Genomic DNA, 72,089 nt, shown 5'->3' on the forward strand with positions numbered 1-72,089 from the left:
AAAATAAAAATTCCAACATTTGACACTAAGCAAAATGCCTGAGAGATCCTTTCCGACAGATGTTACTGCTCATTTCCTACTCATAGGGCAGTGTGTACCTATTAGCTCGTTAGGGCATCATTAAAGCTTATCTATTTTCCAAAGCCTTTGGAGCTGCCTACTTTGAAACTTCAGACAGCTGCAATCACAGCTTAAAAGACTTACTTATCCTCAGACTTCTGCCCTTCCCCAGACATAAGGCCTTTCCTAGTGTGCATACTACAGATTTCTTTTCTGCAGCTTCTTTACACATTTTTCAGCAGATAAAAAGGATTACAGTAAAGTGCAAGTAATCCACTGACCGTACTGAGCTCTAACAGACTTCAGCCTGCATTCCCTGCCTCAGCACTATCTTACCAAGAAAGGCAGGGACAGTTAAGACAAACTCTTGCACAAGCTTACAGTGAAAGCAGACGAATAGCAGTAATTTGAAGTGGGCAAGAATCTGAGTTTTGCATTTACTTGATCTGCCCAGTTTTGGCCTAACTGACCATACCAGAGAAGGCATCAAAGGATGCCAGTGGAACCTGAGTATGAGGCTATAGGGCATGAACCAGACTTACCAATCATGAGGTATTTTTTGAGTGTTTACACATTTTCCAGTGAGATTTTCTGAACATCTTTTGGGGAAACTTTAGTTAGCATGCTGCACTTTAACACAACACAGGCAGGAAACGCCTTGAAACCCCCAAATAGTTTATATTATATAGATTGTCCATTAAATATATATTGCAACAACAAAACAACAAAAAAGATAACAAAGAATACAAATACAAGGAAACCCATTTCTATTCTGATGAGGAGACCTCAACCACAGCAACAGAAAAAACACATCTTTAGGACCAAATTCAATGGTAATAGCTTTTATTAAGCCCAGTGTAACTTGAGTAAAAGCATGTTCCTTACATTTTATTTTCACCTGAAAATAAGCCTAGACAAGATTTACAGGAAAAGATCAGTCTAAGTTTATCAGGAGTGTTTCAGTATTTTTCCAGTGTAATTATGCACCTGATTTACTTCTCAAGGAAAAAGAAAACTAAAAACCATTAAGTAGCACTCAGCACTACATTGAATTAGTCTAGGCTTTTGAATACTGGGTGACAGAAGAATCATAACCCAGAAAGCAATCAGAAGTGTAAAATTAAGCTAGAAAACATCCCCAATCAACCTAATTTGGCATTTTACTCTCTGCTTATCAATGTCTAAATTTGCTAATGCTAAATACTGTTCTATCCCCAATTCAAGAAAACAAAGCAAAGACATCTGTATTTATGGACCTCCTCCATGAATTAACATATGGTCACTGCATAGGATACTGACAATTTTATACAGTTGTTCTTTGTACTTCATTAATTTATCTGGAACCGAAATTACTCAAATAAGCGGTAATTTTAAGCGTTATCCCTCTGCTTTCTCCAAACACCAGCTCTCTAAAAGCTGGGTTTTGGGAACTCTGCAGAAATTGGGAAAACTCATGCTGTATTTCTGAGAACAGCTTGAACACGCTGCCCATTACACAACGCAGCATTTGCATTAAAGGGTAAATATACAACATTCTTAGGGAATGGAGTGAATATGTTGTACGGATTTGTTGAAGACCAGTTTTCCTCTGCACATGCATTTTCAGGACAATAACATTACTTAAGATGAAGGAAAAATATTTCATGTCCATCTTCAGCAGTTTTACAGGGACCAGAACCATACTAAACCCCAGTCAGAAAAGAGACCTTGCTCTTAATGTTCACTTAACACGTTTTAATTTAATGTGGAAAAAGGGCCCGTCTATTTGGACCTATTAGTCATTTATGAGCATTTAGTCAAAAAATGAAATAGCATGACACCGAGTGCAGCAAAAGAACCCTTGAAATCAAGCAGGAAAGAAAACATGGCTGAATTCCCAGCTCAACCAGTCTGTTGGTTTGTTTGGGATTCTGTTTTTTCCTGGGAAGCTCAATGGTTCTTCTGAAGCCTTTTTGGCAGTGTGTTCCTGTGTTTCTTTAAAGACAATATTTTCTTAAAGATTCTAAAATCCTTAGTATTGCTGATCACTGTTGCACAGGTCCTGCTGAGCATCTTCAGTGCATTCCAAGTGACTCCTAGCATTCCTTATATTTATAAACCAAGCCTTAACCTTACTTGAGGAGGATGGAGGAGTAGCTTACTTAGAGAATTATAGAATCATGGAATACTTAGGGTTGGAAAGGACCTTAAGATCATCTAGTTCCAACACCCCTGCCATGCTACAAAGCAGCAACTCAAGCACAAACCAATTACAAAATGCATTTGCTGAAAAGGCCTTAAAATTTGCGTAATTAGATCTGATACCAATACCAAAGCTTTCACATTAAATGAGCTCTTAGATTTATTAGCTCTTTCAGCCAAATCAAATTCCCATAGCCTGTTTATGTACTACAAACACCTATGCAACAAAGGCACTACCTGAAACATCTTATTTTACCTTGTCCATTCCTTTGTGCAAATAAATCCAAGGGATTGGAAAGTGTGTTACATGTAGAAAGAATGCTTACTAAACTTATAATACAGACAAATCATTATGAGTTTAGGACCCCTGACTGATTTTCAATGTAATTAGGCCAGATACCTGTGCAAGAGACCTACTGAGCAAACCTAAGGAGTATCAGGCCTATTTTCATTTCCTGCATGTGTATAATAAGTCTACAAGCCTGTGCCCCACAAGGTAAAAAGTAGTTCAAGACTGAAAGCTTGGGTCTTAAGGAAGATAAACTGTAAGTAGCAGAGGATATGAATGTCTACAGTTCAGTTATATATTATAGCATCTTGTAAAGCATAGTAAATAAGCCCACTTTAAATAATGATACAGAAAAGAGCTCCTCTGTTTCCTTCTCAGATCCCATCCCTGTACAAAAACTGTCAGTACCCTAAATCCAAAACACTCCAGAAAAATTCTGTCATCCCAGCATTTGCTTGCGCAGCTTACAAACTGGTAGGCCAACACCAAGACATCCTTGACCTGGATAATGCTGGGAGACCAACTGGTCAACCAAAGACACTGTCAATGCAACAATTCATTCATAGGGAAAAATTTCCTTGGGTGCCCTTCCTAATCACTATGATCACTCTGACAGAAGTGATCCTTACAGTGAGAAACTACTAATTCTCTGAAAACAGCACAAATCCCTTAAGAAGCTCTGTTTGGGATATATGCAACAGCAGCTATCTTGAACTAAGGCACTTGCTATTTCTGTTCTCCCCTTGTCATAGACAGAGTCAAGGATACCACTGGGTCACCAAGAGGTAGGTAACTCTTATGCTCTCAGCTAGATCTGCAAACACAAGTAGCACTGGTGAAACCAGAAAGATGCTCTCCCAGTATGGGTCTCTAGATGGGTAGTGAAATCTCATTCCCAAAACCTGCACTTAATATGAATTGCAATTAATGCAAAAAACCAGTTTCAGACAGTAAACATTTGTTACCCTTCCTACCACAAATGGACTTGAATCAAGCAGCAGTAAATGGCCAGGAGAGTATCTGAGCGTAAATGAAGTTGTAACTCTGCCTTTCACAGCCAATTTACTGGTTTGGGAAAAAAGCCAGACTGAAAGCAGCAATGTTACATTTAAAACACAAGGGAACTGAGCTCCAAGAAACTAGAGGTCTGATCTGAACCAGGGCTTAGAGAGAGAAGAAAAGGGCTGCTTTATTTCCTATCCCTAGTGAAGCACTTGGTTTTGATGCTAGAATACCCAGCAGTTTCTTTCTGCAGACTTGAACTAACACCTCATAAAGCTTAAATCACCATGGCCAACTGCACTACTTGGATCACCAGCTGGGCAGACTGCTTCTGTCTGCCTGCAATCTGCATAAACTAGGTGATAGGAGGGAATCATGAGAAAGAAAACTTAAGTACCAACATGCTCAAAGCACCTGTTTCTGTATTGCTCCAAGTTTAAAACAAACACCAAAGAGAAACACCATCCTACCTAAGTAATTTTACAGCTAAATTCGTGGGTCAACTTAAAATGCCAAAAGATTTAGTACCAGAGCACTCATTCTGCCACTGACAATTTCCATTACAGGTAGCTGGTTAACAGAACATGCAATTTAGACATCCCCCACATGAACTTTGGCTACTAACAGTCTTGAAACAGCTGGCCAGGTCAAACTAGCACATCATCTGTAAAGAGTTAAGATCCAGGAGCTTCCACTAGAAGATACCATCCGTTTTGCATGAGAATTTACATGTTGAGAGTGGCAGAAAGAATTAGACAGGTTCTGTCTTGGAAATAAATAACAGTAGAAAAAAAAATATATGGAAAATTGAAAAATTACTTGCTAAGATGACAATATTGTGAAACACAAAGTTCCTGGCAAGTAAACCAGTTTGAGATAAATTGCTGTTTTGCAACTTGTATCAAAGGAAAGAAGAGAGGCGAAATGAAGACACTTCAAGAAGTTTGCCAACAAGGTGGGGAAGGGGGGAAAGCTGGTCAAAAAGTTGAGTTGTGAGGAAATGCCACCAAAATCAGTTTGCAGACCATTTCAAATATGTCAAAGCATCATTTTGACTAGCTGCTGTCTTCTAATACATTACCATTCCTTCCTTTAATGGTATTGGCTGAATACTTAATAAATACATGGTCTGTTTTGTCACTCAGTTCATTACTGAAACATCAAATATAGAGAGAGGTGAGATACTTGCTGAAATCAACTCTGTAAATGGGGACATTTTGACACTGAAAAACACTCTCGAAATGGCCAGCTCTTTGAAAAGCTCTATCCAACCCCATGTTGTTATTATTCCTCTAACCACTGTTTCCCAATCTTACTTATGAGAGCATCACGTGAAACATGGAAAGCTTTGCTACACTCAGTGACACCTACCACAGCTGCTCCTTTAGGCACAAAGCCCTTTAGCAGTCCTGTGAACAGATTAGGCTGCTCCAACAAGATCACCTGGCAACTACGTAATGGCTGTTGCTCATGTCCAAATTTTTTGTCATTCTCTATGGTTTCATCTCTAGAATTCAATTAGCATTATGACTCATTAAGAGTTTGGTGGCTCCTTGTTTTCACTTTTAAAAGACTAGGCCCCCATTTGCCTTTTCCCCAGGCTTCTCGTATACCAGCTATGTTTCCAAGGTAATAGAGCTATCTTCAACTGTGGCATTTCATCAGCCAGATCATATTTTATATTTAAATCTCAAAAGGGTTTTATAATTAAATCCAGTATATCAAAACCACCTAAAATACTTGAGAAATCTGCTAGCCAAAAATGCTTTTGATAAAAAGCAAAATTAATACCAGAATAAACGTCCAATTAGAAGCTGATTATGGGCAAGTTACTTTATATCAAACTATTAAAAAAAAAGAACCTATTAGAAACAATTTGTTCTTTAAAATACACAACATATACCCATTAGGCTTGTTTAAAACCTGTATGACGATTGACAGCAACATATTAAGTTACACATTTCTGGAAGGCACTATTTTCAACAGCAGAAGAACATCCTACAAAACCTGAGCACAACACAACAATCAGTGCACATACTTCTATAGTCAATGTAGGATAAACTCTTGAGCAAAAATACTCCAACTTACTCAAAGTATCATTCACTTCATATAAAAGGTACCTCTTCAACTTGTTCTTTTCAAAGTGATATACAAAAATAACAGTATCTCCTGTTCCTGATTTCTTTGGCTACAGGCAGGTTTATCCCTGCTGCCTGTTTGACGAGTAACTTGACATGTACTGTATCTACTTTCAGCATACAAAAACCTGAAAGCCAAAGTGTTGCTGAGTTCGACACAGGTGGAAGCCATAATTATTCTTCCTACACAAGCAAAATAAGCTAGCACAATCTAGTTGCAAAGTGCATTCGTGGGCAGGTCCCCACTCTTTTGCTGTGCATGAGTGGTAAGTACTTGTACAAACTCCTTTTAAGACATAAGCACTCAAAACAAAAAAAAATATACCCATCCACTAATGTTTCTTATGAATTGTTAAAAGACATGAAATATTAAAAGTGGTTGAATGTGAAGAAGAAATGACACTAGGAAAAAACAATGATCTTCAGGAAAGGAAAACTCTCCTCACTAGACCAAACTTATGCTAGAATAACAACTTTAATACGCAATACATAGAGTCTAAAGTTTAGATAACTTAAAATTTTGTAGATCCAGACATTTTTCTTATCCTAAAAAAAACCCCAGAAAAACAAACCCAAATCTTCCTTCCCATATTTGGGCTATGATTTTTGGGCCAGACTGATCCTGTATATGTCAAGAAGTAGAATGTAAAATGGAATATTCCAGGCTACTAACATCTTTTCCCATTTTAGACACTTATAATATTGAGAAAACTTTTTCTCAAGCTTTTGGAGAGATCAGAGCAGCTGTAGTTGTCACCACTGCAATGAAAAAGGGTGCCACAGTTCCTTTGTAGGCAGTTGAGTTCTTCCACTGCAGTCCCCTCTTTCAACGAAGACCTTCTGCATAGTAACAAGTATCTCTACACATCCTGCCAGAGGAATAATAGCATGAAGCTATAGAAAAACTAACTTCATAAGACTACAAGGACCTTTTGCTAATCAGACTTCTGCTGGCCCTCAGGTGACTCTAAAATAGCACTGCATTCTGTATTACAGCTGTGACAAACAACATGGCTTCACTAGGGGCAAATTATGACTGACAAATCAGGTGGCCTACATCAGCATTGGTGGATAAGGCAATAGCAATAGATGTAATCTACCTAGACTTGGTCAAAGCATTTGACGTTGTCCCATATGACATCCTTGTCTCTAAATTGGAGAGACATGGATCTTAGGGATGGACCGCTTGGAGAAAAAGGAAAAGGATAAAAAGTCACACAGTGTTGAGCTCAATAGATCAATGCCTAAGTGAAGACCTGTGATAAGTGGTTTTCCTCAGGAATCAGTAGCGGGACCAGTTTCCAATTCCCAGTCAGCAACATGGACAGTGGGATTGAATGCAAGTTCTGCAGTGACAAAGGTACGTTTTCATGTGCATTCAATTCTCAATTGCTGAAAAGATTTATGAACCATTCTTACCTTTACAAGACAATACACACACAGTACGATACAGAGGAAGGTAACAAAATGAGTAAGAAACAGAGGTTCATGTGGGGTCTTTACGTTTTGGCACTAGAAATCAAAGATGAACTATTTATGCATAATCTATCTGATGTTGATAAGACTGTACTACAAAGAACAATAATTTCAGCATTGGTCTATCAGTTTACAGTGTTTTCCAACCGGTTCTAACAATTACAAAAGTGGTTGCCTAGTGAATGATTCCTCTTGTTGCAGTTTGGCAGTGCCTTTAACATTAATGCAGATGCTATGTTTGCTGAGACTTTCTCTGGCAAAGTGGTTCAGTGAATTGGGAAAGGAATTAGGATCCAGCTGTGACTAAAAAAACCTTGATGTGAAGATTTAATATATACTGTGCATCCAAAACATTTTTCTAATATACATCTGCTTTCCTGCCAATCCTCCTCCACCCATCCATCTCTTCAGTACATTTCTGCTGGATGAATGATGTGGTCCACAAGCTCAAAATCAGGAGATACATGAGGACATCCATCTCCTTGTCTTGCACAGCTGGAGGCTGCCTCCTTTTAGCCCCAACTCACACCTTCTTGCAAGAAGGGTACAAGATGACATTGCAGATTTCAGGCTGAGGCTCTCTGCCATTACAGCATCTTTTTTATCATCTTTCAACCACTTTCAATTGCTTAGACCACTAAGCAATTCTGATTGTTTGGATTACAGACTCCCTAGGGAATTTTGCATTCATAGATCAGTGTAGCACACTGGCATTTCCTTTTCTTTAGCACTTTTCACATCATTCAAGGACCCTAAAGTGAACAATCATTCTCTTACCTGTGCTATCACCACAGAAACTTGTGTGCCTTGTCCATCAGTGACAGCATATGCTTTGAAAGCAATTCACTGTGGGCTTGGGGGGTCTCTAAAACCTAAAGGAGCTGCATTGAAACCTACCAGGGCATCCATGCATCACTCTTCCTCATCTGAACAATTAATGAGCTGCCAAATGCAGGCATAGCACAACTGACCGAGGATGTGAAAGAAATCCTAACAATGATTTTTGTAACTTAAACATCTTTGCAGAAAGCCCTTACCATGTGGCATTGCTTTGTAGAGAGAGATCTGCATATCTGTGAGATAACGTATTTGACTTAAGCTGGCAATGATCATGTCTCTATCTGTATATCAGCAGACAGACACCCCAGTGATCAATTATCTTTTAGCACGTCTGGTGGTCTAATCTTCTCTAGGCACATTAGTTTGCTGGTTTTAGGAGGTTTTCAAATAGTTTGTGCCCTTTAAAGGTCCTTCAAAACAAATCACCTTCAACAAAAAGGTTGTGTGGGCCCCCCAAGATGTTGGCTCTCCTTAGCCAGAATAAAGAGCTTTCTACCAAGAGTGAAAACCTTTTATCTCAGCTCCAGATTTCACAGAAACTCATTGAAATTTGGTTCAAGACATCCACTAAGAGTATCAAGCTTTATCATCTAGTTTATCAAAAAGGATGTTAACAGTTACGTAATCTGGAGATGGAATGAGGTATTATAAAGCTATAAAAAAACATAAATATTCTTAATTTTAAGAAGTAGTTCTTAGGCTTTTTGTCCCGAGATCCACACAATTCAATTCCTGAGTTACTGCAAGGTCTTTGTCCCACAGTTAATGTGATATTATTATTATATCTTACTTTTAAGATTAATATTAGGCTCCACAAACCTATATTAAAATCTAACTGATGGTTAAGCTTTGTCAGCCAGTCCTGAAGGACTAAGCTAGATGATCAGCAGTTCACAGTGATCCAGAATTAGCCACTGTCTAATGTTATAGTATCATGACAAAATATGTAACTTGAACAAACCGTAAGATCATTACTTGAACTAGCACACAGAATCACAGAATACTTAGGGTTGGAAAGGACCTTAAGATCATACAGTTCCAAACCCCCTGCCATGGGCAGGGACACCTCACACTAAACCATCTCACCCAAGGCTCTGTCCAACCTGGCCTTGAACACCGCCAGGGATGGAGCATTCACAACCTCCCTGGGCAACCCATTCCAGTGCCTCACCACCCTTACAGTAAAGAACTTCTTCCTTATATCCAGTCTAAACTTCCCCTATTTAAGCCTTCCATCAATTCTAAAATACAGTGGACAAATCATTTCTCCCCATTTCATGAAGCGCTTACTGGTTTTACAAAACAAATTCTCCGGCATTTGTGGATGCATTGGATGTAGATGCACAGATGTGGGCAACTGGGGGCTGCAGGAGGGGAGGAGCTGCAGCTCCAGGCACTGGAGCAGAGATTGCTCTGCAGCCTGTGAAGACCCCACAAAGCAGCCAAGGAAGTATGCGAGGAGGAAGGAGCAGCAGAAAGGAACAATAATGAACTGGTCATAACCCCACTCTTCCCCCCTAGAAAAGAGACCCTGTTTGGGAGTAAAGGAGTCAGAAGTAAAAGAGAAGCTGAGCCCAGGAAAAGGGGCAGGGCAAGGTGCTGTTTTAACACTTGCCTTTTTGTTTCTCACTACCTAAATCTATTTTATTTGGCAAAAAGGTGTTTTCCCCAAGATGAGTCTGATTTGCCCACAGCAACAACGGGTAAGCAATCTCCCTGAGCCTTCTGACCCTATTTTCTCCCCTAAATCCTGCTAAGGACAGGGAGATCTGAGGGTCTGAATGAGCCGCTGTGTGGGAGTTTGGCTGTTGGTCAAGGTTAACCCATCATAGTGGGAAGAGCTATGTAGAAATCAACTATAGCATTAGACTTCACCATTCTGAGCAGCACATATACATAGGTGTAAATTAAGTGAGAATTCCTAGTGTGAAGTTTAAGTTGTATTTCTTTTCGGTTTTTGAGTTTTGTTTTTTCCTGGCATATTAGGATTTTAGATCCAAGTTACATGCACAGATTTCCATCTATCACAACCATTTCAAGGTCTACATACACATACAATAAACCAATACACACTAAAATGTATTCCCATTAAAAAAATCCACTGAATTCCAATCACTATCAAAACTATTATTCACTCAGTCCTGTTTCACACTTACCTAATTTGAGGTTTAGACAAATTAATATAGAAAAAAAACATCATGTGGCCACCATGTTTCACATCATAAGCCTGCCACCAAGTTCACTTAAGGTAACAGCCAACAGGCACAGCTTTCATGAAGATGCAAGCAATTTATATAGATATGCTGTCACTTTTACAGTTAAAAGTTTTGTGGATCCAATCTGGTTTCTACTAGGTTGATGTAAAGAAAGTCAAACTGCAAGTTGCTACATCAGTCACGCTGACTTTGTACATATACTCAGTTAATCAATGTCTGGTTAAGGTTTTGATCCCTATGGACACTGTTAAAAGTTGACTGTAAATAAAAAATGCCTGGAGATTGTAAGAAACCAATCTCAGTTATGTACGTGCAATGTATGAAAGTTGTACCAACAGCCTGTCAGTTCATACATAGTGGAATAACTACAGGCATGTTATCAATACAGTTAAGGGATAGATCACAGGTAGTACCTGTAAAGTAAGACTAGATTCATTTTTTTCAACCCCAAAGCCAAGAGCTAATCTCTCCAGAACAAGCTGCTGTGAACTGCATGAGTTCCCATGAAAAATCAGGATTACTGGAATGAGTTCAACAGTTATGAAAGGAAAACTCAGATGTCGCCTGCTTGACAATGAATAAACCCAACTGCTTATTTCGACCCAGGCAGCTTGAAGAAAGTCTGATACATTTAATTCAGTTCCCCCCTTTCTGAACTACAGACTACCTAGGGCAGATGCTAGCCAATACCTAATTATATGTAAGAAACTAAAGAGATGAAAGGAACCCCAGTACAGCACTACAAATTTAGAAAGAGTATATTCTGACTAGTTTTCCAACTAACTCTAAATGGCCATGTTGTTTAAAATACAACATCATAGGGGGGGTTTACGACTGAAATAAACAAAAACTGTTGCACTAAGCAATACCAATTTATTGTTTCAAACATAATACCTGTGATTAAGGGATATTCTGAATGGAAAAAAATATACATATTCAAAGTCTGTATTGCTGTAAGCATTCATGTGCAACTATAGCAAATGTTGCTGTTGCAAAGTAATTCAAAACACTGATGCATGAAGTTGTTTCTTCTGTTTGTTTCTGGATCTGTGAAATACACAACTGGCTCTTTCAATATCAAGATAAGTGAATGGGGCTTTTATTAAGATAGAAGAACTGTGGAAACTAGTGGAAAGGGTAAGAAAAACAGAGGATTCACCACTTACAGAAGTTGACCCTCAACCTAGGTAAAGTTTCAATATTTTTATCCTGAAAATCATAACATTTGATAAAAAAAGGCTGCAGAATTGCATGTATCACATTCATACAATGACATGTGCTCTACATCCTCTTGCAGCCATCAGCAGAAACCTTATTGCAAAAAAACCTGCAGGACACTGTAGCACTCACAGGCATTAAAAAAATACCCATTTTGCAAATAAGGAAAATGTGGATGGAGTTTGAATTGCATGCTTTGCTCTTTCAAGAAACTCATTACACTGAAATAAGGAGAAATATTTCAAAAGAGAGCATTCAGATTTAGCTACTTGGGGAACCCTAAATTTTGGTGCAACACTAGTCAAGCAGCTGACAAAGACTGCATCTCCATGCACATTATCACATCAAATTGATAATCAACAGCCTCCTTACCTACTACTAAACCACAAAGGTACCTCAGATCCAACCTTACATCCCTCTTTTTAACAAAAGGTTTTTAAGAAGGTAAGAGAATTGGTAATGCTTAAAAACATCTGAGCCCTCTCCAGATCTAAACTGAAACGGGTTTTTGAGCAATTTCCATTTGGAAAAATGTGCCAAGGGCTACCATTAGCCCACTTGCTGGTAGTTTCTCCCTATTTTATTATTTTAAAGAAGAAAGAGATGCAGAAAAGGTTTATGGAGCTTCCTAGAGAAGCATCCTGGACTTGGAAATTGACAGCACAGAAGGCCCTTTACAGCAATTTTATGATCATCTTTTGCTTTCTCTGTATTTCTTCTTCAGTCAGCTGTGAGCATGCATTTTCCTAAACATTCATTTCTTGATATACCAGCAGAAACAAGAAGCTCAAGTCACCACCTCCATCTCATTACATTAAAATTGCTGATAATATGTACATGTAAATCTCCCATCTTTAAAGCTTTTACAATGTAAGCGTATGATAACAGAGCATGACAGTAACAGGAGATACAACTGACACCCCCACCACTCCCTGCCCAAATAAGCAGGGAGCGCTTTATTTGCCTGCTTTATTTACTATTTGACTTCAGGAACTGAAGAGTTCCTGCATGCTCACACTTTTTCCAACTAAAACAAAAATCCTAATAAAAAGCCATAAAATGCTACTCACCCCTATATCAGAATACCTCAAAGCTTCAAAGTCAAAGGTTTAAGTTCTGATGCCCCAGCATACTCTAGAAACTATACCCCTGAAGAAAAGGACAATGCATCTCAATGACTAACACCTTTCTGTGCTTCACTAAATTAAGCTTTACAGCTCTTAAAGTCTACAAATACCATTTTTCCCCTAAACTTTTTGCTTTTAAAGTGATCCATGTAATTTTATGATTTCATCTGTATTTATAAAGGGAAGCTAGAAACGGAGACAAAAATAGATGTTATATTACTACTTACAAAGCTCTGTAGCCACTAGAAGTTGGTTGTCTTGGGGACAACACTGAGATGCAGAGTTATCAGCATCTGCTTGAGGTGGTTGCCAAAACTAACCAACAACTTTGCCTGAAGTAACGCAACCTATCAAAACTTGTGGTATTATTTTCGGTTTAATCTATGTATAAAGCTGAATAGGTCTAAAACTCGTAGAAGATGCGAATAGAGTTCTTAGTGACCCTGCTTGAGCACAGGGGTTGGACCAGAGGAACTCCAGAAGTCTCTTCCAACCCCAACCCTTCAGTGATGCTGAATATATGGTATATAAACTTTCCTGTGACTGATCATCCAAAAATAAGATGAAAATACAGCCATATTCTGCACTAGACATTTATTCAACCTTTATGGAAGCACACGATAATTTCATTGAGATATAGCACCAGCAGTTTTAAAAAAGATCAAATTAAAAAGGGAATAAAATGCAGATTAGTAGGTACCATTACAGTTTTGAATACTATCAAACTACTTGGTTTTACAGTTTCTTTCACTAAATGCTTTACATCTTCCTACCATGGAAATTTCATTTTCAAGCTCCAAATCTACATAAGAACGCTTAGTTTTCTATCAAGTCATGCTTCAATGTATTCAGCTCCATTAAACCTTTCAATGTCTAATACTGTGAGCTAATGATGCAGTGTATGCTTTTCAGATTAACGTATTTAATGCTTTTTCCTCATCTCTTTCCTGTCCACCCAGTTTCATGATATGTTATATTATGAATCACCTAAATATAAAGTTGGTCAAAACACTTAACTGTTAGCAGGCAGAGGTGAGACCAAGATAGCACGACTCTGTAAAATAGCTGTCTTTTGAGATCTGTACTGAAATCACAAGATCAAAGGATCAACTTCATTGCTATGCCAAACCAAATTAGAAGCATATCAATGTGAATAAAGTACATAACGCTACTGGGTTTTTATATAGCTAACTCACACCTCCCAAGACCTGGAACGCTAACTCTTCCTGCCCTCTGTGTTAAAAACAAAACAACAAGGAAAAAAAAGAAGGAAAAGAGGCTATTTTTGTTCCAGTATTCACCATTAATAATACAGGGTAAAACGTAAAATCCCAATTTGACTGCTGCAAAACTATAAAGGAATTGCTGCTCTTGAGTCAATTTTTCATCATGCAACTTAAGTTTATTATAAAATACTAAGGTCTTAATTGAGACCCTTTAAGTGCTTTGCACAGAAGGTCTTGTAAACTCAAAACTGATTCAGAACACGTGTTATGTGAGAGGATAGCCCCTTGAAAAACAAATCAGAAAGTCTTCACTGCCAATGCACATATTTTATTTGAAAACAGCTTTTGTATTACTTGCTAATGAGCAGCCTTAGGAAATACTCCAGAATATCCTGGACTTCAGAAAGCGTACTAGATGGAATATTTGTAGTGTTGTTATGCCAAACATTATTTCAACATCTCCTTCATGTCAGTTTACTTCAATGAAGTAGCAATGCATTTCAGGCAAACATGAGAAGCATATGGGGATAATGTATAGAACGGAGTAACTTCATCTGCAATGTAATCAGATCACAGAAACGGGATCACAACAATGAACTGAGAACAAAAATTGAAGATATCAAAGCAGATCAGGCACTTCCATGTATAAACATGATGTACCACTGAGGGACAAAGACTAAACGGCAGCCCTTGTTGACTGAATTTTGTGCGATAAAGCTAACTACCAGGTATTGGAAAACAAGGTTAGTGGTGGACTTGAGGAGTGATTATTTCACCTCTCCACAATTCCAGGATTGTAGGACACCCAAATCCAGTTTGGAAAGTCATTGCATCAAACTAGCAGATTAAAACTCTCTGATGCAGCCAGGCAACGCCATACAACCCAAAAGAGTTTGTAACCTCCATGGCCTGTTTGATAAAGCATTAAAACATAAACCCCTAGAAAACTCATGTTACGAGGGACCTGTGGAGGTCATTGAATTCAAACCTAACCAAGGTCAACAAGAAGAGTTTCCACAAGGAATCCCTGGCAAGTTCTGGCAACACTGCACTGACTAAAAGACATTCTCTGCATTGTCAGTATTTGTACTTAGGCATTTCCCAGGGAGAGTCAGAAAATGTTTCTAGATCTATATAAGCATTAAAACTGAACTAAACAAAACCACTGTGCTAGTGCTGCTTGGCACAAAAACGGAAAGGGAGGGAAGAAGGAATTGCCAGCATAATCTTAATTCAAGGCTATTGTTTAAACGACCTGAAAGCATCATGGATAAATCTGCCCTTATTCACACAAGTCCCCAGTTTGGGACACTCACATAACAAAGCATCTCTCCAAGCCTGGTGCAGGACAAGTAATTGGCAAGAATTGTTTTATCTGGCCATCTGCTGCCACTACACTGGGCTTTCAGGCTTTCATGAGGGATGCCCTTCTTAAAGGCCCAGATCTTCAATTCGTAACACTAGTAGCTCTCTCTGCACTGAGCCAGAGTTGTTCCTTATTTACATTCCTGAAGAAGCACATTAAGCATATAAAGTACTTGTTTAATTGCACTTGCATGACGTTCAGACTAACCCCACATTAGCAAAATAATGATGGAAGTATGTTCCTTTTGTCCCTTATGCAAAGGAGGATAAGCAGTAAGACTGTACGGAGCTATATTTCACTGAAGCTTTGATCTATCCATAGGCTGCTGCCACTAACATTTCCTTGAATTCTACTTGGCTGTATCAACTCTGCAAGAAAAAGCCATGAAAGCCATCAATCACCACCAGGTTTCACACACAACCACAACAAAATATGAAGCACCCATATTTTTGTAATACATTTTCAAATTACTTCATATTTGTGCAAAATGACCTTTACGCAAACGTCGCAAAATGGGGTTTGGATGCATTTCTCAACACCAAAGCTACAGCACATTTTAAGAAGCAAAGAATTAGTGTGTTAAGTTTCAGATTTGGGAGTGGCTGGAAATCATTATTCTGCCTACAGATTTCTTTCTTTCACTCCCATATCTCTATCCCTTCCCCACCACCTTGTTTTTGAGAGAGAGAATGCAGAATAAATAAGGTCATTTTGTTTAATCAAGATTCAGCACGCTCTGTGCACTGGGTAAGGGTCAAGAGTGATGCATTAGCTTAATACTCAGAACAGGGCATTTCACTGTGGTGTGAGTGAGCTGCAGAAAAATTAATGTTCAGCCTTCCAAGGAAGGAACTCCATTGGTAAAAAACTGATAGAGAAATAGAGACTAAACAAGTGTTTAAGGCTACGTTGGATGGGGCTTTGAGCAACCTGTTCTAGTGTGAGATGTTCTTGTCTATGCAGGCAGGTTGGAACTAGATGATCTTTCAAGTCCCTTCCTAACTATTCTGTGATTCTACAACAACCAAAAACATATATATGTTTCCCCTTCTAAAAATCCAAGGATAAATGCAGATATGTTTTATTATCTTGCTGATGTAACCCCTTGCAAAACATATTTCTATGATTCTATGATACTTCAGGGTTTTACCTTTTTTCATTGCAAAACATCAGTTGTAGCACTAGAAAATGTGCCCTGTACTCCTTTATACACTTTTTAAATGTATATTCAACATTTTTTCTATTTTTTATATAAAAAAGACAAAATAGCAACCTTTTTATATTTATTTTCTAGTAATTCAGCTTTTATCATATGTATTCTCATTTATAACCTGAGTGAAGTTTTAAAGCAGTGATCTCATCTCTTTCCTAAGAAATATTACTAGGATGTATAGTTCATTTGTTAAAATCAGAATTTCCTGAACTAAGAATCATAGAACAGTTTGGGTTGGAAGGGACCTTAATATCACCCAGTTCCAGCTCCCTGCTATGGGCAAGTACAACTTCCACTAGACAACATTGCTTAAAGACCCATCCAACCTGGCCTTAAACGCTTCCACATCAGCTGACACCACGAAGGAGAAGACCAAGCATCGGTATTTGGTTCAAGTCAAACCTCCTTGCTCCTGTGCTGTTCCCTTTGAAGCCATCTGGACCAGATTTCATAACATGGAGGTTGCCATCAAACCTACAAATTGTGCTACATAAAGTTCAGTGAAAGTAATGGTGCTGCACCCTTTTTGGAGCTTTCTCTTAGGAGTTCATCAAGGCTAATGCCTGTTACTTGAACTGCCATGTAGCTAATAATCCTTCTTACATAAGGTGTTGCATTTTGTGAAAGAGCTTTTCCTCCCCACACTTGTGATCTCTCTCCAGCCAACTCTTCTAATGTTCTAAGATACAGTGCTGCACAGCTACCACCTAGATCTTTTTTTTCCACAGCTCTTTTCTGCCCTTATTCTGGTCAAAGGTCCCCTTGTCTCTTTTACAAAGCATGGGTAGTGTTGGGTTGTGTTCAAATATCAGCTTCATATAATTTTAAAAGCCCACATCTTATAAATATATTCCTTCTGTGGGTTCCAGTCAGTTGTCACTTCCCACTTCACTGTTGCAAGCTAATGCATGACTGCTATGCTGATCCACCCTCTGAAGCATCTGCAGTTCAGACTGAGATAAAAAGATGGAAGCATCAGTTAAGCGAAAACTTTTCCACCCATCCCTCAGGCAAAAATCAAGATACCTGTGACCTTTACATTGTAAGCACTGGTATCCAATACAGTTAGATGTGTTCTGAACACATTAGGCATGAAAACCATGATCAGTATGTGTAAGTATTTATACATTCACACTTGACTTTGATATTATTTACCTCACTAATGATGACAGCAGATGTTACTCTGCAAACCGACTTTAAGTATCAGTATTAATACTGAGGACTATTAATGAGTTATAACAAAGTCACCAATAGCTATTTCATTCCTACGCAATTACTACTTTGCTGGCAAAACTCTTTTATGCAGAAATATTAGTACTGTACTTACCTTCTTCAGCACCCAGAGAAGAAACCTGTGTGTTGGCTCTTTAGACACAGCTAAGGGCTATGCTCAGAAACTCATCTATTCATTTCAACATTAAAGTAGATTAAATTAAGAATATCTCCTTTCCCTGTATAGTCTGCTTTACACAAAAAAACATGCTTTAACAACATTTTAACATCTCAAGTCTTAACAGATCTGCTCTTCTTACATCTTAAATTACACTTGCCTAGTTTGTATACAGGAGAAAATCACCACCATGTAAAACCATCACATAACACTGTTTATGTTCTAGGTTTCTATATGCATCTGCAACCTTGGTTACTAAGTTCCTGTTTTATACCAAGTGATACATAACAATGGAATTGAACAGGTATCAGTATAGGCTTAATTTAGTCTTTGAGATTGATCTTGATATTAAGCAAAGATAGCAGAGTTGCCAAATGGAAAATTAGAATCTTCTAAACTGTAAAGTACATAAAATAAAAGCAAATAAAAGCTGTTTACATTAAGATACTTACACTGATAATAAAGTTTTGTTTTGTTTTTTTCTTCTTTTTTTGAGCATCTAGAATTAGCTTTCCTACCTCCACAGCCACTTCCGCCAGGACATGTAATGTTTGGTACCAAGCAAAAAAAACTACAGAAACACTTAAGAAACTGTGGACTCTCATTTCTTTCTCTAAAAACCTTATCTGTTACTAAATTTGGGTTGACTAAAGCATAAGCTTAAGTACTACTTAAATGGTATCATCAGTTTTCTAAATGAACCCCCTGTGAGTATCGCATGTTCATTTAAGGCACAAGATGAGTTGATCCCCACTGAAGTATACAATGACTACAGCAGACCTCAGCCTAATGCAGGTAAGAGTTTTGCAAAAAACATACTTACAGTGAGAATGCATGGGGAATGTACAGTGTTTGAAGTTGGTATTAAAGAGAATTTCCTAGTTAGAGTCAAGACCAGGAGACAAAAGCATCTGATTCTTAAATAAAGTTGAACTGATGCTCAGGATCAGGCTCTAGCATCCCTGTCAAGTGGGCAGCAAGTTTTTCATAGCTGGCATAATGCCACAGAAAAGCATTTTCAATGACAAAATATATATATATTACAGTTCTATATTGTTTTACATTAAGAAGTCTAGTCACTTCAATATAGCTGATCTACAGTAACTCTGTCAGGTTAGTCCAGATTCATAAAGAAGCTCCAGCATGTCATCACTACTTTTACCAGCATGTAAATCATCAGTCTATGTTGTTTACTGTGATGTGATACCATTATTTGGCAGCTTCTGACTTAAATATTTCATCACTTAAAGGGTACTCCTTGCCTACTTCAGACTAAATAATATCAATTAGAGACATTTTGTTTTGATCTAGGCTGTCTTTTCTCAAACTCCTAAGATCTTAACCACAAACAGAGGCTTTACGTGTCAGGGAAGATTGTCTGGGAAATACCATGAATAGTTTATAAGCATTCAGAAAGCCTTGCAAACTTCTCATCAATAACTGCCAATAAAGAAATCATCTCCCATCACTGCAAAGTCATCTCACAGGTTAACTTCAGCACACAGCCCAGGCCTGACCTGCTTGAGGGCAGGTGACAGACACCTGGTACACTTTTGCTATGCCTTGTTTTCTGGGGTACTTATCTCTAACCTCTCCTCCACACCACAAGAGCAGCATGCACATGAAGATTATCAAGACACACAGAACAAGAAGCACAACTTGAAAAGAGCAAGTCTTCAGTTTGTAGATGCAGTGGCTGAAAAAGTCCAGCTTAATTTTCAACCTGGCCGTTGCATCTCAGTGTGCAAAACAGCATTGATTCTTAGCCACAGCTCTCTCATGGCAAGGTTCTTGTTAGTATGTATTTTTACTCGCTCTTTGGCTATTGCTTGCCCCATCTTCCAACCGCTTTTGCCTGTTCCAGTGTGTTTCTAATACCTGCTGCATGGCTGCTTGTGCAGCACTGCTTAACATGAATATTCTGTCATAATGAAGATGATACCTAGTTAGTCATTTCAACACACAAAATATCAAACTAGAATATGTGCCAAGTATTCCCTTAGATCACTTCAAAGTCTTCTTGGTCAAGGCCAAACGTTCAGACCAAGACTTGTGGTTGAACACGTGGCCTTGTTTGAATGTTCAACCACAACACACTGCGTTTGAATAAGACTTGTGCAGTCATGACAAGCAATTCCCTGTAAGATGCAATGTTACATGTCTCAAGTCTTTCCACATATATCAGGCTACTGCTTTGTGAACATTTGAACAGTTTAATTCATCTAATAGAAAGATAATCTATGAGAAAATATTTACAATAAATATTTCCCTATTTATTCCTTTTAAACACACTGGAATGATACTGATTGCAAACAAACCCCTTAGTTTTGATCAACAAAAATGATGTTAACAGGCTGTTATACATGTAATCTGGAACTTTCTCCCCAGATTTGCTTTTTCTGTTCATTTCTTACACCGCATACTCTCTTCTTAGTTACTTTAAGTGGTAACTAACAACACTGTTGAATTATTAACCAGGCCATAGCTTTTCTTGTCTCATACTCAATTTACTTCATGCTTCAAAGTGGGCTTGTGCCTGATTTCCAAATACTGCTGAGTGGTTGCAAGTCTAACCTAACAGTTAAATAGAAGAAACAAGGATCTCTGTTAATGAATCAACAAAGCTTCATGATTTTTGTTGTTGTTTTAAACTAGAAAGAATGAGTCAGGGAAAACTTTTCTAATGGTTTAAAACACACATAGAAAATAAAGGAGTTAGCGAGCGCTGCGAGATTTTAAAGAATGGTCTCCCAGAAGCACTGAAACAGTTCACCCCCATTAAGGGTAAGGAAGCAGGTGAAGCAGGAAACTCTTTTGACTTAACTGTGAGCTTCTAAGTCTGCTCAAATCGAGAGAGAAGCATTACAGAGATGGAAAAGCAGACAACTACTCAGAACTACAAGGGCGTTGCCAGGGAAAACAAAAGCTCAGCTATGCCTTCTACAGCAAAGTAACCTGCTCAGTTGATGTGGGATGAGTCATGAGCACTGCCTAACTGCTTTTGATACGGTTTTCCCACAGCCTCCTCCTAGAAAAACCCATGTGTTCCAGTCAGAACAAATATTCACTGTGTAGGGTGGGAAACTGGCTGACCAGCTGCACCCAGAGGATGATCCCTGAGGTCTGTGATACAGAATTGCTCGATTAAAAGATACTATTGAAGTGACACAGCTAATCGACCTTGTCTCCTAAAATAGCTGAAGTTTTACAACTGTTTGGTGGAAAGACAACATCTACCAAAAACCAGTCACCCCAATAAAGAGCCATTTACCTAAAACCATTTTCACTGCCAGCTTTACAGTTAACTCATTATCTTGGCCAATACAGGAAAATGTTACTGAGAAAAAAAACCCCTATGAACTTCCATGATTATAGTGCAAGCATACTTCAAGCTGCCAGCATACAAGCTATGAATTCGAACTGAACTAACCCTCCCTCCCAGTTTTTACTTTATTACTTCACTCTGGGATCACCAGGAGAATATATAATGATACCTAGCTTATTTTTAAATTAACCTGAATTAGAAGCGGAATCCAACCTTTCAGAGTTTAATTATTGGACTAGATCTAAGAGTTTACACCAAAATAAGAGTGATTTTTCAAGTCATGAATTTTGAGTCCAAGGCCACTACTTAGCTTCACAAACCCCTTCTCTCTCCTACCCCATGCCATCCAACTTGTAAATCTGAGAAACAAAAGACCAAGTGCTTCCTTTGAGAAGCACAGGCCACTCAAGATACTAAAGCAATCCTTCAATATGCAGCATGAAAGCATAGCAAAGTGCTCCTTTGGTACTTGCTGCAAGACTTGAGAAGGGAACGAATTTCCTTAAGATGAGGTGAAGGTATGAAAGGTTAAACATTGGAACCTAAGGAAAGATTACTTTAAAGATTGAACTATTGATCTATTCTCCTCCCTGCCTCCCCTTAATCTAATACCTTAAACAATTTTGAACTCTAAGAAATTCCAGCTTCATTTGATAAAGAATAGACAAGAGGTTACATCCAATAAATTCTGCAAAACCTTGCTACAGGGCCGAGGATAAAAAAACCAAACCATTGCTTCTACTAAACGGAACAGCTCGGTTTTCAAGTTTGGCTGGCTGGTTTAGCTGAGCAACCAGCACGTGTATACACACAGCTTTGAAACAGCTATTGCATAAACTGCGACTTGCTCATCCTCCTTGGCAACAGAAAGGGCGGCAGAGCACACTCACACGCTTGGGGGTCGAAGGGAGAAGAGGTAGGGGGAAAAGCACTCACGTTATTTAGGACTATCGACGTAGTTCAACACCGAGCCCCCAGCTTGCACCGGAGCAATCCACTGACTCACAGCCACGCTGGCTGAAACAGGCGGCCGGACCCGGAACTGCAAGGGTTAAATGGTAAGGTTTGCCTAAGGGTGAACCTGATTGGCAGCCAACCTCAAATAGGTCTGAATGAATTGGCCACGCTCCGGGGCCAGCTCAGGGATGCAATGCCAATGATGGCCATAGGATGCATCCTCACGCAACGCTCCTTTCCACGCATGACAATGCCGTCTCCTTCCGTTGGCAGCCCCCAGGACCTAGAGCTGTTAGCTCTTGATGGTCCTGCTGCAGGGGGGACTTCCAAGGTAATGGCTCTCTGGAAAGCCTTTTGTTCCCAGGCAAAGCAACCGCTTGCCGCTCCCCTGACTCACTCGAGGAGTAGCAACAACCTTTGATTCTCTAACGACGAGTTTTAAAGTTAAGAGCCCTCCTTTGTTAACATACCTCAACCTAAAGACTCAATAAAAGTAAAAGCAAATTTTAATCAGATAAGTGGATGGGGTCTGCACATAACAAAATGACAGAATTAAAAGAAGAAAGGAAAAGGAACGTGTCCAAACCTGACACACCAGGGACCTCGATTCCACTCGCCGGGAAACTTGAGGACAGATGCAATCATCTTCAATTTACTCTTGTGGGAAAGTCGAGCTCCTGTATGCTTCCATTCTCCTTTCCCAGTGCTCTTGGAGACTTCGATCTTCGAGTCAGCCACCATTGCTGCATGCCTCTTTAAATCATAATTAGATAAAACTACATAGTGAGGGAACTCTTTGTCAGAGTGTAATGTGTGAGGTTTGTTCATCAAAAGGTTTAAAGGGAAATATTGTTTCTTAAACTCTCTGTAACTGGAAACATATTCCCTTTTCGTAACTACTGTACTTCGCGAGTTATAAAAGGAAGCCAGTTGTATTATAACACAAGATTATGAGAGGGAAAAGAAAAAGGCGGGAAAAAAGATGCTGAGGCGAGGCACCTTGAAGAGCGGCCACGGACCTGCCCCGCCGTTGCCGCTTCAAGGGGGGGTTAGGTGGTGTGAAGTTGGATCATGTTACATATACCATATAAGGTAACGGGCGTTTCTCGAAGTCTCTGGAAACTTCTCGAAGCTTCTCCACGATGCTACACACACACCACCACCACCACCCCCCCCCCCCCCCAGCACTAAAGGGAAGCAATGGAAAAGAGCCACGTCAGCATCGAGGCGAAAAGAAGCAGAGGGATTGGCTGAAGCCTCGAACCGAGAAATATGAAGGACAGCCTCCCAAAGACCCCGCGTGCGCGTCTTGGGCGGAATGGGGGCTCTCGGGCACACCCAGCGCCATCTTTATCTGCTATCGCTTGTTCCATTTAATAAATTCATAAATTAACGTTTTAAAACGAGATTGGCTCTCTCATGGATAACAAGAGAATGCCTGATGATTCAGCCCCAATTTGAGGAAACAGTTTTTGTAAATTAACTAAGGACTAAAGATCCAACTCCCTGTTCAAGTAGAAGTCCTATTTTACAAGCAACCATTTTTAAGGAACCTTATAACAAAACACATACGCTTGTACCTGTATGGTCGTGTTTCATTTTCTCTCAAATAAGAATCTCTATTAACGCCACGATCTTTCTTTGTCTCACTGGGAATGCTGACCTTACACTGTACGCCTGCAAGTTCAGCCTAAGAGATCCAAAACACATAGGCACCAGTTGAACTAATTTCCCCAAATAATGTTCATTTTTGCACTCCAGTTGTATCTGTGGAATGCAGAAGCCTTACACATAAGAGCAGGTGATAAGGCTGTATTGGAGATTATTGGAAGCTAATCTATAGGCAGTTGGGCCACATTATTGGTCCTCACAAGGCAGTTTATTTAAGCTACACATTGTAAGCAATCCACATTTTTTGTGCAAGTGTGTTGCAGAAATGTGTTTTCAAGGGAAAAAGGTAACAAGTGCTATATCTGTAACAGAGAGGTCTATTCATCCATGGCATTCTATTTTCAACAGCTGCTTCATACCCTTGTATTTTAGAAGACACTGAGGTGCTGCTTCAAAATCTCTAGGATTAAAGCCATGATCTAAAAGCTTATTCAAGTCATGCTGAATCACAGCAGGCTGTGAGGCTGAACACAGCCTCACAACTAGGCTAACGTAGATATTAAAGATATTTTAGGAATCTAGCATATATGGCCTACATCTAAGGTCAAAGTGAGTAGACCTCGAAGTTATTTGAACTCCTCTTGCTGTACTGCATCTAGCAGCTCTCACATCAAGTAGTTTTGGGAATACAGATTGTTAGTGTGGTAAATACAAGGCTGCATTACCCTAGATATACTTAATACCCTCTCCAAACTTGGCTCACACTAGCCTTTGTATTCTAAGTATTTCAAGCTGTGACAATACCCTTATGTTGCAAACCAGATTCCTAAATGCTCACCTTTGAAAAGAAGGACAGCATGCCTAGTGGCCATACCTCCAAAAAACCCCAGTTTTCAGACGTTTTCTATGTGCTTCATTCTCAGAGACACATTTAGAAACACATTATCAAATTTGTAAGTTGTTACTGAGCCACACTTTTGAAGAGATGGAAGCTGAGGAAAAAGGAACGAAACATTTGTCACACTGAACTCGCATGCAAAGGGAACACTACAGTTACCAGCAAATCTCCAGTTCTCAAGCTGCTGAATACAACTGGTTCAAAATAGGCAAAAGACAATGGCTGATTTGTGCCCCAAACTGGACACAAGCAGGAAGTCTTGGGCTTTTAAGGCACTTGAAAACTGACTGAATCTCCTTCCTTTCCTTTGCATCCGTATTAACATAGCACTCAAAGTGATGAAGCTACAGGCAAAAAGATACATTATAAAACATACATACATGTTTTGGATAATATGTTATGCTGTTTTTGCACTCCTGAAATAACGTGGTGTGTGCTTACATCAAGCAGATCTCCAAAACTCCTATGACTCCCAGGTGAATTAAGGCTACTTTAATTTCTAAACATGGACACAATACTGTTAAAACCCATCAATCAAGGTTTTCTAGATGGTGTCCAACTCAAAGGCTGGGCTTGTCAATTACAACTACAAATGCCTCTGAAAATATAGGTTGCTTTGCTAAGGCAGTCCTTGGTGAGAAATGGACAGCTGTGTCCTCCGGCAATAAAAAAGGGGAAAAGGAAAACTTCCATTTGCTAGAATCCTAATTTCTGGCAGCCCAATCATTTCTAACCTGGGTACTAGAGAGAGAACACTTAAGATTCATATTACTTCAAAAACTCCCAAGGGGATTTCAAAAGCATTTCAGCCAGATGTCTGGCTGGCTAAGAACAGGAGTCCCTGTCATACAGGAGCAACGCAAACAGTTACTCAGGACTGCACATATCAATATCTGACAGCTGAATACCTCTGAAGCACCTGTGGTTAAAATGTGAAACCAAACCTGGAAGAACCAGCTAAAAGGATTAATACTCTAATACAGACTCCACAGTTCTATGTCTCAGCCACATAGCCACTCAGCCTGTGGCCTTGCTTATTTTAACTTCACCTTATTTCTTAAATGAAGTGTCATAAATGGAATACAGTTCTCAAGACCACTCTGAACTGGAAGATTATGTCTCAGTTGCAAGCAATACATCCAAACAGATAGAGATGTCTTTGGGGCAATAAAACAATTGCTTTTGTCTGTAAAATTTCACTGTGAGTATAGCAATGTTGCCCAGAGACAGATCCTTGTCTTTGGCCAACTCTTATTTGTCACCACTGAAGGCACACATGCACGCAGTACAACTGACAGACAAGCCTTGCCCAAAATACAAACAGCAGCAGGAAAGAGCACTTTTACTGTGGAAAATGAATAGCAAAGTATTTCTACACTACTGACACCCCGAAGGCCTTTCCACTGCAACCACCAGCAACTAAATCTCTGCGTTTCTCGTAGTTCTGCATTCACCTACCTCCATGACACCAGCACTGGGTGCATTTGTCTCTAAAAGAGGTGGCTCTTGGTGTAACAGGGTTTGCACTACACCTGCACTTCCAGAAAACACAGGTGAGTGCATTCCAAAGGATAGAGCACCCAAACACCTGGAAAAGCATGTCTGTAAGCCTGGTGAAATAAAAAAGCAGAATTGAAATATCTAGGACTAGTCTACACAATTCTCCTGCTCGAAAGGTCAAAATGATTTAGAAAAAGTCCACACAAAAAGAGGGCTCACTGGCACAAGCTACTCACAAAATACCCCAAAACCAAACACAGACAGACCAACCAACCAAAGCCAAAACCCCCACCACAACGCAAAGCATTTCTTCCTCAGTTACATTGTACACAGCAAGTCATACACTTTCATAATTTACTATCTTGGCTAAATACCGAAGTTTGTATTCTCCAGCCATATTAATATTTTTCCCTGATTTTACTTTATCAAGGCCTAACTTTACACTTAGCAGCACTGATTTCCACACTTCCATTATATGACCCCATCGTAAGCTTTCCCACTCCTAACCAATTTTAACTGGATGTATTTTATCATATTGGTATTACCTCCTCATGCTTTGGTTCCTGAACGAATAATGCTATTCCACTGAAGTAATCTACTTGGTATAATCTGCATGGTGATTATTTTCACATGATATGGAAGGTGTTATTCCGGTCAACAAATCACAATGACAGCAGATAATAAAAACAGTCTACTAGACTTTACAAACACTTCCTCACCAACACCTCAATATTCACCAACACCTCTGTATATTAAAACTACATATTTTCAAACATGCTCCTGCATGTTAGGATGAAGGACTTCTTATCATCACATACACAAACAGCAGCACTGATTTTCTTCTTCGGGCTAGATCTGGAGCAGAGTGGTCCTTTCCAGCACTGCAAAACACACTGTGGGCATCTAAGTTCCATAGAAGTTATTTAATACTGGGTATCCAATCTTCCAAAAAAGAAACAAAAAGATTAAGACTGCTTCAACCCCATAAACTACATGCATGTTTCAGTCTGACACTTGAAAGCTTTCAAATAACCAGTGGTCTACTGGTTTTGCCAGTGCTGTCTGCAAATTAGGACATATGCCAAGGTCAGGTCCATTGAGAGGCAGCCGCTCTTGGCAGCAATAACTTCTTCACTCAAACCAGTAACTGCAGTCAAATTTAGCACATCAGTAAAGCATTCACACAAGCAGACACTGGTCTCAGCAGAGACTTCCAGTCACTGGTGTTTATCATCATTAGGTGAGGCAGGTGTTTGCCCAAGATCTCCTCTGCCATCATTCTTAATTCCTTGTGATTTGACTAAAACCAAGGGGGGAGCAGATCTGAGCTTTACCATGAAAAACAAAGAAAATCTCAGCTGGGAGGTGGCAAAGGCAACTTTCCCCTTCTAGCTGAATCTGGGACCTACCTCCTCATCCAGTCCTTGACTGCAGGGGAGCAGGAAGCAGCACTGTTCTCAGCTAAGAGATGGCAAAGGTTTCCTTTGCTGCCCAGCAAAAACGCAGGAAACAAAGAAGTCATGCAGCCTGGCTTCGATTATATTAGGACAGCATTAGATACAGGACTGGCAGGTAGCCCCTGCTCACAGCTGCGATTTGCCACTTAGTCCATTCTGCACATTAAAATTGATGTCAGCCTTTGGCCTGGGATTCTGTACCACACACTAGCAGCTCACAGCTTCAGCTCAGAGATATAATGACAGCGAAGGTAAGCAAGCTGGGAACTAAACTGAGACTATAAATTAAGATAAAATGCAGCTTAGACTTCCCCCTGCCCCAGGAGAAAAAGAAAAATACATAAAAAGAAGGGTTACTGTTCATTGATAAATTAAATTCTTCACTTGTGTGAATTGTGCCCATAGTGCACCTTGCCCAGTGGCAGCAGGACACATAACACTCTACAGACCATTACTCTTGTGCTCCCCCTGTCACCTACAAGAACTAACTTACATATGATAAAAGGCATGTCCCTGTGTAACCCTTATCTGCTTATGAACGAGGCATTCACAGCAGTTCGTTCATCCTTTTTTGCATTTTCTCGTATTTTGTTTGCCTCCCCAACCTCCAGAAGTCCATTATGCAATACATTAAAAAAAAAAATCGCTTTATCTGTTTCAAACCCATTTAAATACATTTCCTAACTTTTCTGTGGTGAGATTTAATGAATAACAGCTCATCTCTTGCCCTCACCAACTTCATAAGCCTCAGCCATACCCTACCACAAACGGCTCTGCTTCAAACTCAGCCTTTTCAGTCTCCTTGATATGGCAACTGTTCCATTCCTTTGGTCATTTTGACAAGATACAAGAGCAGCAATTAACTCTGCTGTTGTCTGCCTTGAGATGTAGAAGCCAGGAATGCCTGGAACTGCTGTTAGTATTCAACTGAAACTGCCCCTAGCATTCAACACAGTTGGGGGGGAGAAAAGGGAGGACTGGTCAGAGAGAAGCATTTTGGATTGTTATTCATGCCAGCACAGGATGAAGTCAGACCCCGAAATGGTTCTGAACCTTTTAAACAGACACAAACCACACCTAGTACTCTCTGTTGAAAAATGTATGGCTCAAACACTGTGTAATTAAAGCATCTTACCCTAACAGGGTATAATTTCTGTATTTCCACAAAAGCCATTTTGTATGCTACAGATGTTTCACAAAACCCATGGCTCCCTTTTCAAAATGCAGCCATCCTCCCTGTTTCTCAGGCAAACTCTATCTCCAACTGTTGTCTTTTATATAGTTGATCAAACAAAACCCAAACAATTAAGAAGCTTATAATCAATGTATCTCTACTGACTGAAATCATGTAACTACAGCTATCTATATAACATGCTTCTAAGAAAAAGCCTCTCTTGATCGAGGCTGGAATAAAAGGACCCTCTAAAGTCATGCTTCACCACTTGATGAATTCTCAGAACTGCTTTACTGTTGCTGATTAGCCTGAAAGACAGGAAAAGACAAGCTTGAGTCCTACGGTATCAGTCACAAGAAGCAGGGACTCCAAAACAAACAAGAAAGTTAAACCAACATCTCCCCTCCTCCAGGGGAAGTATAGGTTGGATATAAGGAGGAAATTCCTTCCTGTTAGGGTGCTGAGGCACTGGAATGGGTTGCCCAGGGAAGCTGTGAATGCTCCATCCTTGGCACTGTTCAAGACCAGGTTGGATGAAGCCTTGGGTGAGATGGTTTAGTGTGAGGTGTCCCTGCCCATGGCAGGGGGGGGCTCAAACTACATGATCTTAAGGGGCTCGAACTACATGATCTTTCCAACCCTGACTATTCTATGATTCTATGATTTCACTCCCCTACCCCCATACCTTTTAGTATGAGGTGTCTCTGTTCATGGCAAAGGGGTTGGAGCTAGGTGATCTTAATGTCCTTTCCAACCCTAACTGTTCTATGATGCTATACACCAGGCACAAATTAAGCCAATATTTTATTGTCTTGAAAGAGTTACACTCAGCCTTTAGCACAAAAGTCAGGACTCCTTTCCTTGCTGAACCAGGAAAGCACATCTTTTGTGGGTTTTTTTTTTTTTAACAGCTATTATGTGTGTGATTTCTTATATAAATGAACTAATCTTCCCTCTTGTAGGCACTGTTTTTCATGTCCATTTTAAACCTGACAGAAAACTCTAGATACAAAATCTGTTAGAGCAAGTACAACCGGCACAATGTGCAGCACTCTGTTGTGGTGGAAGTCAAGACAGATTATACACCATAGAGATAGAGAAGGAAGGAAAAAGGGCAGAGGTTCACAGCTTTCTGTGCAGCTTGCCTGTTCCCTGAACACCTACCTGGAATAAGAGAATATTAATTTATTTCTATGTAGAGTTCTCCATTTTCTTCTAGTTACACCCTTTTTAAAAGGTCTAAATGTGACTTATACTGACAGTCTTATGCAGCTGTTAAACATGAACTCCAGAATCATGTATATTGAGTTGCCTTCTAACTGTTCAAGGTTTACTCTTCCTTTGTCAGCTCACACAGCCTGATTTTCCTTCTTGTACAGAAAATAAGTCTGACTGTTCAATACACTACAAGATATCTTCCTTTTGCTCCTGAATAATACACACAAGAACACAACAAGATTAGAAAAACCTTTATCTCATTACCAAAAAACCCCTCATGAATATTCAATCACTTCTGAAATTACTTCCAGGTGAGGAGTAGCAATTTACTTTAAAAAGAGAATGGCTGTCATTGGTTTTCACCCCTGACTCTATAAACCTTATCATTCCTGGGAGTAAATGTAGAAGAGCTCTGAACTTTCATTCCCCTCTCCCTGACAAACCTGTTCCTTTTCAGTACGAGGTGTGCCTGACCTAGAAATACCTTTTATTCAGAGGATGGAGACTAAAAGTCTTTGTGTGGCACAGGTGGAGAGGCAGGGGAGGACGTCAAACAGGAAAGCTTCCTTTGGCCACTCACTTGGAAAAAAACAGGCACTTGAATTCCTATCAGTCAGAAATAGCCTGTGGGCACGATGCTTCTTTCTGAGTCTTTTATTTCTTTTGTTAGCTTTCAGCATCATTTTCCCTTTCAGATATCCTGCTTAAAACAAACAAAATACCCCTCAGAGTGATAGCTATCCCTCCAGACACACAGATACCTGACATACGTGGCAGAGGCACAGCCTTGAAAAAGGGATGAATAACAGTCTATAGCCAACAGCACAAAACCCCCAAACCCTCATATCCAAGCTGAATTCTAAAAGCCAGCATTAGAGAAAGTGACTTTAACTTTAATGACAGAAACCAAACCTTCTCTAAAACCCTATCCCCCCCCCCAAAAAAGACCTGAATTTGAACTATGTATTTATGAAAGAACTAAATAAACCACATTTTTTTCCTTTGTTAAACTACTGATTCATTCAGCAACATCTTTTTATTGGAGTTATTTCATTAACCAATTGAATCTTCAAAATTTGAAGATCTCAAATCTAAAATATCAGCCAAATCGAGATGTTTTATTTCCTAAATGGATGAAAATTCAGTTGTTTGCGCATCTCTTCAACTGTTCATTCAGTTTTCAGAGGATCTACATTTGTACTTCTGCCAGTAGATTTCAACCATACCCCATCAACAGACTAACAAACGCAGTTTACAATTTCACACACATACATTTGCACAGCACCATAGCTACCGTGTTTTTGGTTTGATATAAACCCTAGCAGAAGGTTACTGTAGGATGGACTCCCAAAAAGTGAAGCTTAAAGACAGATTTGAAGTAGGAGGAGCTGTTGATCACATATGCCTGTTGTTAAAAGATTTTATTCTTTTAAGCAGTGGCAGAGGGTAAGAAAAGTATCAATGTGTTGAAAACTACCATGAGAAAACTTAGAAACAGGATATTCTCTCTCCTGGTCTTTCATTTCCAATCATGGAGTTAAAAGCATCAAAACCATGGAATACAGCTTCCTCGCTTCACAGATACAGGCACGTGGAAAAAACAGGCAAATGTAATTTACACTATTACACATATCCTACTGTCTATTTCTTCTTTCAGCTTAAAGAGAGAAACAAACATATAGAATACCCTGAGTTGGAAGGTACCTACACAGAGCATCAAGTCCAACTCCTGGCTACACACAGGGCAATTTAAAAGTTAAACCATATATTTAAGAGCATTGTCCAAACATTTCTTGATACTGACAGGTTTTGGAGCTTTAATCCTTTCCCTGGGGAGCTTGCTCCAGTACTTGACCATGCTCTCAGTGAAGAATAACCTCATCATATCCCATCTGAACTTCCCTGACAGAGCTTTAAGCCATTCCCTCATATCTTATCACTGGACACCAGGGAGAAGAGATTAGCACCTCCCTCTGTGCTCCACCTCATAAAGAAGTTGTGGATAGCAATCAGGTCACCACTCAAGTCTCCACTACACTAAGGAATGAGCAAACTAATATCCTCAGCCACTCCTCATAGGTTGTGCCCTCTAGTACTTTTACTATCTTTGTTGCCCTCCTTTGAATACATTCTAATACTTTTATGTATCTCTCTCACACCATGGACCCCAAAACTGCACCCATTACTTGAGGTGAAGCTGCACCAAAGCTGAGTATAGTGAGAAGATCATCTTTGCACCACTTAGCTATACCATGCCTAATGCACCCCAGGGTAGGGCTGGCCAGTTTGTCCACCAGGGCACACTGTTGTCTCGTAATGAGCTTACCATCAACCAAACTCACAGATTCCTTTCTCCAGGACTGCATTCCAGCTGCTTGTACCCCAGTCTACAGGCATATCTCCAGAGTGACAGCACCCCAGGTGCAGAATCTGGCATTTATCCTTGTCAAATTTCATATGGTTGATGACTGCCCAACACTCTGATCTACCAAGACTGCTCTGTAAGGCCTCTCTAACGCTGAGGAAATCAACAGCTCATAATTTCATATCATCAGCAAACTCAGTGTACACTCAGCACCTGTATCCAGGTCACAGCTGAGGAGAAGTGACCCTAAAACTGAGCTCTAGGGAACACCACTAGGGACTGGCCAGATGTTACCCTATTTACTACAATGCCTTGATCCCAACCTTCCAGCCAATTGTTCGTCCAATGTATTGTCTCCATGTCTAGCTGTATGTTTGTCCAGAAGGATACTATAAAAAACAGCATCAAAAGCTTTCTTTAAATAATTAAAAATAAATCCACAACCTCCCCCCCCCTTTGTCTTCTAGGTGTGTAGCCTTCTCATAAGAGGATACCAAGTTAGGAACATGACTTTCCCTTCGTGAACCCATGTTGGCTTTCACTGATGACTGCATTGTTTTTTAAGTGTTTTTCAGTGTCCCCCAGAATGATAATCTCCATCATTTTACCAGGCACCCAAGTGAGACTGACAGGCCTATAATATCCATGGTCTTCTTCCTTGTGTTTTCTTTTCCTTGAAATTTGAAAGAAGTCGCTAGATTCTGGCTGACTGGGACTCCGCCAGCTTCCCAAGACTGTTCATAAATAGCTGAGAGAGGTCCGCAGTAACACCAGCCAACTCTCTCAGTACCCTGGCATGAATCCCATTGGAATCCATAGATTTAAGCGCATTCAGTTTCAGGAGCTAATCCCATACAATTTCAAAGTCAACTCCCAGTTGCAGTTCTCTGACCCAGGGTTCTGACCAGGGGCCATCATTGGTGTTAAAGATAGAGGCAACAAAAGCATTAACTATTTCTGCTTCATCCTTATCTCTATTTGTGATTGTGACACCATTATTTAAGACGTTAAATTCAAAACCACTCATGTTTTTCAAGTGTTTCAGAACCGTTAACCAATACCTAGCAAGATATTAAAAGAATAAACCCTGGTAGCTTAAAACTTCAACTGTTCAAATTAAGGTTTTGAAGTTTATGAGCAAAAGTTCACACTGAGTAACTAGAAAGCTTCAAATCAGATTACTGCAGCATCCATTTGAACCCTCTCCCATATAGGGACATATACCTTAAATAAGTAAAAAACCCATTTACCTCCAAATGAAAACAACGTCACAGAAGCCAGTGCTTGCAGTACCTGTGCCTTTGGAAAAATCCAGTTGTATATATATTAAAGAAGCCAAAAAAACCCATGAAAACAGATCCCGTTTGGTTCTTAGCTTCTGAAATCACACCCAAAAGGAAAAAAGCGAGAAGCAACAACCACTCTTTGTTTAAGACTGCAATAGTCCATCCTCATCCAAGAACTCTAAACTAAAAACCTTCTCAGACAGAAGGGCTGTCAGATGGAGAGACTATAAAATGTGTTTAACGCCCCATGTCCCACATCTTGCCAACCTTTCCCTGCAACAACCACTAGCAGTAGTGTGGCACGTTCCAGCCAGGCTACACCTTGAGATGATGATAGACACGGTCAGAAAAGGTGACTCCTGCAACAGCAGGCAGAAAAAAGCTCTCCAGTGGTTAGGATGCTGTACAAACTTAAGCAGAGACACCCCAGCAGCAATTCTTTTGCAGCAAGAGGGGAAAACCACGCTTCCTTTGGGAATGGTGTGCATGTAAATATTTACCAACACGATGAAGTCAGGTGCAATTCCAAACTGCATCAAAGGGAGCAGGGTACCGAAAGAAAGTACGTCCAAGTCAAACAGCTAAGCTCTATGACTGGCTGTCATGCACACAGTCTCACTGTCCCTTACAGGCTGGGGGTCGCAGTGACAGCGTTGCTCCAGCTCAGACACCTGGTATTGCAGGAACACAGCTTTTCATAGAAGACTGTGCAGAACAGTAGACACCCCAATTGGCCACGAGTCGGGCAATTGATGTTTGGAATAAACAGCGCAAGTGAAAGACATCTGAGGCAAATACCACGAGCTGCCTCCAGCCATAACTCTGGGTAATTCAAGGTGCTAAGGGGTGAGGTTGCATGAGTTTAAATGATGAGTTTAAAATCTCCTGCCCATATCTTGCAGCCTGCCTGTGCGTTTTCGTCTTCCAAGAGCCTGCTCAGCTCCTGCTACCCATTTTGGTCCCCAGGGAAAGCTTGAACAAGAGTGACAGGCGAGTCTGAAGACACAGGATCTTAAAAACACTCGTCTCCGCTCACACCCTTCAGTGTAGAGCTGCCCGCCTCGGCCCACTAACCCCAAGGACACGGAGTCCTCCGGGATGCACTGCAAGGCAGCAGTCTCCCTCTGAGCCCCGCTTCCCGGCGGTTGCCATAGCACTGAAAGGCAAACCTAGCAACAGGCACACAAGGCTCACAAGTACACAACTCCAAACCGCATTTCTGAAATAAATGAAACGATCCAGCCTTGCCTGTTGCCCCTCCATCCCCCGAAGTACGATCTGTTTCAAGAAGCTGGTAAGGCTGTGCCCTTTTTTTCAGACGCACAAGAGAAGGCGTTTAATTACTGCTAAAATTAAAAGATAAGTGCTGTGCCGTGGCAAAATTAACATCGCTTCCACTAAGGTTTGCCTTTGGATATACCTTTTGTAAAAACTACTCTTTGGGCAGTTACTGACTGTGTAAATAGTTGCGTTAGGCAATAGAAAGCAAAAGAAGACTTCAGCTTCTATTTTAGGCTGGCTTTACCTTGTAAACCTGATTCCTTTCTCTGTGAAAAAAACACGTGGCTGTACAGCTACAGCAGTTTGTTAGTTGATGTTAGTATCACAAGCAGTGATTATTTGCACCTGTTAAAAGTTAATCCCACTACAGCTCAGGATCTTTACCTTCCATTTTCATATGCTTATCAACATGATTATTCAGTACATACCTTAAGTGTCTGCAATGTCTTTGGAGGCTTAACTTCACTTCCAAAACTGTTTATGCCCTTCTGCAGCTTCAAAACCTTGCATACTAAGTATTATATCTCTGTGACACGTAGCTGAAGAAAGAGCCGACAGAGGCATAAAACATTAGATTTCTGCAAATTTCACACAGATAAGTATATTCTACACATTGTGAATGCAGCCTTTTCATAAGTAAAGCTCTGTAGGCCAAATGGATGTGAAAGAGGCTTGAAGAAATAGAGGAATGTTCCACTGTTAATGCCTTCTCCCCACTGAAGGGTTTTTCCCTGGCTACAAATCCTTTTTTCTGAACAAGGCATACTTACAGAAGGAACCCTTTTTCCTCTGAAATCACAGCCTCTGAATTGCGCAAAGATCACTGGAGGGATAACTCCAACAGAAGCGCCCCACCAGGTTTCAGTTACATTCAGTCTGGATGAAATGGTTCCATGAAATGGAATTTGGATGAGATTTTGACTTAGTTACCTGTTATAACAAATTACTAGATAAATAAAACACTTCTTAATCTAAGAGTCAGGAGGGAGCCCTCCATGTCCTACGGTGTCCCTAGGGAAAGCAATCTAGCATTCATTCCTGCTAAATTTACACACACATCAACTCAAAGAGAAGGAGGGAGTGGGCAGGAGGGGACGCATTTCCTAAGTGCTGGTCTTTGGCTCAGGAGTGTTGCTCCTTAAATGAAAGGGGAAAAGCACAGTGAAAAGATACCATTATATATTTTAGAGGCTTATCATTAAAGTGAATTCCTATTGAAACATTAATTCTCACTCCTGCAAGCTAACAAAACATGATCAGGAACCTCCCCACAACTCCAGACCAGCATGCTCACAAAGGCTGATTAGATGCTTTTTGAAGGTGGTTGTTTTACTCTGTGGCTCCCCTGATGAATGCTGACTGTTCACATTCCTGTTGATATATCTGGAATCACAACTCATTAAATTGTTTCCATCTGCAATTGGTCTTTTCAGGGAAGGTGCCTGTGAATTAGAAACCCTTTCCCTGCCACTTATTGCAGATAAATATCAGAATCAAGATAGTAACACTCACGGCAAGTCAAGTACACACAGAAATTATACCATCTGGCACAATTAGTCAGCCTGAGGGCTGGTTAATGAACTGTAATATACACAATCAAGCATGCATGTTGCAATTGCAATTTTTCATGGTACCAGTGGACATGTAAATTTAGCAAGGGACAGAAGTCTTTCTAGTATATACAGTTTGGGGGTTTTTTGGTACTTACAGCAATTAGAATTGAAATCTTTCTCTCCAAGACATTCCTGTATACCTCTTGCTGTTTCTGTAACGACAAGCAAACGAAGAATTTTGGGTTTATATGCAATTAAATGCATCTAGCTCAGACTGTGCTTTTGATAAGTGACAGCATTACATAAACACAGACACAGGAAAACAATACTGGGGATTCCACCAAACTGTGATTTAAACGTTGGTGGCTGCGCATCGGGAACCATCAACACCACCACCCTCCTGCACTTCATTCTTTTCCATACACTAATTAGCAGCGCCTGCAGAATCAGCTCTAATATCTAACATCCACCAAAAGAAGACAGCAGCTGTGAGCTCCCCTTCACAGATACCATTACAGGCCTCCTAGCATCTGACTGCTACTGAGAAAATCAACATCTGAAATGCATCATTTCTTAGCTCTGCTGGGGCAATGTTGCTGTTTAAACCGTCCTCTTCTTTCAGGACTTTGGTACTCATTTGCACAGAAGATGAGTACTGATGGACCACTGAGAGATCCTGACTCTTCACCAAAAGTAAGAGTTCAAAACCACTCAGGTTTTACTAGATTAATCACGTGCACAACTGTCCTACACCATGACACTAAACTAACTGTTATTCTTTTCTACAGGCTGTGATGCATAGTGTGTGTATATCTGTATGTAAACATATGTGCACATTAGAACGCTAAAGGCGTGCTAAAGGCGTGCTAAAGGCGTGCTAAAGGCGTGCTAAAGGCGTGCTAAAGGCGTGCTAAAGGCGTGCTAAAGGCGTGCTAAAGGCGTGCTAAAGGCGTGCTAAAGGCGTGCATACAGATGTACACACACTATGCATCACAGCCTGTAGAAAAGAATAAAAGTTAGTTTAGTGCCATGGTGTAGGACAGTTGTGCACATGATTAACGTGACAGTTGTGCGCATGCTAAAGGCGTGCTAAACGTGTGCTAAAGGCTTCACAAAATATATATGTCTGTCCCAGGCACAGGTTTTTAAGACCACTTCTTGCTCAAATAGTATACGTCCTCAAAAGAGACACAAACGTTATACCAGTATTCATAATTAAAAGCCTGCTCTCATGCCACTGCAGTATAATTATCTCAATACATGGCCAAAAAGGCTATCAAGTTTTCATTTTCTATTTCAGCACAATCTTGCTCACCTGAACTAGCGGCAGGGATGATCAGCCCTTTTGTAAACACACTGCTGATAAAAGGCATGGTGTAGCCCAACACTGAGGCTTTACAAATGCAGGTACACTCCATAGCCTGCTCTCTTGTGAAGTGCCAGATACTCAGCAACTTAGTGACCAAAGTTAAAGACAATTAGCCTCATGCTTTGTTTACTGTACTGTGTTCTTATGCTTGAACAAAAGACTTCATTATTCTATCAATACTACATAGTAAAAGAAGCTGTGAAAAAAAAGCATGAAAACCAAGGCAAAACATGAAGAAGGTCTATGAAAGTTTAGGTTGGCAGGGGACTAAGAAAGCTGTGTCAGCACATTTCACCTACTGGTACAGGTCAACACTTCTGCACATGTAAGTTAAACTGCACTATAATTGTAGCCAGATACCACCCCTACTTCTGCCCCTTTCCACAGCACTATGTCCTATACACCTCTCCATCATAGTGTTGAGACAATAGCACCTAAGTGAAACTTGCCTGCTTGAGACAGATTGTTTGGACCAGTTTTTACGCCTAGCTTAAGACAAAGCTTGCTTTAAACAGAAGGCTTGTTTTTTAACTTCCAATGGGTAGATAATGCGTGCCCCTATCTGGAAGCCTTGAATGGCAACAGCACATCATCACCATTGAAAGTTTAGATTTATCTCCTAAAGAAACAGTAAGAATTCAGCATCAAATGCTTCTTCAGCTGTCAAAATCCTTCTCTGTCTTGATTCCCTAGAACCTTTTTGCTTAGAGATAACACTGCTTCCCAGCACTTGTGTTTAAAATCAAGGGATATGAAACAGCTCTTTGCCCATATAATTAATCACTGCATTTGTCTGCAGGAGCAGAACTGGTGATTGCACCAGGCTCACCTGCACACATCACCACCAGGAAACTTCTTTGCTCTGAGGAGTACAGACCACTTCCAGTCCTGCCTCCCTGGAGGTGAACTACATCATCTTGCAGGCACAGCAGTTGAGGCTGGCTGCATGGGGAGTGCTCCCTGCTGACTTACTGTAAAACCTCACTCTGCACTTAAAGCTCTGTAAATACATGATCAGTGCTTCTGCTGCTCTGTGCCCCCTGATACTGCCGAGGGAAATATAAGTGTATTTTATAGACTAAAACACCTTTACCAATGCATGCTATTTGTGGTGATGAATTTAGTGCAATTATTCATGTTAATACCCATAAGGAGATGCAAGAGATGAGAAAGAAGAGACTGCAATGGATAAAATACAGGGCTAGCAGAGAGATTCTGAGGATGGCTGAAAATTGTATTTTGCATGAAAACCAGAAGCTACTTGAGTACATTGAAGGTGATGGTAAGAAGTCCCAAAATGTTCATTTTGATAAGGAAATTCCAAGTTGCCTGGGTACAGTTATCATGGGTGAACAAGACAGAATACTCCTTAGTTGCCTTGCTTCTTTGGATGCAGGCTGTCACTCACATTTGATTGAATGGCTTTTACAGGGTGAGAGCTGAGTCTCTCAGTCCAGGTCCCTGTCACCTGATAATAGGGTGCATTTACAGGAAACCATGGTTATGAACTAGGATTGCTGAGCACTTCAGCAATGGCATCAAAAAGGAGATACTCACTAAAGCTTAAAGGAAATTGATCAGTTCTATGAGAAAAGCTAATTGAGTGTAGTTTTATCTGGTATCAATGGATTTGTGATGACACAAAATTGTATTGGCAGACCTTAAAAAGCCTTCCCTGACAGACTTACTTCTGCTCTTCTTTTTTCACTTCCCTTCCTTGTTTCAGAGCCAGTTCCCAAATTTCCTGCTATGCATAATACATCATTTTACTGAGACCTATGGAATAACTAACTCAAATCCTTCCTGCTTCACAAACAGCCTTGCTGTTGTATGTGCATACTGAATTACGAATGGCTGCATGGAGTCAGGAAAATACTCCCTGAATTTAGTACCTGATCTCAGAGTTGGTGCTGCGGAAAATCAGCTTAGGAAATAAGGCATACACAGAATGAGCCTTGTTTTGGTGTATTTTCTAGGATTTGGCAAACTAGCTGTTGCCAAACTGAAGGTTGCTTTCAAATCTTGTATTCTACCACCACTAATGTATTTCTTTGTGAAGCTATTGTATTCCTCCTTAATCCAGTCACTGTTCCAGTTATTTTCCTACATAGTTGTAAAATGCCCCACTATTTACTTATTAATTGCATTAATATGTATTTACCAAGGATACATTATTAAAGAAAACAAAACCTTAATTGTATAAATGTATATTCACCAATGATATGTTACAAAACAAAACCTTAATTTCATCAATGTATATTTAGGAATGATACATTATAAAACAAAACCTTAATTCCATAACTGTATACTTACCACTGATACGTTATAAAAGAAAACAATACCTTTTCAGTGACCTAATTTATTTTTAAAGAGATTAGACAGATTTTAGTTTTTTCCTTATTTCCCCAGCTTGTGTTGTTGCCATCAGAAGCACCAGATATTTAGATGCCCTGCCATTGCGTTAAGCCAGACCTTTCAGACTGAAACTGTATGTTGTTCTGCACTCTAAAAGCAACTGATCTGTTTGGACACCAACCCAGAAGACTACGCAAACTGTTCTAAGTATCTTTCAGGCTGTATTGTATCACTGAGTCAAAGGGCAAGCACCACTTACAGATGCATTAAAGAGTACTTCCTACGACACTTTTATTTTTCCTGGAAGTATCCATTCAAGTCCTGACCCAGAATGACCCTCATCAGCTTATAAAACATGGCTAGATCACAGCTCAGGATTCAGTTGCATCAGTGACACACATTTGATCTGCTTTCTATGGATTTTTAGAAAGCAAACTTTCTTCCACAGTTAGATATGCACTCGCTGAAATGGCTTGCTGATGCTTGAGCCTGTACAGCTGATGGGAAAGCACATCCTTCTTTCAGTTGCAAGATGAGCAGAAATTAATTGGAAAAGTCAGCTTGCCATGAAACGATTTGAAGAGTGAGGTTAGCTCAGCTAAATAGTGAATAGCTTGTTTTCTTCTGAAGAAATCTCCTTTATCCCCTACTTAATATATCATTTCTCTCTCAAGATTAGCAAAGGAAGAGTATCACATGTTGAAGACATATCATCAGCAGTAATAGTGTAGTAAATCTACACACAGAAAAGGGGAGGCAGTTAGGGAATTCTCATATTTGAATAGGGTTGCAATGGAAGAAGGGGCTTTATTTTTGCCACAGCTATTTCCACACGGAACCATAGAATGGTTTGGACTGGAAGGTACCTTAAATATCATCTAGTTACACCCCCTGCTATTGGCAAGGACACCTTCCACTAGCCCAAGTTCCTAGCTTCAGCAAAACAATCAGCAAGTCCACACATTCACACCATTTGCCAGGGAGCCTAAAGAGGCCAAACCCAGTCATGATGAAACACGTGACACCTGAGATCAAAGGCTGTTTCCATGCTGTGTTTCAGTTTCTAAAATGAAGCCACTTTGCACACGCAGGTAACAAGTGTTGTAATTTGCCTCATTTGTTTTTGAGAGACTCCCATTTTTTCCCCTCTTTAGGGATTTTTCCAAGAAAAGTGGGAAAAAGCAAACTGGTTGGGTTTGATTGCAAGTAAACCAGAGCAAACCTGGAGTACTTCAGAGAGCAAGAGTTTCAGGAATTCACAAGCAGTTTGAAACAGGAACATGAACTAGAAAGCGTGGCACTTAACTGGAGGGAACACTGCTTCAGCTGCTGTGATTTATAAAGGAAGGTAAATATCTGTAGCACTCCAATGTACATCATCTCTCATGACAATCACCCATTCTCTCATCTCATGTTTAGCATATTCCATGTGATAAGGCAAATAATAAAAGCCCGAGCAGTAGGTATGAGAATGACATCACCATTGGGAGCCTCCTGCTGTTAGAGGCTATCCCTTCCTTCAAGCTTCTGTCAAAAACATGTACCTGCAAGTAAGACAGGTCATCATGTTTCCAAGATACCTGTTGCAGACAGATTGTCCCACTTCTTATTTGCAACAGTTTGTGAGGCACTAAACTGAGGTTAATTGACAGCTAAATTATAGGTAGTTGCATTTAGAGGGTTAATTGCTTACTGCCTGCAACAACACTTAAAGGAAAAGCTAGAATTCAAATACCTACATAGGGATTTTAAATGAAAGGAAAAAAAAACAGCAAAGTGGTTGTCCTTACTCTTTCAATTTCAAGTGTTCAGGAACAAACACTACCTCACTCTTTTCCATGAGGATCAGAGCAAATCTCTCCTGCTGCTTGCCAGTCTTTACATGACACTGGAATTATTCAGCCTCATCCCAAGGCTTGCTCTGAGATAGTAAGATAGAGAGGCACTTGGCAGCAGCTGTTAACCCACCTGCAGAGACAACTTCTGTCTCATTTCATCTCCTGAATTGCTCAAACCACCACACTAATGTTTACTTGTTCACAATTAAAGGCAGCACATGGCCCTCCGGGACTGCGCAAGGAAAGAATGTCTGAGATTTTGGGGCCTGAAATCCAAGCTGTTGTCCCTGTTTAAAGATTGGGCAGCTATTAAGGCTGAGCGTACCCTGCGATGCCAAAAAGGCTCACACAGGACAGCAATAAACCCTCACTGACAGAGCATATACAACCACTCAATACTAACAGCTGTTTCTGTACTGGAAGTCCTAAATTATGTGTTCACTGGCATTCCAATCTGTGACCATTTTCATACGAAGTAAGCATTGAAACAGCTTTGTTCACAGTACAAAAGGATGTATTTTAGAGGATTAACTTGCCTGAAAAATGGATAATGTTAACAATTAGCATGTTTTGAAACATGTTAGGACAAACTGACATGCAACCCCTTTTAGTTATTGTGTCCTTGAAAATGACTTATGCTAACAGTTACTTTTTCCTCTGGACATCTAAAGGTGAAAATAGTTCTGAGAAGTACACACAGTCAGTACCAATAGCCAGCATGTTAGCACAAGCAGTGTATTTGTCTGTTGGTGTCTCTTCATAGTACTTACAACTCCAGAATATCAACTATTTTTTACTCCTGTCATAAGCAAGTTAAGAATAGAACCATAAAACCAAAGAAAACCCACTGCATGGAAAGTGATTGTATTCAGATTCCAGTGGTATGAAAATAAGGTAAAAAAGTCAAGAAAGTGGACTTCAAAAGCTGGCCGTTTTTAGTAACTTTTAATTGCATTATTGTGTTTACCAAAAAGCATTACTTGTCATGGGTTTATTTCACTTATGAAACTGCAGGGAACAAAAAAGCCTTTTTACTCTGGCTACCTTGGGACACTGAACTTCAGGAAGCCACTAGGAAACTGTTGCTCTTATTGTGCTGTTTCAGCCCACTGTAGAGAGCAGTAGGAGTTTCCAAGGTGTGAAGGTCCCCCCACTTCATAACCAGTAGCTGTAAGACAGGTCCAAACTACTGCCTTAATAAATGAAAAGCCACAAGCTTCAAATTGCTCCATTAGTTTTTTTCTGAGCATCCCCAGAGCCAACACACAGCATACAGACAAATCCAAAGCAACCAGGCCTACGACTGACTGGACAAAGGACAGGGGAATGGCTGGAAGAGTCACAGTGGAGAGATACCATGTCCTTGGGATGAAGGCAGATGAGAAAGCAGTGAAAAAGCATCTAAACTGACAGATGCAAGGATGAGGAGCACAAACCTGCAGACCTGGATTCATCAGTTAACATCACAGCACAGACTTCTCATCTCCTTGATAGATGCCACTTTCTAAACACAAGAAATTTCAGCTTCCTAAAGCAAAGGATCTTTTCCCTTTTCAGCACTGCCCATTCAGTCAGCATGGGCTAGAGAACACAGATAAATGCTCCCATCCTACTTTATTTAGCTCATAATTTATAAACACACATTCAGACTGCCATTTCACCTATTGTGTTTGGGAAGTTTGCTGAGAGTAGGACATGCAGAACTGACCTATTTTAGCATCATAACTACAAATGAACTTCCCAAAAGAAAACCCAATACAATTAACATGTTCTTTTGGGGTAATGAAATTGAATGGTTAAGGCTGCTCTGAGGAGCTGAGGACTAGCCTCTATTTTGAGCAAGAAGTAAGTCATAAATCTTTTCCTTGACCTTAAGCCAGATCAGCATCATGTAAAAACATGTTGACAAAGGCTGAAAAGCATTATTCCTTCTAGGTACACTCTTTACTATTTGATATATAAATACCAAAACTGTTAGTGAACAACAAATCAGATACTCAGAGGGTCTAGCAAGATGACCCAACGTCTGCATTTCTTGGTACCTTTTCCCATATTTAGGGCACCTTTATCGGTTCAGAGCAACTTAGCAAGTTGCTTTCACAGAACGCACTACTTGCCCATTTTTTGTTACCTTGTTCTGCATAGGAGAGATTTATGTGTCTGTTGTTAGAACATCCTTTACAAGGCAACCATCAACTGTTGGCTTTGTGCTGAATGACACAGGCTATCAAGGCAAAGGTTTTGTTACACAGTGAGCTGACTTACAAACTTTTGAGTTTCCAGTGCTCCCTAACACAGTCAGCTGTCTAGCACAATATAACTTCTGTCTCAATTGACACATAGGTAATTTCTGACTTAGTTTGTGGAAAAAAAAAGAACAGGATAAGGAATTAGATTACACAGAGACATACACTAAAGCATTTTATGCCTTTCAATGTGTACTAGCATTTCAAATCAGTCAAATTGCTGCTATTGAGTAGTTCATGTTTTGAAAGTCTGCTTATTGACTGAAGCTTGCCAGCTTTTGTTCACTATGTCTAATGTGGCTAATAAGCCTTCTTTTTCCAGAAGTAAAGTCTTCCCTGTGTTTTGTAAATATCAATTGCTACTTTGTACAATTGATTCCCATAATAGCAAGTGATTTAATATGTTCAGATATTCTGGTCTATAGAAGAAAATCCAACAAACACAAACATAACAGCTTTTCTCTTTTTAAAACAACCATTTCTTAATCTCTACATTGTTCTACATGTTGCCCATCTCCTGTCATTCTATCCTGGTTTCTACTCTAAGAACCTTCGGCTGCTCACCCTGCATGCCCTGAAATACAGACCAAAGGAAATTGGGCCTTTCTCCTACTGCCTTCTTTGCCACTGGCTGTCCCCATCTAGGGGCCATGCTCACTGCTCCCTACCCATGGAAGTCCCATCTTCAGTGTCCATCTGAGAAAAGTGTAAGAGCAGTGAGCTCCACCCATGGATGTTCTTCCAGACAGCATACTTGTCTTTCAGGACAGAACAAAGGAAAGTTTGTTCTGTTTTACAGCAGAAAAGTGACATAAAAGATTCTAACTCCTCCTTGGCTGTCTATTTGCAAACTGAAAATAAAAGACCACACAAGATTTCACAGCTCAAGCTTTCAAATTCAGATTGCCAAAACAGTTGACATTCAAATTCCTAAAATTATTTGCAAACAGGCTGAGAAAACTGAAGCTCATCAGCCTGGAGAAGAGAAGGCTTCGTGGAGACCTCATAGCAGCCTTCCAGTATCTGAAGGGGGCCTCTAAGGATGCTGGGGAAGGACTCTTCATCAGGGACTTTAATCATGGGACAAGGAGTAATGAGTTTAAACTTGAACAGCAGAAGTTCAGGTTAGGTACAAAGAAGAAGTTCTTTACTGTGAGGGTGGTGAGGCACTGGAATAGGTTGCCCAGGGAGGTTGTGAATGCTCCATCACTGGCAGTGTTCAAGGCCAGCCTGGACAGAGCCTTGGGTGACATGGTTTAGTGTGAGGTGTCCCTGCCCATGGCAGGGGGTTGGAACTGGATGATCTTAAGGTCCTTTCCAACCCTAACTATTCTATGATTATTATGTAAAAAACTATTTTGCCCAGGAAACAAAGGCAATCAGTGCCAGAAACAAAAGTTATCACTTTTGACTTCCAGTTCTTTCATGCAAACCATACTTCCTTATCTTGGAGCTACAGCAAGTAAAAGTCTGAATTCTTAAATGTGTTTGTGAATGTTCATGCAGTAAATCTGACAGTTTCCCAGAAAGCTAAAGGACAGTGAAGTGCAAACTAGTTGATGCCACAATGAGAAAGTTCCCTTGTGATTTCTGGATTGAAGTAGGAGAGAAATACCGGTTTTTTTTTCTCTTTTGAGCTAAATGGTTCATTAAAAGAAATTAATGGAGTTATTAAGCTTTATATTTCATTTTTCAAATGTAACTAACATAGCTCTATGCAAGATATGATGCAATCTTTGTACCTAAATACATCTTAGTATAAATACTCAGACTTTTGGGAAATGTTATTATTGCAGAGACTATGTATTCACTAAATTGCACTGGGAGCAGCTGAGGAAATGAATCACCTAAGATTGATGCTCTCTATCTTTGGAGTAGCTTATGCTGGATCTTATCTGGAAACAGTGATGTATGAGGTCATTTAGCTTTATAAAAAAGCATTTTTTTTAAATCTGATTTATGAAGAAGTTCTGTGGGCTTTAGACTGAGAACATAAAAATGCTGAGCAGTAACGTAAGGTTGTCTTAATGAGCAAGACAAATGAGTGTTTATTAACTTACCGGTAACCATAACAGGCAGACGCTTCAGTGTTGATTTTGCAGAGACTTAATTAAAAGCAGCAATAGAATCTAATAAATAATGAAGTTATCTGTATAATTCTATGCCTGAGTACAAGATAAAGATGTCCAAATCAGATAAAACGGTGCCTGAGGAGTCATAGCTGGTGAGGAGTGAACCCAGGTCTAAGAAATTGCCTAAAACTGAAATGAATAAAAACCACAACAAGGGATTATAAAAAAAAAATATAATGTGGACCTGTTTTTATTCACGATTTAGATGTGTTTGGGTCTGCTTTATGCTGGCAATTTTATTTAGTGCTGTTGTGTACGTCCTGTCACTGATAAGGATTCAAGGCAGCATCTCCAATATTAGCTTTTTTCCTGAATAGTTTACAGCCCTGTGATTTTAGTAGTTTGAAATCTGTATTTTGTTTTTAAGTACCGTCTCACGGATGCAGTTAGATTTAGATAGTAAATCAATAATTAAGGAATAGGAACATTACACATTAATGAAGAATTAAAGCAGAACAACTATTATAAAATAAAAGTTCTAAATTTCATAATTTTCAATTAAAATGGATTTTTTAAAGGCTATGATTATATTTCCAGGGAGAGTTACCTTAAAAAATAATGACTAGGAAGGATTTTTTAGCTGGATTCATATTTTTTAATGACGCTTACACTAAGACTATGAAACTGATTGAAAACATTCCTTGCTCATCATTGCCCAGTTCAGCTGGGCTCTGGTTTCTGAGGGATTTGGAAAATCACCTTCCCTAAAAGAAATAAAATGGATAAAAAAAAGTAATTGGAGAAAGAGTTTGATGCAAGATGCCTTTACCTGGGGAGATGCCAGGCTGCCAGAGGAGCTGAGCCACTACATCTTCTAATACGCAAAGAGATCATTTCCTACAGCAGTCATCCACAGAGCTAACTACTTCCACATGAGCTCAACATGATTTCAAAACCCCTCAGTTGTCTTCAGCAATAGTTCATTTTATGTATGTTTCCATGTTCTCTAGTCTCCTAAGAACACAAATATCAGCGGGAAACAATGTGGGCTTTTCTTTATTTACTACCCTTGTGAAATCCCGCATCTACACGTGCATCACAAATAGACCGTCATTTTCTGTCACTAAGATAAACTCTCTTCATTTTGCCATCCCTATATTTATCTATAGATCAGCAAAATGCAACAAAATTCAGTGGTTTTAAGGGAAAAATTAAGTCATTCAGAAAGCACTCCCTCAATTACAACTTCTTACCATTTAAATGCATATGAAATTGGCATATTTCTATGCACAGCATTTAAAATCTGGCTTTCTGATGCTACCGATTTGGAGAGTAACATGACACTGGTAAATCCTGAAGTTCAAGGTGCTGGTGTCCAGACTAGCTGTTTCCTTTTAATCCCATACAGCACTGACACCACTGTCACCCTTTCATGTTGCAACTAAAAAACCTTTCACAAGCAACTTTTAGAAGTTAAGACAAAAGAGACCCAAATGTCACTACTACCCAGTAGACAACTTTACTGAGTAAGAGGAGAGCCCAGAATTAGACAGCAAAGTACCCCTTTCAAGGTGCTGGTCCTTGTGCAGTCTGTTGTCAGCTGCAATTCCAGCATGACACACCATTACAAAGCACCCTTCATCCACAGAGACAAACCATCTGCCCAGAGTCTCAGGCCCAAGCCTCCCTTGCCTTGCACTATTACAATGAAATCAAAGTCCTGATGTTATTTAGAAAAACAATTCCTGGTGCAGGATTAGTGAGTGTTTTTGCAGTAGCAGTAAGCATTAACGGGCTGGCTGGCATCCCATAGAAAGCACCGTTATTCAGCCTGCTTCAGCACAATTGTGCTTGTGTAACACATACCCACTCTATTTTTGTTCCCACATTTCTTCATTATTGGCTCTATTAGCATGAGAACGGGATCTTTGTCAGTTTGAACTGTATAAAAGTCTGCAGATTTTCCTCACAGGGCATCGTGCAAGTATTGTCTTGGAGTTTATTCTAATTTATTCCAAGTCTGCTCAAGTTTTGTTTTGAATTTCCAAATTCATTGCAACTAACAGTGGGGATCAATACAGCAAAAATCCCACAGCAGTGCATGGCTTTTTTGGTCTACTTGGCTTAAAAACAACGTCACAAAACTCCTGAAAGATCCTCCAGTCTTTCAGGATAGGCCCATCAAATCAATTAGTGCCCATTGCAAACATCATCTGCTCACATAACAGGTGGAACCTCATTTCTATTCCAAGAACATTGAAGGGAAAAAACAGAGCTCAGGTAGTGGGCTTGGTTGTCTATAAAGCCTGCAATAATAACTCGGAAGCACTCAGCTGACATTTTAGTTCACTCTCAAACGCAAAGCCTATCATTCCTTGCCTGTTCATTTAGACACAGGAACCCCCAGGTAACATAACAATCTCCAAGCCAAGTATCACTTAATTCCTAGTTTTCGGACACAATTATTGATGTACCTCACTGCTTTGCTTTATTGTTGTATTATCAAATGGCCATTTGAATCCACGTGAATATAAATAGCTGCATTACAGCCACATGTCAAGGCTCAGGCAAGTATCTGGGAAGGCAGAAAACAAAAGGGAAGTCCTCATAATCAAAATGTGTTGTAAGGGAAGGCTTATCTGGCCTAAACAAAGACAATCAATGGGACGCAGCGCTTCTCACTCGGTTTTCTATTCCCTTCTGACATTATAAAGAAAAAAAAAAAGGAGTTGTGTTTTGGGGGTTTTTTCAATGTATTTTGGTTGCCAGTACTGGAACTTGTTTTCTGGTCTGTGATAGAGCTGAAATATTTGTCTGAAGAGTGGAATTGGAGATCATGACAACAAAAAGAGGAACTTAAAACCCCAAAGGCTGTAATGCAGTGAATAACATGCAATTTCTTATTTATTAAGAAACATGAGTTAGTCTGACTTTAAGGCATTGCACTGGGGAACACAGCTCTGCAGTGAAACAGCATTAAAACCAGGTGTGAATTTAGCACCTCTCAAGGGATCTCCCTTGCAGCCTCTGAGGACTTGTGCCCTGCACCCTAGGGATGCCAGCATGACCACCAGAGCCAAACCAGTTAACAACACTGGTATTTGTTTCCTCTTTCATACCTGGGTCAGGACTATTCTGAAGATGAGAAAGCTCACTACAATCCATATAAAGGAATTAACAAAGCAACTACAAATGCTGCTTTTGGTTCTGCTCTACATTGAAGGCCAGCTGACAAGATGCCTGAATTCAAAGAGAAGGAACAAATGTTTCCTTCTGATATTGTGCTGTGCATGTTTCCCTTGAAAACTGTATTCCTAAAACCATGCAGATTTCATCTGCTCAACGTGAACACCTCTCTTGTAAACAAAACATTCATTCTCTACTTAGCACCTCTTCCTTTCACAGTTATGCATTACATAAATATTTAGACTAATGTAAATAGTTACAATCACAACACAGTTAAGCAATACATAGGGCAGCCCAATGAGTTCACATAAGCAGGCAAAGTTTTGACTGTTTTTTTTTGGTGTTTTGTATTAAACCCCTCAGGCTAGTCACTTGAAAAGCTGCCATTTCTGAAGTTCACCAGATTTGATGAAAGAAGGCATTCATGAGAAAGCAAAACACCGTTATAATCCTAGAGAGAAACCTCTCCATCTTTTCAAGAGAAATCCAGAAAGATTGATTTCTACCAACCTATCCATCCAGCTTTGGAACTACATCCCAATGAAGTTGTTTACTCAGAGAAAATATTGTAACCATCACTACTGATTTCATATTTATCCCTACCTGTGATGCTCATAAACAAAAAAGGAGTGTAGCAAAGAAGGTGCCACTCATGAGTGATAACATGTACTTGATGTCTTATTTAGCATTCCTTAGAGACTAGAACTTCATGCCTTTTTTTTTTTAGCAGGAATTACAATGACAGGGATGGAATGCATCTTTTGAAAAGGAAAATATAAAAAGCACAATGAGAAATCCAGCTTCTATTACATATGATGAAGTCTGGGAAATCTATAGATATAGAGGTCCTATTTCTAAGATCCCAAGAGAAGCAAATAAAAGAAAGGCACCATTTCATATATAATATCACAGATACCCAGCAATAGCAAATACAAGGTATTACAAATGTTTTATACCACGTGGAAGAGATGGCCAAAGGCCAGCAGTGTACATGTATCAAGTTAAAAGCACTTTATCTCCATCTGAATTACTGAATAAGCATGTCAACCTTGGTTCAAGTCAGCAGAAACACACAGGACAAAAAGGGCATTATATAAGGAAGTCATATTGTTCTATCTAAGACAAGGGAAGGAAAAAGCAAGTGTTATCTACCCTAAAAGTGAAGTAATAGGACAACAGGTGAGAGACTCTAGTAAAAGAAATAAGCTTACTTCATCTATCAGAATACAGGATAGATTTGGAGCAGCCCACTTATAAAATCACTACACAAATGATACATAAGCCAAGTGCTATCACTTTGTTGGCTTTAATGAAAACCACTCTTTTTTTTCATTTGTTGATGAACATCACTTGGAGAAACACTCTGGAAGCACTCAGTTGTCTGCAATGCTTTCTGGGCATTGCCTGCCTCCCACTCCCTGTGCATTTGCTAATGCACTGCATTAAGAAAAAGCCTTCTTTTTTAAAATGGGTTCAACTTCACCATCTAATAGGGTTTGGGGGTTTGGTTTTTGTTTGTTTGGTTGCTTTTGTTTTGTTTTACCTTTGTGCAGCATAACAGCATGCTTTAATCTAAGATACAAACCCATCATTCCTCCAGCAGCCTAAGCAGATTGTGTTGTGAAGATGGGTCGAAATTGTCCCTTCACTACATGATCACCTTCAAGTGGCAAAAAGCCTTCATGCCATCATCAGCTACAGCAGGGAAGCTGAGGTAGCAAAGGCCAACTGTGTCACAGGGAAGACAAAGTTTAGTGAGGCCTTGACTGTTTTGTTGGAGATCGGGCACATGCAGGGTCACAACAAATGTCAGGCTTTTCTCTTGTTCAAAAAGCACATGTGTTACCCATGTTCACGTTGTCTATGAGATCCTCACACTTTTACAAGACTTTGAGCCTTGTGAGAGTCACAATGTCAAATATTTGTCCTAATGGCAGAATTCTTGGATAAGCAATTTAAGAAAAAGTAGTAAATTTTCAACTGTATAACACTGGCCATTTTTCGGGACTTCCAGGGCTGACACTGTTTCTACCCGTATAAGACTGTTGACTCTTTGTTAACACAGACAGGTCTGTAGACAGTGACAATACATCTGATGAAATGAGGTTATTTAAACAGAGAGTGTAGATAAGGGCTTCAGCAAGCAAACCTGTTCTTCAAGTCTGCAATAGTAGCAGTAGCAAGCTAAACAATAAAGATGGAAAAACCACTCATATAGTACAATTAAAGAAAAAAATAGTCCAAACAATAGAATTATGAAAGCAATCAAACTATGGTGGCAAACGTTTCCATGGGGAATGCAATTCTCTTTCATTATGAGGGTGCTTTAAGTATTTGCCATAAGCATGTTGGCTTATTAACATGGTACAAGTACATCTACAGTGTGACACAATTGACTGAACAATTTATTCACAGAATAAGCATATTCCTATCAAAATCTCAATGAATTTATTTTCATTATACAATTGTCTTGTCAGTATCATGCAATTATCTACAAAACACAATGTTTTAACCAAGCAGTATAAACACCACTCAGTGGGTTAATGATAGCTTGATTGAGGATTGGCTTTTTTAATTGGATAACACAGATCTGATTACAGTTGCAAGTTAGAACACTCTTTATCAATCACAGACAGTTGCTTCTTTGGTATTCTATCAGGACACCCTTACCAAATTGCCTATATTGCTCCAGTAAAGGAGAGCCTACTGGCTGGGATATGTGCCCAGCTTTACAAGTGAAAATAGTTGGGTCATTTCTGAATTTGGAGGTGGACACTTGGCAGGTTACTGAAAAACATAACAAAAAGACTAGAACACTTGCACAAAGAAATGCATTTATGCAGTCTACCTAAACTCCCCCAAGTTCCAGACATTCTGACAGAAACAAAACAGTAAAAAATATAACTAAAGAATAAAAATAAAAGTATTCTCAACAGAAAAGCATCTTTCAGTCCTGACCTGCCTTGCTTTGCTGATAGCTATTTTTACTAAGCTAATTAAAAAAAAAGAATGAAAATCCCCTCATCTTCCCCTTCAGATGAGGAGAAAGCCACAATTCTCTGCTTTGCCATGCATCATCAGACAACATGCATGCCTTCAGACTATCAAGCAGTTCTTTGCTTTTCAAGAGACCTATTGACTATTGACCACAGATACACTAGCAGCCTCCTCTGACCTCCCAAATATCCACCATGTTTTCCAATCAATACTTACTGGAATTAAGATACAACAAAGCAAGAGTGGTTCCTACAATGACACGCTACAGGAATTCCAACATGTCCCAAGTACAAAAAAGAAAAAGAGACTAACAGCATTCTTATTTCTACAAGGCTGTTAAAGTGCAATGAATCTTTAGCTGGGTAAAACAGTAATTTCAGAGTCAAAGATTCATTCTTTTGCAGTTTTGGTCATATCACCTGAAGTGTCCTGAACACATTTTTCTATAGTCCAGGTTATTTCCTGCACTTCTGTATGGTAGAAGCACACGTATGCTAGGTGCTCAGCAGTAAGACTAGTGAAAATACAACCCTAGAGGGACTGTGCAGTCCTCAGCCCAGGATCTCTCCTGTCACAGCTAACAGGAAAGTTTTACATACCCCATAATCCAACTTGTCAAAAAAAGGTAAGTTTAATCTCTCAAGAGTCTCAGGTAGTCTGAAAAGACTTTGACTTTTGAGTCACTATTTTTAGTAGGGAAGAGTTAGAAATTTCACAAAAAGAAAAGGCTCTGCCTATATTAGCAAATCAAACATACCCAGGAACATAAATTAAACATGCTTCTTGGCATAAAAGATTCTAAGGTTATGCTGGAAAACTCCCTTGGGCTCCAAGACTTAACTAAATGCCTGCTGAAAATGGCCCTCCCTGTGCTCTGTTCTGTACTTTTGCAACACCGTGCTAGCTCTTAGGTTCCAAAATCATGCCAGGGACTGGTCATTTCTTTAGTACAGTCAATGAATGACAGTTTACTATAGCAGACATAGAACAAATTTATTAACTGACTACCTGGGGGTTAGCACTGTCCCAGGCACAGACTGACCAGCAACTGACACTCAGGAAGTGTTGGGCAAGGAGAACCTACCCAAGCTACAAGTCTGCATAGTCCAACAGGGTCTGCCTAAAAAGGTGGACAATTACATTTTGAATCAGTTAGAACTTGGAGTAACTTGAAGTTCCATGTCCATGCAGCATAGTACATAACTAACTCCCATCAACACTTTTTCAGGCTCCCAGTCATACTGTTAACATCACACTGAAGTGTATTGCTTCAAACTACAAAGTGCTAGACTTATTACCAAGCTCAGTCTCTGTTCTGAGCACAACCGGACTGATATGACATCCCTCTTAGATCACCTTGCAAACATTTAATTTGTATTTTTTCATTATGCAGCAATTACATCACAGATCACATCTCAAATATTAGCCTCCAGTGTCACTATGAATCAACAAGACTACAGATAACACTGTTTGGCTTAACCTGGGTCTTAGACCTCACCTCTACTACTACTTCTTCCAGTGAGACACAGATCCAAGCTGATAGCATAGACCTCAGTCAGAGAGGACAAGCACTACCTGACCTACTACCTCATCCTGACTATATACTGGAGTTCAAACTGGCAAAGACTTGAAGACAAATCTAGAGACATTAGATCCAACAGGTATGCATTTAATAATGTAGATATGAAGCTTACAGACTTGACACTAAACAGACACAGGCTCAGGAAGTGTGCCTGGCTGGGGCTTCCCTTCTTCAAAGATGCCCAGGGTATTTAAACCCCAAGGTAACACTAGGATACAGAACCTATCACCAGACAGTGCCATGAGAGAGCCTTCACTGTCATGAAATACTGCCAGTGAGTACTGTAAAGCAGTAAAATCTTTCAGCTGTCACAGAAAATAAAGGAGAACCTTGAGCTGGCACTGTGTCCAGTTATTACAAGAAGCAAGGTTAGCTGTAACCATGTCTAGTGTCATAGACAACATTTTTAGAACTCCCCAATCCATTCCCAAGGCAACCATGTTTCACTGACTGTAGACAGAACAACATTCAGCATTCCTTCTTCAGAAGGAATTCATTTACATCTTTTATCAATACCTTTACGGTTAAGCGTAGATAGGCAGATGAGAATGCAGCATAACAAGATTTCCAATGACAAGATAGTTCCACCTTAAAACTAAATGCCTCCTTCCTTGGGACTTCAGATAAGGATGACATAGCTAACAGGGAAGTCAGTATAAAAACAATGGATCTATCCAGGGACTGCAACTTGTTCTATAAGCATCATTAGTTCAGCCACAATAATAATATGGTTTCTTACAATTAGTATGTGGTAATATTGATACAGTGATCGTTCAACAGAAGAAACAAAAGGCAAGAACGTTCAGTGACTTTTTTCAGATTGACTCCAGCAGTCTAAGGCAAGGTGAGGATATAACATTGCTGAAGAAATCTTAAAAACCAATTGGAATTTCTGAGTCTAAAGCTCACCTTAAGAAATGATGCAGCATTTGAGTTAATGATGACATTACCCAGTGCTGGGGCTGTTAACAGTTTAGATCTCTGTGTGAACAAGGCTGGTTGAGATTGCCAGGGTGTTTCTAGTTTTTGGGTTTATTATTTTCTTCTGGTTTTGACTAAGAAGTGACTATTTTATCAACTTGATTTAGGCATCTAAAAGAGCAGCTATCAGATGAACTCTTGTGTCATGACTACAGATGCCCCCCAATAATTACTACTAAAACCCAAATCACAGTTAAGCTTTACAAAATCTTAAAATATCAGAATTCATCTTGATGCATTTAACTTCAGACATAGGTTTTATGTAAAGCAGAGTACTTCATAAGGTTAGCAAGACTGCATGTCAGAGCCAAGAAGTGCATCTCCACCACCAAAAAAGATGCAAAAGCAGTAGGGTGTTTTTGGTTTTGGTTACTGTTTAAGCAAAAGCAGCTTATGCTTATTAGCTGTTAATGCCTGTATGTATGTAGTCATGACAATTAGCATAAACACTGTAGCTTCTACAGATAGCCTATATTTCAATGTGGAGATTCTCCCCAGAAATCAGATGTTACTCTAAACTCTGTATTTCCAGTAAAATTTGAGTTGGAAGCATGTGCAGCTGTGTAATAGAGAAGGAAGCAGAAGAATACAGGGACTATGGTGGCTTCCATTTAAAGAAAAAAGAAAAACATTAATTTTGTAAGTGATCTACCATATTTTACCTTTCCACATGATACAGACAAAACCAAACAGGGTAACAGGGTTGATGGACTTGAAGTGTTGGGTAGCAGCCATTGCCGCAGTCCATTTCAGTAAAGGGCACTACTAAATGCAAATACTTCTTAAAACCTCCAAAAACCTCCCCAAACAAAACAAATGCCAAAGAACCCCACCAAAAAGAAACCAAAAAAAACCACACCAAAAATATTACACGTGGTTGTCTTTGAACACTTGTCCTTCAGGTACTGGAAATCATGTACCAGTCACCTGAAGAAATACTGCTCCATAACTGCTGCATGATTTAAACAAAAAGCTTAAATGGTTAAGAAAGTGGGCTTGTACCCCTGTAAAACCTAGAAAAGAAACCCTTTACCTTTCAACAGACCCGTAAGAAGCAGACTGGGCACTGTGAGCATATTACAGTGCATTTGGATGCTGCAAAATATAACGTAACTGTTAAAACGTGGGCTTTCTGGCAGGAATTATAGAGACATTCATGAAAAGAAAAAAAAAGGGAAAATGGAGAAAGAAACAGAGGAAGGATCTGCCATAAGAGAATATAATACTGGAGTCTGAAAATATCCCAGTCTTTGCATCAGATTTAGAGAACTCCCCAGAGAGCAGCAATGGAAATAATGATCCTTCCTGTCATGTCAATTGTACAAACACTAATTCATCCAAACCCTGCATGAAAAGCATAATAAATAATCAAGTAAAACTTGAGGCTTAGAACAATGATGACTATTCTTCCCTATCAGGAATATGTGAAATTAACAACAAATGTAAAGTCTTTTGCCTATCAAACCACAGCAGGGGAGCGAAAAGTCACAGGGATGAAAACAGCAGTTACCAATGTAATGTCCTAGCAAGACATGAAGGTATCTTAGAGTGGAAAAGGGTAGGGAGCAAGACCAAGAACAGACATTTTGATGTTCAGAAATGAAAGGCATGTGCCAAAAAACCTTCATGAAGTAAAACAAAAGAAACAAGGCTGATGACATGGATAAATGTACCCTTTTCAGCACCCCCGGTGCTGTCACTACTAGACAGCATACATTTGTCTTTCCAACTAACAGGGAAAAGAAATAGAAGGAAAAGAAGAAAAAAAAAGGAAAAAAAGAAAAGAGCATGGTTTTATATTGAGAAAGACCTTACAGCTTTGCAAAGCACCACACTAAATGATCAGTCTTTAGGAGCATGGTGATTACAGGCATTTAAATGTAGGGATTTAATATTAGTTTCTGAAATAGGCTGGAAAGGAAGATAATGTGGGAAACTGCCTTTAATTTGGGTATGAGCTTCAGTGTGAGAAAAGGAAAGTAAGAAAAACAACTTCAGGTCAGATCTGTACCTGTCTGGAGAAGAGGTGGGAGAATTCCATTTGCTCTCAAGCAGCCATACTTGAAAGAAACAAAACCCATGAATATGCACAAATATTCAAGCTTCTAGCTTTCTGTCTTTTTAAACCCTCCTTAACACTTGCTCTTTCAAGACAAAACAGTTATTTTAGAAGGAAAGAACTTTAAACAGTTCACAAAAAGGAAGAAATGCAACTTGAAAGCGCCGGTTTACTGTGAAGGCAAACTGTTTTAACATTCAGCAGGAGAAAATGACAATACTAACAGCCAAGTATCAGCTGCAGTGGTTCATCTGAAATGGAGGAAGGGATCCTGGAACCTCCTGCTCAACATGCCTTGCAAAGAGTGTTTCTCTACAGCACAGTGATGTTATGGAGAGATTTAATCTCTGCTAGCACAGCTGTTGTGCATGCAAGAGTGTGCCCGAGTGCATGGTGCACATCTCCTTTTAGACTGCTGACATAAGGCTGGCCTAAAAATAACTCATCTAAGTCTGGATGGTCCAAGCACATGGCCTTTGAACTCAAATTTTAGCAACCCAGCTGCCCTTACAGGATGACAACTAGCTAGTGACCAAAATCAACAGATAATATCCTTGAAATTCACCTTTTAGGAAAAAAACTGTATTTTTGCAAATACAATTTAACTGACAAGGGGAAAAAAATCATCATTTGATATAAACAGAAAGAAAATGGGGAATTTGAGTATGTAGCTTTTCTTTCTATTTCCACCAATTCAGTTCTCAAGCTTTTTAGAGTTCATAATAGATCCAAGTGCCCAAAACTGAAAAGACTAAAAGATAAAGCCAATATACAGCTAACAAAAAATGACACAGAATAATCTGATCGAGCAAGGAGGACACGTCACTTAAGAACCATAGGCCGCACCGCAATGGGCTTTTTGGCTGTTCCTTAGTCCAAATAACGAGTTACCATTAGACATTTTACAACTGATTCTTCCACTGAAAGTCTTTTTCCTTACTTGATATCTATTTTCCTGTACCCTCACACACTCACTCAATTTTTAATCTGATGAGCAGGATCAATTACAGCACATAATGTACTCACCTATTGGAGATACAAAGCTGCTCTTCATTTTTGGTTATCTTTTACTCTCTCTGGCCTTTTATCTCTTTCTCCCTGTGGAGATCACATCTTTCTTATTAAGAGAGGCCAGTAAAAAAGTGCTTGCAATACGAGTAGAAAGCTATTCTAGATTTTCTCATCCCTAGCCCATCTAGGCAGAGAAAGGTGACTGATGTTTTACCCTTTGCTGCAGTGATGTATGTACAAACTGCAGGAACCAATTTAGCCTTTGTCTTTTTAAGCTTATGTGAAATATTTACATCTAGATAGATGTTTCTGACAGCACGACAGCAGACGCACCCTATCATTAACCACACGCGTTCGGCTCATTCCCCCGGTGAGAAACACTTACCAGTGTGACAAAATTAAATCTCCCAGCAGATGTCTTGTGGGTAGTGATATCAGACTGAGTGCAAACATAGTTGAAACCAATGACATTTTGTTCTGTATGACAGCTGATAAAAGCCAATAATGAGCTGAGATCCTTTTGTTACTACTTTATTCCATTTCGAAGCCCTATGGTATTGCCATGCCTGCCAGCTGAAGCGATTCAACACTGTCCATGTTGAAATTATTAAGGAGAAAAAACACATGAAGATAAAATAAAAGATGCATTTGGTAGGTCTCAGTCTGAAAAGGTTTTACAACATGGTTCTTGTTTCAGTGGATAATTACTAGCAGCATAAAAAGTGAAGTCAGATCTCTTGCAGCTCTACCAAGACTATGGTCAGTTTGCTTTCTGTTGGGATTCTCGAGTATTTATTATTAGTGTTTTTAGACTGCTCTCTTCCATGCTTTTCTATTTCTACATGGAAAGAAAGATGAACCAAAAAATGAACCAAACCAAAAAACCCAACCCACCCAAATTCCCCAAAATAATCCATAGATTCCTTATTAGATTTTATAAGAAGTTGAAGACCTATTTTACCACCAATAAAAAAAGTAATACTTCTTTCTCCACCACAACTCAGAGCTCTTACTTGCACATCTATCATCCTGTTACTGGATTAGCATCTAGAGAAGAACATCCATTACTGTGAGAAAAAAAGCTGACAGCATGTTCAATTCAAGAACCCATTTGTTTCATAAACTGTGTGGCAAAAGTGGAGCTACAATTTGACACAGACATTAAACACTGTATTTTTCATAATTGGCCCTCTGCTCCCTTTTACATCTTGAGTGAGTAGAAGGAAAGAAAAACTGTAGGAGCTTTATGCTTTTTCTCATGGCCGTACCTGCTGTCTTTCTGACTTGAAAGATACATTACTTATACATCGCAGAAGATGTTTTCAAGAGTATTCCTTTAGGGTCAACAGCATGCGGCCAGTCCTGGGTTTCTGATCCTGACTTAAAGCAGAGCTCTGGGAGACCGCCGCCCTACTGGGGTGCTGGTACCTACAGCTGCCTGCATCCTCACAACCACATCCTCCAGCCCTGCTCTTGAGTTCTTTGCTTGCACTACTACTCCACAGTGCTTTCTTGGAGGTCACCTCTGTCCTCAAAATGCAACAGATCTCATGCCATCACTGTTGTGGCTATCACTGATTCCCTCCTCTCAAATGTTATGACTGTTGAGGTCAAGTATTTCTGTAAAGACATAATTTACACTGAATATTGCCTATGAAGTATTGATTTTCCTGTGTGTGTTATCCTTCATGTTCTGAAAAAAAACAATTAGGTTTTGCTAAGTTCCTTCAAAATAACCTTTTCCTAACTTCTTTCATAAGAAAGGTTCTACATTAGAGGCCAAATTTCTGATATCACCCTGGCAATCTAGCATACATTCATATCCAGCTTGAGGCATTCTAACAGTTTAAAGGTTTTCAGGTAGTCTGAGGAAGAAAAAAGTTGAGACAATTCCTTCCAGGGCTGAACATGAACATCAGTAAGAGAATTGCTCCACAAAGATATATTAAATTATTATGCAGGTAATGATAACTCATACTAAAACTGTATTCCAGGTAGTTTAAAGATGCCTTATGAAAATTCAAATGGAACAGACAAAAGATGCACATCTTGCAGACCTCAGAAGAACTGGCATACAGATGCAGAAATCAAGAGTGAGTACCGTACTGCTAATTCTCTTCTCTAAATAATAGCCAAACCCCCTTTCATGGTCATGTTTCTATGCCATAAGAAAAAGCTAACAATGTATTTAAACCAGCAAGATCAGTTTTCCCATCCTCCAAAAAGTAATTACCAGCCCCCTCAAAACACATGAATAGAGCTTTCTTCCTTGAGAAAAACTAAAAATTAAACTCACTTAAATCATTAGAAAAACCATGATGTGATTTTGGCATTATTTATTCTTTCTGCATTATAAACAATACACTGCTGCTATTGGCATTCCAGTTGAGGATGCCATTTGTTTGCCATGTAGTTCACTGTTTGCTGGCTGGTAAGTGTTTCCTATATGGTAAGCACTAATAGCTTTAGCCTTTATGCAGTTACTTAAGTTTCCAATCACATTGCAAATATTATTTAGGCTGTTTAAAAGTTATAATGGAGCAAAAACATATGAAATTAACTTTTCAAAATTAGAATTCAGCACTTATGAATATTTAGCCATCAGTTGAAACTCAAGTTATTTAGCTTAATTATTTTGGTTTGCAGTATGTTCTTTGATTAAGATTTAGCTTTTCTCTTCCATATACACAAGAGATAACAAAATTAGATGAAAGAAAGAAGAAACATGCTTATTCCCACCATAATTGACTACATATATCAGCAGTGATTTTGGACATCTCTCAAGAAATTCTCACTGCATTTAAAGTTTGTGTTTCTGCTTCCAAGCACAGCTTCCTCAGTTGCACCTGTTTACGCAGTTTTGCTCTGTCCTTCTATCTCTCCCAGTGTTCATCCCACCTTGTCTCCACCAGCAAATCATGGTCTCTGCAGGATAGGCAAATCTTTTCCAGCAGTTCATTATTTGTCAAGAGATGGGAGACAGCTTGCCAGCAACTCCATCCTTTAACAGGGAGGTTTCACTTGCCCACTCCAGTGTAATCCCACCTGGAGTACTTGAGAGTGCTCTTAATAGAGGCACAAACATTTCTAAGCAACCATCATTCCAGCTAACTCCATCAACAAACACTCTTAAACCTTTTTAAAGGCATGGCTGAGTTTTATGTTGTATTTAGCAGAATGTGCCAGTACACAGAAGCTCGGTCACTCAGCACGTAACAGCCCACCATACAAGAATGCTTCTCACTTACAGAGTAAGAAGGCTAAAAGCAGCCACTGGTAGCTACCGAATTAGGGTGCTTTCTGTCTCTAAATTACTAAATGCAACTTCTGACTGTGGTTTAACAAACACTTTAAGACTGCAGAGTTATTTAAAGAAGCAGGCATATATTCAACCTAAATATTTCTGCTCGTTTCAGAATGAGCTTCTACTGAACCCTACCCTCTACACCAGAACAACTATTTTGTGGCTGCACAATAAATCTGGATCAGGGACCTGGATCCTGCTTGATCCATTTTAGCATGAATTCATCAGGTGTTTGCACAAATGCATGTGGAGGTGGAAAAGACAGGCATGTGGCAGTAGAAACATAAAACTAGACAAGGGCAAGAAGGGTGACAAAGCAGTTGTAAAGTGTTATTTACTATTTAGGGTGTTTTCCAAGTGCAACCTAAGGGAAACTACTCTGAGTAAGTGATCCAGCACTCAGTCTATCACAGAATACAGTAAAGCACCTCATAAAATTAAAGAGCTGCACTCCAGGCTCTAAGCAAGATACTGCAGGAGTCTAAAACTTTAGCACTGGCCTCATAAGAGCCATGCAATGGGAATTTGAAGTCTTGCACTAAAATAAGAGTAAAACTTATTTCTTAGCTTATTTGCCAAGAGTTAACAAGTACCGTTGTATAATGAAAATAGGAAGTTCAGTTACACATGATAACAGACTTCAAAAACCATCTGTGAAGTCCAAGTGCAACAAGACCGTGAATTTAAGAAGTTTGACTGTTGATGGGCAGGGGTAGGGTTGAGGTTCAGATTCCTTACACCCTTAGAGACAACTCTAGATCACTATCTAAACCTTGCCAGCTGACAGTAGAGAGGAGGGAAGGAAAGAAAACCAAACTAGATAATTATTTTTTCTTAAACACAGAAATACTGCTCAGTCCTCATAGATAAATATCAAGCCATGCCTTGACCATAATACAGCAAATAACATACCAAAGAAATCTAAGCCCATTAATTTTTACTGTTAAAACCCTGAAAAAAGAAAAAAAATCCTGTTTCTTTAAAGCAACTGCATTCTGAATTTGGGTTTACAGTAGTACTTTTACTGAAGTTGAAGTGCAGAAAGAGATGTCCATGCCACAGCATGTTTTGCTTGACCATTTAATCTGTTATATGTGTAACAAACATTCCTGGTTAACATGTGCGGCCAAGTACCTTTTTGAACTAGTCTTGGCCTGATGCACAAGCTGTAAGAAGTAAACCCCATGGCAGGGGGGTGGAACTAGATGATCTTACAGTCCTTTCCAACCCTAATTATTCTGTGATTCTATGTTTTCTTTCAACTAATACAAACTGAGTCTTTCAACGTTTAAGTAATAGCCTTCTCTATCAGGATCTAATTTTCAGGGCAGAAAGCGAGAAGCACTTCAGGGCATAAATTAAAACCAAGCTTTTGAGATTTTACTTACACCACTCACTCTATGAAGTGGCAACTATAATGCCCTGCTATTCTGCCACGTGGTTTGCTTTCCTGAGCATTGCACCCATGTGGCTCCCTATATCCTGTAGAAGCACAGTTGTAGTGATCTTTTCCAGTAAGCACACCTGAGTCCTCTGCATTCTGGAAAGAGACAGTTCTGTCCCTGAGACTTCCTTTAGGTTCACAGAGCATAAAGTGGCCGAGTATAAACATGAGATGCTGGAAGCAGGGAGACACCCTTTCACTGTCTTAGTATAGCTTAAGTTTACAAAAGGATAAATCAATTTTAGGCTCCAAACAAACAAGGGATCCCATTTACATTTTCTCACTTGTGTTGTCATTATTCATTAATAATTGTCACGATATTAATGCAACGTATTGCAGAAGCCAGAAATTCAAGTAAGCACACTCAGTTCTCACATAAAGCTGTATTATGGAAAGCCCTTAAGCTTCTTGTTAGACCTGTCAACTTCATTTCTAAAATATTTCCATTAAGATTCAAATTCCTACTGCTATAGTCTTCAGCTTTTTTGGAACACCTTTATAATGGCAAATATATGGTGTATATATACAGAATTGAGAGCAAATGATAGTTGATTTAGAAAATTAAACTTGTTTATCAGAAATCTTCACTGAACCAGGGTTCAAGCTATTAATCAACAGCCAAAAGATAGTGATTTTTTTTTTCTTTCCTAAGCTGCTTTCATTATTCAGCTTAAGATGGGTTCAGTATTTTTCATTGGGAAACAAAGCTGAGTTTAGTAATAGAAAAATCCCCATCAAGAACCGAAGCTATGAAATTAAGATTATTCAATATTAGTGCCATTTCTTGGAAGCTCGTGTTCTAGAAAAAAGTCATGAAAAGGAGCAAAATTAGAGATAATTTAAGGAATGGGCATTTTAGGCCTGATCTGGTATACTCAAAATTTTGGGATTTTCAGCATTTGTATAGTTTGTTAGCAGTATTTTTTCTTATTAGTTTGGGGGTTTTTGAGGGTTTTGTTTGTTTGTTGATGGGGTTTTTTCATTGTCTTCTAACCCTTTCTCTCCAGATCTCCTGGGAAGAGTTCAGTAGTGGTGAACTTCCCAGTTTATAATGCTTTTAAGGCTGCAAGGGAGATGCAAACACTTAATTGCAGAAGTAAACATAAAATGGATCCTGCTTGAGTATTCAGATTTCTATAAAGCTTCCTATAGAAAATGTAAGCCAGTGTGTATGAGAGATCTGTGAAATGTGTAGACGTAACAGACTGTCATAGGTTAGTAATGTTGCAGACAAAGTATTTCGTGAGAGGCCATAAGCACACTTAAATAGATTTATTTCTATTTTTACCTTGTATCAGTAGGGTTTTTCACATGCATTCTTCAAGCTATCGTTTTTTATTCATGCTATGTATCAAAGAAACCTGACAATATGAAATTGTGAGATCAACATGCCAGCTTTCAGTAGTGTTTGCTCTATAAATACAGCGATATGAAGTAGCTTTAGTCATGATGGAATTTTGCTTTACACAAACATTTAACTGACTCAGTTAACATTCCATATTTTATTGCATAATAGTACTAATAGCAATACTTCTTTAAACATTTTCATAGCTTAACATCCTTGGCAGTTCTGTAAACCCTGAAAACCTCAAAAGCCTTGAGCACTTGACTGGAAAGAAGCTTAGCACATTGGTACAGGTGAGGAACACCCAAAAACAGTTTTTCACATCTGAATGATGAGTACAGAAAAACTTAATTGGGATGCATATAAGCTGTGAGCTGTGTCAAAGAAACTAACCATATATTGTTACTCAGATTCCTATATTCTAAAAGCCGTAACATGGCAAAACTCTGGGTCTGACTCTTTAGTACAAAGAACCATACCTATACCTAAGACATTTCAATGGATAGCTACTTTCTCATTTCGAGACTCAATTTGTCTATGTTCACCTTTAAGGTGCAGAATCTCATCACTTTCTGCTATATGAAAAAGCAGTGTACAGTCAGAAGATTCTTCCCCTCAAAAGTATTAAGATTAGAACAAGGTCATGTTTTAGCCCTTTCAAATAACAGATTTTAGCCTCAGTAAAAGGCACGCCATGCTTTTATTCTTTTTTTTAATGCCTTGCAGGTTTAGTTTAGTGGGGTTTGGATTTTTTTCCAAACCTCTTATGTCATCCTACTTGTACAGTTAACACAATTGACAGCTTCATATTCCCAAGGTTATAAAAATGAGAGTTGCCCTTTCTGCTGTGGCAGAAAACAGCAAGCTAGGCCTTTCAGAAGTCACAGACAACCACTGGAGGTTTGGGTGGTGCCTCTTTCAATTACAGTCTGTTTTTTAATTATAAGCGGAGCTGTTATAAGAAACCAAAGTCACATCCATAGTATTGCCCTGCAGCAAATTCCGTGGCTGGGTCCCACCAGCAGGTCTGCACCATTATTTATTGCTCCCCCAGCTTGGTCTTGTGTTTACAAGCTTTTCTAGCATTAAATAGTCCAAGATCAAACATGTATCAGCAGAAGAGTTCAAAAGCCCATGACTGCAGGATCTACTATAAAACCACATACTGGATGAATCCAACCTTAAAAAGCATTTATGCATTCCATCGTGTAAACATTATTAATTACATAACTTGGACTGTTCCAATAGCATGTCCTGCATTTACTGAAAATGCCAGTTGATTTAACTCTTATCTTAGGATCACTCACAACTATGTAACAGTGATAAGACTTACCCTCCATCAATTATGCTGACTAGAACAATTCTGTTTCTTGAAGATGTTACTTAGAGGTATTCCCTATATCACTTCCTATCCAATGCTTTCCTAACGCTCTAAGAAATGAAACAGAACTTTTCTATCTAGTACACAGAAAGTTTCCCTAATACTAAAAAGTATGCCAGCTGCACACTTCAAAGGGGTCCTTGCCCAGTTTCTTGTTGCATGTAAATCTGGCTCAGGCTAACTTGAAGAGTAACTACTCTAACAGACCTCCAGGTCATTACTGAAGATAAACACTTTGCAATTAATAATTATAAAAATAAAAATATAAAAAAGGAAATAAAAAAATCACAGCATTTATCTTTATAATCCTTCCCCTGACCAATTGGAATTGAATTCTCCCCTGAAGTGTTGAGGGAGTGCGAAGCTTAGGTAACAACCCCGTTCCTGAGACATGATAAGCAATACAAGCAGCCTTAAGTGAGCTGTTCATCTCAGTGTTTTTCTTTACATATCAGACTGCCCAGTGGGGAATGAGTAGGGTACTACCTCTCTCCTCAAACTCTCATTAGGGAAAAAGACACCCTTTTATTTGCACCCCAAACACACTGTTAAGTCTTCCCCCATCATCGGGTGCTGCAAAATGTTTTCAAGGCTCTTTATGTCATGGCTTTGTTTAGTCAGATGTGCCCGTGGCCCATGGCAGGGGGGTTGAAACTGGATGATCTCAAGGCCCTTTCCAACCCTAACTATTCTGTGATTCTATGACTTGCTGGACACTGAATCTAAAACCTGTAAGGACATAATTTAGAGAAGGAATGATACAACAGATTTAATGGTTTCATTTTTGTAAGGCTTTGTCAGATTGCTGACATCTCTGTCTGTTATTTACTACCATTTATTGCTTTGTGAAATCAAGTACTCTATGGCAACTTCCTCATTCTGACACATAGAAGGCAAGAAAATCCGTATTAAGCATTGAACCAGTCACAGTGGATCAGTTCAGTGATGAGGAGCTCACACCCACCAGAACAAGCTTAAAACACACAAATAGAAGGATATTAATTTGATATGGAATATAAAAATATTCCTTAAGCCTATCTGAAAAATACCAAAAAGAAATAGAAGAAAGCATCCACATTCTGAAGCATACGTGCTTTTACCAAAGCAAAGTATCTGTGCAGCAGAAAACAAAACAAAAGGTCATGCTGCTGCAGCTCTTTACAACATATTTCTTAGGCATCTGAGGATCTTATGGTTGAACTCTGAGTTTCTGAAGAGGCTGAAATTAAATTATATTATTCAGAAGACTGTATTGGCATCACTAACTAAACACAGGCTACATAAATTAATAGTGTTTCAAGGAAGGAAAAAAACCCTGCTTTCTAAAGAAAAAAAAAACAGCTTTGTGCTTCTTTCACAACTTTAAAAAATGGAACAAACTTTACTGCATGGTTCTATAATATTTCAGAACATTAATCATATTGCTTCATCCCAAAAAATCCAGTAAAAACTTTCATCATTACTTACTAACAGGACAATCCCGAGGGGATTTGCTCTAGATGCTTTTCAATTGTATTGAATACAAAGTTTTGACCCAGCTACTTACACAGTTTATTAAGAACAATGGCATGAAATTAATTACTAGCGCTATAGCCCAAGGTAGAGCATGAGGCAAGGCAACATTTCTTCAATCAGACCAACCCTCTGAAAGAGCCTAGCATGCAACCCCAGATTTTCTTTGGACATATCAAATCCGACATATTTCACTTCTTCCCTTGTGATTTTTTTGATACCCAAACCAGTCCATGAGCACTCAGAAGTCAAAAGCGTTTACACATCAAAACTACATCCACATGGTTTCTAGTGCAACAGAGAGAGTTTAGATTTCCAAAGGACTTGAAGATGTCAGGGGACTGTTACAGAGCAGAATGACAGACTGGACTGAACTCTGTAACCGCTTGAACCTGAGAAAGGTCCTGGATGAAACAGTCTTTATTGAAATGACAACTCTCAAAATAGCCAATGTGGTCATTCCCCTTGTGTCTCTGCCTAGCTCCTTGCCCTAATGTCATCTTGTTTCCTAGAAACTGTACCACATACGGACAGGAAACATTAAAAACCAGGCTTCTCCTGGTTCTCATGGGCAAGTCCTCTGCCCCCATCACAGACATGTCTTGTTTGTTATTGGAAACTGTTTCCTGCCCTCACTGTTCCTGAGTTTCTCTGAGGAGAAACTGATAAAAACATCTTCCCACTCTTACAAAATAATTCCACCTCCCAAACCTCGCACTATTGCTCAATAAGTCCATTCCTTGCTACTTCCCTCCTTTTTCCATCGGCACAACAACAGCACAGACACGTCTTGCTGCCACGTTGGAGTTATGTCAGGAAAAGTTGGTTGCTTTTGTTTCAAATTGCATGCCATCCCGAATGTTGTTAACCATTTTGTATGCAAGTCCTGCAGGCTGTTACAAGAGAATAAGTAGCTACTTACTGATCAGCAAGTAAATAACTACATTAAGTAGAAAATGGTTTTCCATGTTCTTTCATGCTGTTATACTCGTCACCTATACTCATCAGTTATTTTGGTTACTGCCCTGACTCAGAGCTTTTCTTCTGTTCTTGCTATTAAGCCCTCCTCTGATGAGGCACTTCAGCTTCATGTTATATTTTATTCAGGCACAATTTACAGGATGTAAGCTGCTGAAATCTCATTCCAATTGCTCTGGTTTAAGAAATGCATTACTCATAATTCTTGAGAATAATAAAACAGCCCTTTAAATGAAAACTTACATAGCTTAATCGTCCTGTTCCCTGCCTGTACACATAACACAAAAGTCACATTAACATGCAAGATATTATTTAGGTGAAGGCTACTTATTTTCTAGTATTAGACGCTTTATGAAACTTAGGAAAGACTGACAACATGCCTGAATTGAGGGGAAAAAAATAAAGGACAAGAGGATAAAGCAGCCTCCTGACTTTTAACTAAAGCATTTCAAGTTTTTGTTGTTTACTTCAGACATTCATTACTGGCATAACAGCACAGGCATCAAGCTCTGAACCCAACTATGCACACATCTTACCATATGATCTACATACCTAACTGCACGAATCTCAATACTTACTGCATGTGAGATCTTAAATCATTTTTCCAGCCTCAACATGAATAGAATGCTGAGATCACCTCTTTTGTGAAGAAGTGATACATGCTCAGCTAGAATTTCATGAGGAAATCAAAGAAGTGCCCTTAGATCAATTCAAGTCTTCAGCATTTAGCAATGGCTAATGTTACCCAAACCTGAGAAAGGTTTTTATAAGTCTTAAGGATGAAGTAAAATGAGTTAAAGTTATACTTTAGTAAAACTCTTAATGAGGTCCTCCAGTGCCATTCAGTTGCTTGACATGTTAAGCCTGCCTAATGTTAGCTCACATCCTTTTAAATTTCAGAAAGAAACATACAAGGAGACAATAACTAAAAAGGTGTTAAGTACTACTAAACAATAGGGAAAGCTCAAAATGCAGTGAAACATCCTGGGCTTAAGCATCATCTCATTCATCTGCTTACTTAACAACATTACATGGCCTCAGTTGAAGCATATGCTAATGCTGAAGCATCTTCCCATTTCCAAAGATTTCTTCAGCAACCTCTACAGTTAGAGCTGTAGCATCCCAAAATCACCCTGTCTTGAAGAGCATCCGTTCAGTTCAGAAAAAATTCAACTTCATAGATATATCCTAGCAAGCCTGAGCACAGACAGCCTCCTGTGCAAAACTTTGTTTTTTAAATAGTTTCAATTAAAACTAGTCTAGAAAGACAGTTTCAAAAGCATGCAATTGGTTATTTTTGTGCTTTGAAATCTGAACTGAGTTTCCATACAGATGATTTGGTATTTTTTCAGCCAAACCAACCAGCTTTGGGAAATTTCAGATACCCTTATTTTAGGTACAATCCTCTCTTAATTTTCATGTTAAGTTACAAATACCTATATTATCATAGAAATCCACCTGGATTGAAAAACACACAGCACATTGATTTTACGATGCTACTTGAAGATATTTAAGTAATACTGTATCTCTAGCTGTTATTAACAGATGTGATCCTTTGCGAACTATAGCGCACACAAAAACAAACTTTTCTGAGATAAACAGCAACTACTTTCCAGCAACTTAAGGAATATATTCCAAAGTTAGGCAAAGAACATAACCATACCTGAAAAAATAAGAGATGGAAAAACCATTTAGAAGACTGAAGTAGCAAATGAATTCATAGCATAAGCGTAAAACTAACGCTGAATATTATGTCTTAATTGTCATGCCCACAGTATCCCAAAGCAGTGAGTTAAGATGTGACTATAGCAACCACTGTGCTAAAAGTGCAAGCAAACACATTTTTTTCTGCAGTATGATACAATGGTCTTGAAAAGGGCTTTTTCTGAAATGGAATACTGGTGGTATTGGGATATTGGAAACCATTATATTTTATATAAATGTTTCAAATTACAGGCTATAAATCTAATTTGTCAAATTTTGGGGTTGTTTTGTCATGTTCTCCAGGAAAGTGTCCATACATTCTTCATTTTCTTTTGAGAATGCCTGCCAATACTTGTAGCCATAGGCTTGCATTTGGTGAAACAGGTTCAGTTTCTCACATCATACCAGCCCCTTCAAAAAGTGAATGGCTTGAATGACTCAAAAAGATGGATGTGGTCAGGAGAAAAATTGATTTATGTCACATCTAGGGCTCAAATGTAGTGTAAGTAATAAAACCATATGGATCTTCATACAAGATGGTGGTAGCGCAGACAGCAGGTGCTTGCCCTTATTTCTCTTCTCAGAAGAGACCAGCAGATGAGCTGCACCTTTAAGCACCATCAAATCCAGCATTAGATTATCTGTGCAATTCCTTCAGCTATCATTACCTTTCAATAGCACCCAGAATAACCCTACAGATACCTGCTCCTACTCTAAGCAGAGAAAGGCTGGTCAATACCTTAAGCTAACACTTAGTGCCACCATGCTCAGGTGAAGGATGGCAGGTGCCCCATTCCCTCCTCCAGTAATAGAGATCCAACACAGAGAACTCACAAATCCAGAAGTCTAAAGCAGCAGTTGGTCAGTAAGTTTTAAACACATTTTAAAGGGCTTTACAACCTGCAAAAGCACTATCTGCTTGACACAGAAAGAAGACATCAGGAAGGTAGCTTTGTCAGGGCATGAGGAAAAGAAGCCTTGAATCTAATTTGTCTCTTAAAAGGTTGTTTCATGTGGGTAACTGAGTGGCTTAGATTTTCCAAGCCGGATCTCATCTACTCCCACTTGATGCCTATCATTTCAAAAACTAAAAATAGTATAAATAACTAAATGTAAAGAAATTTGGAGCAGACAGCAACTTTTCATTAACATTATTGACATATCTGTTTCCAGAAAGCAAAAAACCATAATTTAACATGAAATTTACACTTCAGTGCTGTTGGTCAGACTCTGTCCTCAGAAAGACAGATGTTAATCAAGATAAATGTGAATGAATAATGATGTTCTTAATACTCCATGGTTTAAGTCTATTTTAAGACTACCTATATGCTCTATGTGCTTCACTTGCAATTAGTCCTTTAATGTTGCTTTTATTGATATCTTCCTATTAGATTTCGTACAGGATTTACAAAAAGGAATTCAACTAAAGTAACCTCAAAACCTAGAATTCCATGGAATTACCACCTTGGTGCAAAAAATCCTGTAACATGGATTACAATACCTGCCAGACTGTCGAAAAGAGTAACACTGGATATAGATTTATGTTTCCGTAACTGTACAAAAAGTGCATTCCCATGATATGAGAGATAACCAATGTCAAAAATATGGTCCCAAACTCTCAAAGACATGCCAAAATCATAAAACCCCCACAATTTTACTTAAAAAAAAACACAACACCCCCCCCAAAATAAAACATGATCAAACCAACAAAGATTAATTCAAATTTAAAGTATATAAGAAAGCTGAGAAATCAAAAATAATATTTGACTTAGGAGATCTCAGCACAAGCATCAGTTTTGTTATTTATGGAAACAAGAAAACAGTAAGAGTAATGACTCATTCTGTCTTAGGTAAGATACCCTGTTCAATTCAAGTTACTTTTTATCTTTGTAGTAGCTCACTAAACACAGATGTTATTCTCATAGGACAGTCATGAGTAAAAGAATATGAGGAATCGAGAAGTTCAGTTCCTATTCAGCTTTTTCCTTTCCAACTTTTAAGTATTTTCTATATCATTTCTACATATTAATAAAGGCTTTCAGAGATCAGGTACGATGTTTCAAATACTCTTTGTTTCACTGCTTTTAACTAAACTAATTCACTATCCCTTTTCTGGAAAATATAGCAATTTATGCTCTTTTCTACTGTTCCTTAATTTGACCCCAAGTCTGAAATATGTAATAAATGATCTCAACATAAGAAACTGCATTTTACACTGGTTTTCTGATTCTGAGTTTTGTTAGCTTCTGTTGGACCATCAAACATCTTTTAAAATCCTATTTTAGAACTTCTTGGTTCTGCTTAATTCTTTTTAATAGGCCCCAATGTCATATGACATAAACTGTGATTAAGTTATTT

This window comes from Neopsephotus bourkii, unplaced genomic scaffold (assembly GCF_033783945.1).
Source record: "Neopsephotus bourkii isolate Nb327-2 ecotype Australia unplaced genomic scaffold, CSIRO-AGI_Nbou_v1 NB_532, whole genome shotgun sequence".
Taxonomy (NCBI): Eukaryota; Metazoa; Chordata; class Aves; order Psittaciformes; family Psittacidae; genus Neopsephotus; species Neopsephotus bourkii.